This window comes from Prinia subflava, chromosome 3 (genome assembly GCF_021018805.1).
Source record: "Prinia subflava isolate CZ2003 ecotype Zambia chromosome 3, Cam_Psub_1.2, whole genome shotgun sequence".
Taxonomy (NCBI): domain Eukaryota; kingdom Metazoa; phylum Chordata; class Aves; order Passeriformes; family Cisticolidae; genus Prinia; species Prinia subflava.
In genome coordinates, this window is record NC_086249.1 from 19,923,042 (window position 1) to 19,995,130 (window position 72,089).

Sequence of the window (72,089 nt, forward strand, 5' to 3'; positions counted from 1 at the left end):
CTCTCGCCCGCGCGCTCTCCCCATCTGAGCTCCATTCACATCAGGATGGGGCTGTGTAATCTGTCTTCCATATGTTCTGAGGGGAAACTGTCTCTTCAATGGCAAAACCATATCAATTGTTCCCTGCCAGACCCCTCCCCGTGCCTTGTGATGAATGGCCCCAGCATGCAGCCTGCTCTGGGAGAGATGCACTTTGCTCACTGGAGATTGCAGCCTTTCCCCAAACCTTTCAGCAAGGTTTAACAAGTTCATATTTCTTAACCAGACCTTGCTTGCAGAACTCTGTCAGAAGTGGATAAATCAGGCTGGAGAGTTACAAAGAGGCATTATCTTGTCACGTGGGCTAAGTTCCTGGTAGGTACTTGGGATCCTGACTACCACTCCCACTGAAATCCATGGCAGAGGGCTATTAAGTGCTTTTGGACCCTGGGCCTTAGTGGCCAAAGTAGATTTTTATGCATATTAGGATGTTGCTGTTGCATTTTTATGCTGCCTGTTGTCTTCAATAGCAATTCAGTAGTTGTGGAATGGTCCCATACTTTAGGGGGCAGGAAACAATTTTTAATCATCAGTATTTCTCGTGAAATCACCACATTCTTTTACCACTCTAATTTTGATTAACAGTGTTACTCAGTTTTCTATTTAAAAATGTGGCTATAAAGATAAATGATTTGAGGTACCAGAGTTTGGATCCTACAAAAAGCTCAGCAGAAACAGAAATCTTGTATCCTGTGGAATTGTAGACACCAGTTACCACAATAACAGGAAAATCCTATGTCAGGTCCAAGCTACTGAGCAGCATCCCCGGCAGAGTGGAATCAGCCCACATTGTGCTCATTGTCTGAATGTCTATAACATTATCTGACCCAAAGATGGTGTGACTGACCCTAATCCACAGTGAAGACAAGGTTTGTGAAAGTTAGAGTGAGCATGGGGGGCACAGTGTGGCACAGAGAGGACAGAAGGGTCAAGTGCTCCTTTTCACAGGAGAATCATGGCCTTGCATCTACTAAGAAGCAGTCCTTCTTCTCTGCCTGAGTTACTTACCCCTGCTGTTCTCCCCACCTCACCAAAACCCTTGTCTCTTCTATTATTCCTTGTTTTGAGGTTTTCCCATGCTCACTCACCGCATCTGAGAGTTTTGCAGCTGCTGCTGACTGCCCATGTCCCATCAGAGGACCCTGTCTGCCCCCTCCCATCAGAGCCCTTGTGGGATTAGAACCTTAAATAAACCAGGTGGAGCACTTGCATCAGGAAAGGCTCACAGAAAGTCAGATCCAGAATCCAGGGTAATGATTTAAGAGCCCAGCTGCCTCCTTACTCTCTTGAAGCAGTGCAGGCAGGCTTAAGGCAGAAAAAGCTGAGTTGGGTGCTCTCTGCTCAGTTCCATCAGTGTGACATGAAGCTGCAGCTGCCACCAGGAGCATCTGAAGGTCTCTGCTCTCAGCATTTTTGTGACCAGGTGCAAATATTCCAAGGGAAGGCAGTGGGAGGCAAACAGAGCAGGGCCATGGTTGCTGCAGGCCATTAACACCTCGAGCTGTGCACATGCTTCAGCTCACCTAACATGGGTCTGGCTGGGCTGCACAATCCTCCCAATCCTCCCCTCTCCAGATCCTCCCATGGTCCATGTGCAGAGAGTGTAACATACAATAACTTTGACATGCCCACCTACCCACTCCTTAGGGAACAAGGGGCACTGATTACACCCATAAAATTATTAGTTTAAAACTGAGGAAGTAAGGGGAAAAGGTAGAGGGCTGGTTGATTTTCTTCTTTTTAAGTAGGAATGCTGAACTTATGGGATTCGCTGTACCACTGAGGTCAACAGTTTGTTGGTTCTCAGAAAGGGATTAGGGATTTATTTGGATAATGAGAGCATATACAGTTTTATTGGACAGACTGGGAAAAATGCTTTGAGACAAGATCTAAGTCTTTCTCAAGTTTCAGGGCATAAGCTAAACATTAAGTGATAGAGGCTGGAAAGAAAAATGCTGTATTCAGTAGTCACCTACTCCATCACTCCTTTCTGCCTTCTCTGATACTGCAGACATCAAGAAGAGATGGCAAACTTCAGAACCCTGGCCCCTGCCAGCTCATGTCAGGGCTGTTTCTAAGGTAGGACAGAATCAAGGAACTCAAGTTTTCCAACACAGCGGCACATGTGCACCTACCTACTCAAACAGGGGCAAGCAAGCATTCATCCCTACCCAAGCACAAGTGCAGGTCTCTTGAAAAATAGGCACGGCGTTTCCCCATTTTTTACAGCAGGATGTTGTTCAGTTTGTGGCACGTTAATTACTATTTACAGGGCTGCTATAAAAATTAGTTACCTTTTTATAACAAAAGGCCCACAGCCAATATTTTATAGACAACACACGAAGAAGTTTGGAATTGATGATTTACAGATCAGGAAATAACACTTAATCAGCTTCCCTACCTTCCCAAGCGCGACTGTGCAGTTTTACGCCACCTTGCTGTTTTCAACTCATTATTTATTGATGTTGATTGCTTGACATTTCACGACAGGATATGCTTGTTCTGAGAGGTGCACTCTGGGATTTATCCCGACGTGGCAGAGAGGTGTGGGTTATATTATTTTGCCCGCAAGTCAGCTGTATCATGTGTCCCAGCACACAGAGTGGTCCCTAGCGTTTATGTCACACAACATAAAACCTACTTTCACGGAGGGTGACCGCCTCCCCTGCACCTCACACGAAGGGAGCCCAAGAATGCGAAGCAAATACCTCATTTACACCATCCCCACGGCGTGGAACACACTGCCAAAACACCACTCCTGCTCACCACCACTGGCTTCTGTAACATCTTTCATCGGGTGGTCTGAAAGCTCCTTACCCCCATGAATCAATTAACTGCACACCGTCACAGTGATGTGGAAAGACAGGGGATAGCTGTAGGTAATTTATAGATAAGTAAATGGAGGCACTTCTTATGATCATATTCCATCTCAAGTGCTACAAATCACAGTCAGTTGATTAATGTCTGCAAACCCCTCGGAGTGCCTTGTGCCTTCTGCATCCCTGATGAAACGCTGCTAGAGCAGCTTGTGCCAGGATGGAGTGAGGGATAGTCTGACGTGCTGCCAGCAGCAGCAGGAGAGGGTGAGAAACCTGCTCAGTGTCACACCTGATGGCTCTGTGCAGCTGTCAATTACAGCATGGGGAGGAGGCGCTGCCAGGGTTCTGCCCTCACCACTTTGCAGCCCTCCCTTGCTGGAGGAGACCTGGCAGAAGAAGGATTAAATAAAAGCCTACAGTCTCCAACACTGCAGCCTGCCACCTGCAGGGAAGGCGGGGTTACCGTGTGATCATCCACATTCGGAGCCTCCTGACAGAGGCAGTTTTACCTTGGGAGCTTCCAAACCACCGCTGTCAGCATCTCCTGGGGAACAGTAATTGCAAAAGCATGCATGTAGCCCAAGTTAAATAAAAATAAAAACAAAAAGTTGCTCCTACTGACTCTAGACTCCAGCGCAGACTTGCACTAGGTTTTGAAGCCACACGCTGTCCCCTGGAAAGAGCATGATTGCTCTTGAAATAAGCACAGCTTTACATTCATACACACTGACAAACAAATGGATGGGACCACTACTCATTCACTTCCTGGAATTAATTTTTAAGGTAATAGAATTTCATGGCAAAGCAAAAGGTAAAGATCCCCAGGACAGTTTATTGATGTACTTTGCTAGCTATGTTTTTGAAGAGGAAGTTGTTCAAATCTGTAAAATTTTACTTCAGTGACTTCTTATTTTACTAGTGGGGTTAGGAGATTTTTTTTTTCTGTTCCCTTCTTTTCTTTATATTTTTTTATTTAAAACTATGCACAAAACTACTTAGTATTTGTTCACAAGCATTGCTTTAAGGCAAGTGAGCCAACACACATCCTTATCAAACAGCACAAAACATATTCCAGCAGTATTTATGTTATAACTGGCTGAACTGGAAAAAAACCATCTGCAAACTTGCCAGCAAACCCCCCTCCTATGATGCAGTCCCACAGCCTGTTGAACCTTTCCAGTCATTTTCCATCATCCAGAAGTACAGCAACTTTTCGTTTCTTTAAGTGCTTAACCCAGGGCACACACATGCGCGGGCATTTGTTACAGATTTACTTTGAAAGTACTTAGCACCTATTTAAACTCCACTTCATATGCTTGCACGAAGTAATTGCTCAGAGTTCATCTTGAATAGGAGACAATATGGACAAAGCCCAAGAAATATATCATCTTCTACAAATCCATGAATGTACCTGAGCTCTAACAGACCACAACAGAGAAAACCTTTAGGAGCTTTGTATGGCCCACCGAGTTTGGATTTTTTGAGAGCTTTGCTGTGAATGACATCCTGACTTTTAGCAAATGTCATTTATTTCATTAGGAAAGATTTTTGGTGACACTGAGGTGAGAGCACAAACCCAAAAACCTAGTGAGGCTTTACAAGTGGACAGAAAAATAAAGCTAATTAGAAATTCAAATTAGCAATCAATATATCTGTAACATTTAGTGAACAAGTGGAGGTGGTCTACAAGGCTTTATGAGGAATGATAAGTCAGTGTGTTACACAGAGGCATGGAAAGTTTCTGTAATCCCTGCTTCAAAAGATCCCTGGAAAACCTAAGATTGTCCACATGGAATCTGTACTGATACAATGAATCTGTCTGAACTCACTAATGTTACAGAAATTGAGTGCAGCAATTTGCAGCTAAGGTATTCCAATGTCTTGGAATCTGTCTATTCCAATATGCCTTACTGGAGAAGGCTACAGTAAATGCAGTTTATCAAAATAAAACTAAGAGGTGATTCAACCCACAGCCCCAGAAAATGAAAGGGCATTTAGACATCTAATCAGTCCTCGTGGCTGCCACAAGACAGAGAAACAGAATCACAGAATCATCGAGATTGCAAGAGACCATGAAAGTTATCCAGTCCAACCCAGTACCACCATAATCACCTCTAAGCCATATCCCCAAGTGCCACATCCAGACACCTCTTAAACACTTCCAGAGGTGGTGACTTCACCACCTCCCTGGGCAACACATTCCACTGCCTACCCACTGTTTCAGTGATTTGTTTTTCCTAGTATTTAATCTGAACCTCCCTTGGCACAACTTAAGGCTATTTTCTGTCATCCTTTCACTTGAGAAATGGCAGGAGATCTCAAAATTCAACCCTATGTGTTTTTATTAATACATATATCTAAAGATAGGAAGAGATAGAGACTTCCGATACTGTTCCTGGTAATTTCCAGCGACTATCTTTATTATAAAAGCACGTGTCTATTTTCAGTTTGGATTTGTCTGGCTTTATCTTTCTGTCATCAGTACTAATTAAGCCTCCCTATGATGAAGGAAAACCCCTAAGGCAGTTATTGTTTGTTTTCTTTTGATGGAAATATTTCCACAGTGTACCACACTCACCTCTGACTAGTCTATTCAACAGAAGAGAGCAACGGACTCTCAAAGTTTCTCCACTTTTTCTATAGCTGAAGTTTCCATAGCACCCAGACAATTGTTATGATTCTTCTCTGCTTTCTTGTCAATTTTGAAAATATTTTAAATTAGGGAAGCTGGAATTGAATGAATTATCCTCAACCCATTTTCACCAGTGCTCCTTACAGGGGTGAAGTCTCTGTTCTTTCACACACTTTCACACCCACTTAATGACTGTACCAGCTTTGTCTGATACCTGAACCAGGTGGAGAGATGGAGAGATCACCTCTCGAAGATGGAATTTCATATTTGAGCTGTGGCTGGAGGGGATGGAGTTAACTTCCTTCACAGCAGCAGGGAGTCAGTGGGTGGCTGTGGGGTCACTGTGTGAGGTCCATCCATGACAATATTTGATAATACATTTTGTGATGAAAATAAATAATAAACACTTGTTTTGAAATGCTTTTGAAACGAAACTGCTGGCTGTGTGAAACCTTAAATGCTTATCCCAAATCGAGGTCTCCATAACATTATGCTGATAAAGTCCATTGTGTCCCCCCTTTTAATTTCATTGACTGGACCACTGATGAGTTTCTGGTATAACTGATCTATAGACTTCAAATTATCCCTGTTAAATTTGACCCTGACAGGGAGGAATTAATCATTCCAGGGCTTCAAACAGTGTATATCTGGGAGAAGATGTCTGATATTAATTAACCCAGCAAATGAAAAAATCCAGTTCATGTAACTTGAATTTAAGCTAGGGGGAACATACAATATTTAACCTTTGGAATGAGCATAAGATGCAGAAGACTCTCAGCTCCCAAAGTCTTAAGGTTACTGCTGTGTTTCTTTTATAAATACATGACATGGATCAGAGGTGACCCATGGAGCACCTGAACAATTCAACCTCCTCAGAGACTGCCTTGGATGGTCCTGTCTCCTAAATATGGGGTAAACTGGTGGTAGCTGCTGACTCTAGATGAGTATGCCAGAATGATCCCTCCATCATGTAGAGGGCACCCTGAACCTCATGACACAGGCTTCTGTCTCACTGAGAGGCTAATGTGGGAGAATCCAGTGGTATTTATGGAAGAAGTTACCCAGGGAAAAAACCTGAATAATTTCCTCTTGAGGTGGAAATCTGTTTCCAGCCTGCATCTTTACTAGGGACCATTTAAACTCAAGAAACAGGCAATGAGCATAAAAGAAATGCATAAGATGGACAGCTGAACTATAGGGAGTGTTATACCTACAAGGCCTCCCTAACCCAGCTCTGTATGATTCCCTACTCCTGGAATAATGTTTGTGAGTTCTTTGTTCAGAAAATGATAGGCATCTTTGGCCTAGTTGAGGCTCAAGTTGTACAGCTCAGTGCAGAAGTTTGGGCTGACATTCTCTGGCTAGTGCTGTGCAGTGTTATGTTTAGAACTGGTTTTAAAACTGATGGATCAACTTAAGGAAGACTAAAAGAAGAAACACATCTTGCTTCATCCTGCTGCTGTGAGGAGATGACACTAGTAATCCCTCCAAGGCTTCAAAGATTATAGGGAGAAAGTATCATTGCTAAAGGTGACTTATGTGGGCATGAGTAAAAGCAAGGGGGATGTATTGAAGCAAATGAAAGATGTTTCCCATCCTGCCATGAAGATGTGTCAAATAGCAATCTACACCTCTATGGGGAGAGTAGGAATTCCACTGCTGTGGTCTTTCTGGTCTTGGTCCGGCAAAAGACTGGAAATCCCCTGAGAACCTTCTCCTCAGAGTACTGCCATCAGGACTCTTGCCCTATCCCAAGTCTATCCTCCCTGCTGCTTGCCATGGTGGCAGGAATACCCCTACCCTGAGACCATGCTCTGTTTGCTCCCAGCCGGTGAGTGGGGTCCCTCTTCAGTCACCCTTGCACATGTGCACTTCATTGTGCTAAAGCTATGTAACGGTGCTGGCTTGATTTATGAGGGCTGCATTTCTTCCAGTGATCCCTGCTGGTACAGGACTCACTACTTCCCTTTTATGTGTCTGTGTCAGAGGGCAACTGGCAACCAGCTGTTGGAAACTGATGTAAAAAAAAAAAACCCAACACAACAAAACCCTTTATTATCATTGTGATATTATTTCAAGTCCCAGTACCTGCCTGTAGTCTCTGTAAGCAGGGCAATGGACACTGTGGCTGCAGGGTGACTATTACTGCTGTGAAGAAATTAAAATTATATCATTGAATTTCCGACTTGGACAAGTGACTGGGGCTGGCGAACAAAAACACATCCCCACAACAAAGTAAAACTTATTCAGACTGAGGATGTGTTTTCTCAATAGTCTTTATACTCAGAGACCATATGATACACATATTTCCTCCTCCTAGGTGCCTGTTAATAAGGGGATACCAAAAGTTCAGTAAAAATAATTACAATAATAGCATCTTTTTGTTAAGGGAATCTCCTCTCAGATATCAAATCCAGTTGATCTATTGTGCTGTTGTACATTGTACAGAAACAGCAGGGCTGGAGACAGTAGGGTGGTGCTCCACCAGCACTCTGCCTTCTTCCCTTGCCAGGAGGGTCCTGACACTCCTTAGCTGGCTCTGCTCTCTTTGTGTGCACCCACCCCAGGGGTGGCTTCCCAGTTCAAAGAGTCTCAATTTCCAGCTGTGCCATGATTACTGGGGTGACTGGCCCAGGATGCACAGCAAGAGACAGCAAATGGTCCAAGCATTACAGGAATGTATTGGAGAGAAGTGGCCAAAATCATCAGTTTGAATGCTTTGGCCTCCTATGAATTGTGCAGAAATGTGTATTTACAAAGCCACACGTGGTGTTTGCAGAACACCCTTCAGTCTAGTTTGCAAAGTGAAAAGCATTTATAATGGCAGCATCCATCCTCTTGAACATGTCAGTGCCTTCCCCAAGACCTGATGAACCTGAAGGACAGTATCAAGGAAATCTGAGAGAAGTTGAATGGCTCTGAGATAAGTTCCTTAAAATTTTATGTAAATGGACAGCTAAAGAATGGAGAAAGGGACATGTGAGTGTTTTCAGTAATAAAGGCATGGGAGGGAGCTGGGAATATTGTGGTCAGAAGGAGGGAATAGGAGAAGGTCTAGGAAAACCCAGGAGGACTGGAGGTACTGCCAAGGGAGCTGGCTTCAGGCAACAGCAGAGTAAGAAAAGAACTGTAGGAATGTAGAATACAAATCCATAGAAAACCAGGCTTGGGGAGTTGAGTGGCTTATGGATCTAACTAGAATTTGGAAAAATTAGTTTCCTTTAAAAAAAAAAAATCTACTTTACCTGATGCTCTGACACCCTTTACCTCTCAGTGATGTGCACCAACTCTCAGTACGCACACAGCCACTCACGGTGAGCTGCTGTATCACTCTAGCACAAGTGAGATAAAACAAAAGGACAGAATCAAATTGAGATGGGCTGGCAGGAATTACTGGGGTCCCTGGCAGACACAGGCAGAGCCAGGGGATCTCACAAGCTCCTTTAGACCCCAGTGAGGTAAATCATGCCAGAGCTGGACAAATACTCTGTTGCCTTTCTCCTGCTGTTATCTTCCCCGCAGAGGGAAGGTGTCCCAAGCCAAAGAGAGCCAAGCTCCTTCATGCAGCCCAGAACCTCATGCCTCCCAAGCTGTTCCTGTCCCTCCCCTGTCACCTCCTCCTGCCTCTGCACATGCCAGGTGACAGCCTGTCTCAGGAAGGTATTTATTTTTGCATTATTGGTTAGCTTTGTTTTACCTCCTAAGTAAACCTTCCAGTATTTATAGCCTCGCCTCCGCACTTGTAGTATATATTAGCCTTTTATGCCTTCTCTGTCACCTGTTGAAATGAGAACTCGGGGTCCTCGGGCCTCTGCGGCCCTTCCCTTACATTAACTTAAATCACACCAGATGTGAGCCCTTACTGCAGAGGAAGACTAATTGATTTCGCCAGTCACAATATGCCTATTGTTTTTTAACACAAATAAACACTGTGGAATGGGGGGCTTGGGGTTGATTTTTTTGTTGTTGTTTTGTTTTTCCTTTTTTTTTTTCCTTTGCCACAAGTGCCAAAGGTTATTCAATTAAAGGACTCCAGAAAGTGTGACTAATAATCCACGGGTAGGGTATTTCTACAGTTAAAAAAAAAAAATGGAAAAAAGAAAAAAAAAAAAGAGAGAGAGAAAAACTATTAATCTCCACGCTACCCTGAGAACAGCAGCCTCACCAGGGCTGGCCATAACTGTGATGGATGGCTGGTGTGTGTAAGACGTTATTATTTGTTATGTGAGTGGGGGGACATGGCAGGCACATTGGGCAGTACACCTGCTGGGCTCCAAGAAGCAAGAACAGCTGTGTGCATTGATTTAGACGCTTGCTACTTGGGGCTCCAGGAACGAATCAAGCGACAGCTCATAAAAAAAGAGGGTTTTATGATTTTTTCCCCCTTCTTTCTGCAAACAAACGGCCACATCATATGTTTTCCTAACGCTGCTATAACTCAAAATTAAATCCCAGCCCAAGGTGTCAGGCTGGTACCATGTCAGAATTGTAACGGCTTATTTTAAAGGTCGTTATGGATGTACCAGGGAAACACTGGGGGTTTCTGCACAAAGGTGCCATTTCGTTTTGCTGGAGCTCAGGCACTTAAGGGCAATTAGCTCCACTGTTAAAAAATGAGCTGAGAGTGTTTCAACTGGTGATTTTATGCTAATAACAACTACTAATTCATATTGTTAAAAAAGAAAGTACAGGCTGCCAAAGCAGTGCACTGCATGGCCCCAAAGCTTCCCCTTGTCACGGGTCCTGCCCCCAGCAGAAGGTGTGAGACATGCTGAGGTATGACAGGGTCAGCAAGCCTCTGCCAGAGCCCAGGAGACCAAAGCCTGAGCACACATCCTGCAGCAGGGACACCCAGGACCCTTTTCTCCATCCTGCACCCCTGCACACCTCCATGGCACCACAGAGCTGTAATTACTCCTGGATCCTCCCACTCAGCACCAGAAAGATGCCACTGTCCTTCCAGAGCCTCCTGCAAGGCTGCAGTCCAGGCTTTGCTAGTCCCTGTTCATCAGGGTGCCCTCAGGGACACATCTGCAGTCCTGTGAGCACTGGGGGCAGGTGAGTGCCACCAAAAAGTTCTCAACTGCTGCCTTTGGAGCAGCCAGCTCCAAGAGCTTCTCTCTAGGCTGTGCTGGCACTGCCTGGAAGCAAAGAAGAAAACTCACCGTAAAAGGGACAACTGAACTGAGCACATACAGCTCTGACACACAGAGAAAAAAGATGTGTACGAGCACCTTGTACACAGGTGCTGTTCAGGACAAAAGTCTGCTTTAAATGCTGCCCTAACATCCATTCCTCCAAGTGGGTGCAGAAGAAGTCATCAGAAAAGAGCAGCTCCTGTTCCTTGCCTTTTAGATGTTCCTTTTCCTTCCTTAAATCTGTTACTGATGCAAAAGATCCCACCCCTAAAATCACAGGTTTTACTTACTGCATTATGCTTGTGATAAAGAACTAACATTTGGCCTCTTGCGCAGAAGCATGTACAACAAATAGGCATAAACACTTAAGAAAGGAGACTCTTATACAAAGACAAGGCCACTTGGCTGGGTTATCCAAGAAAATGCAATTGGTTTTGCTTTTCCCTAAGAGGAAAGGAGATAATTAGCTTTCAGAATTGGTAGAAAGTTGATCTACTTCTACTAACTGACAAACAACATGGTGCAAAGCCATAAAAATTTTAAAAATTAATTTGGACATTATAATATTATCCGGTCTTTTAGACTTTCTGACTTGCCTTTCACTTATGAGAATAACAACAGTGAAGAAGAAAAAAGGTCTTTGCAAACATGAATTTGCATTACGGGAGCTATTTGTGAAGCTTCTTTGGCCTTCTTCTCAGCTTTGGCATAAGAGCCAGCAGACAGAGAATTAAAAAAATAATAGGAATAGAATAGAATAGAAAGCACTCCAACAAATGGAAAACTTTATCACTTTCAGAATGAGATTCTGAAAACAAACCCATTATATCCCTTCTTTATGTAGACATGGATGTGTAAGCCACAGCTGACACAGAGCAGCAAAAAGCTTCAGAGACCTTTGCAAGCAGCAGAGAAACCTTTCCTTCTCCTCTCTGTCCCAACTTGACATAGTCTTAGGTCTTTTAGCTGTACTACTTCCATGGTCAGCAGACACTCTTGGGAGCCCTGACTCTTCTCTGTGTCTTCTGTATATCTGCTCCACCCTGACAGCAGACAGATCTCAGGCTTCTCTTACCTTTTGCTGAAAACATAAAATATTGAGCTGTTCACAGTAACACACACACACAAAAGAAAAAAAAAAGAAAAAAAATCCAGGAGAAAATTTCAGTTTTCTATATTAAAGGTTGGATGAAATAAGTTCTGAATCCACAGACTGGATGGAGAAAATTCTTGCCACTGAGGCCAGAGCTGAGGCCCACCTAGCCCTCAGCAAAGCTGATTCTGTAGCTGGTTGCTGGCAGGGCAACAGGATATGCAGTTTTGAGGATAGGCACAAACCTAGCCACTACCTGAGGCCCTCAGGACACACCATTACTGAATTAAGGATGCTAATGAGCACATCCCTTACCAGCCCTGTTAGTCCATTTTATGGACTCACTATCCACAAAATTGCAACGCATGCCAGAAGTTTGCATTCATTGTGTTAAAAACGTATGTACTTTCATTTGTTTAAATCTGTGTGCTACCAGTTTCATCATATGCCCCCACAGTTTTTACAGCAACAGTTCTCAATTCACCTTATCTACCACTGATAGGATTTAGTGGGGTGCTGAGCAACAGAAAATACCACAACAGCTTTCACAGAAATAAAAAAAATATATCAGGTTACCTTATAGAAACAGATTTCAAACAAAGGTCAAGGGTCAGAGGATGGGATGGGATGGGATGGGATGGGATGGGATGGGATGGGATGGGATGGGATGGGATGGGATGGGATGGGATGGGATGGGATGGGATGGGATGGGATGGGATGGGATGGGATGGGATGGGATGGGATGGGATGGGAATGGTGTCATTTGAGTAATGAGTGCAACTCAACATAACAAACCAATATATTTGACTGAAGGTAGAACCTTGGAGGGACATTGAGCCACAAGAGAAGGTGATAAATGTCCTAATCTTTGGGGCTCAGAAATCTCTTTTTCCTACAAACAGAAATAGTCACTGTACCCTGGCACAATATATCCCTTGCTGTGTTGTGAATAACTGAAACCACGGTGGAGTAAAACCTCAACTGGTTAAAAATGCCATAACTTCACTGTCATAAATAATATAATTACACTTTCCAACATATTTTTGTTTTAATAAAAGAAAGAAAGAAAGAAACAAACAAACAAACAAAAAAAATTAAGGTCCAAAGACTGCTGTGGTCTTGTGAATCTGAGTGTTTTCTCACAGACTCGACAGTTGTAATTCTAATTCCCCTAAAAACAGGAATTAGAATAAAATATGAAATCTTTACCTCAGCCTCTTTATCAATTAATAGGCTTCTTTTTGCGTAACTTTTTATGTATAAAAATGCTCAAATTATAAACTATGAAGGTTTTCCCTGAAAAGTTCCCCCAGATGGAGAGTACCTGTGAAATGTGATCAGCTCACAGAGTCCTTATTTCTTCTGATGTTCTGTGGAAACAAAGAGCTGGGTAGAGATGCTTAGAAGCATTGTAGAAATTATTTTTAATGTGTGTTAAATGGATATTCTTACGTAGCTGAGGTTATCTGGCAGAACAGAATCCCACTTCTCAAATTTATACATTGAAATTCTGTGTATGCATTGCCTCTTAGAGATAGATCTCTGGCTTTTAAGGTTGTGGTAAATCCTGATGAAGAAATGGGATTGTAGCAGCAAGGGAAAACAAGGCTATTCAAGAAACTAAAAAAAAAAATCTCAACATCTAAACACATGTGAAGCACTTTGTCTTCCACTACCAAGATGAAGCAAGGCACAAAAGGTAAAAAACTGCTATTTTAGAGATATGTCCTCTAAGCCCTGAGCTTACCCATTGCTAAAACAATGAAACTGTCATTTCCTATATGAATTTGGACATGGGATAAAACTATAGGCGTCTCTTAAGCAGAAGAAGACTTACAGAAGATATGTACAACAGCCACAATGTAAATTTTATATTGTGTATAAATAAAAATTACAGTATACACGTTAAACAAAATAAGTACTACCTGCACCTCCTGAAGTACGTGCTTCTCTATTGTTAGAAGCTCTAGATGGTATTTAATGAAACAACATAGCCCTCTAAAACAGCATAAAAGGAAGACAGTGAAAAATCTCCAGTCCTATAAGAGTAAAGTTAGAACATGAGATGGCATCAGGGATAAAATTTATCTGAGAATTTGGGTTAATATTTTAATTTTAACAAAAAGCTCTGTAAAATCTTCAATAGTCTCACTTTTTTTCTAGGGGTAAACATTTGTAAGCAATAAGAACAAAAGTCTTCATAATTTCTTTAATTGTCTGGTGCAAAAAAAGTGACATCATTCATGGATAATTTTTGCCCAGAAGTAGGAAGGAAAGTGTTTTATGTCTAAATTGAGAGAGCATGTTTCCAATAACCCTAATGCATTTACTCTTTGCCTCATGAAGACCTCGTTATCTTCTCAGCTTGTGATACCTTCTTCTGACACTCCTCAAGCAATTCAAGGTTTCTTGGGAGTTCCCTAGATATGTGTTGAACACAGCCTGTCTCTTTACAGAATGCAAATTCTGATAGGATTGTAGCCCACAGGAGAGTCTTTTGTTTTAAAGATACATAACAGTTCCCTCCTTCCCTTTTCGGGGTTTTGCACAGGGGCAGGCTGCCAAGGCTTGACATGTTCCAGATGGATACACGGAAAGGCAGTGTGGCTCAGTGGTGCCTTGTTCTGTGGTTAGACCTCAACACAGGAGGGTAGGAAACAATGGGGGAAAAGTAGAACATTTTAGGCAAAGTGTCCTAGTTTTGGAAAGGGCCACGGGCTTTTTGTTCATTTGCAAGCACTTTCTCACATTACGAGCTGATGGGTTTCTACTGAAGCCCTTGTCAGTCAATCTCTCTGTGTATTTCTCCCTGGTGCTCCGTTAAAGCCAAATAAAACCTATTTGCCTGTGCTTTCCCTCCTTGTTGATGCATGTACAGTTATCAGCTTTTTGCAGGTGTCTGCTTCTTGCATTTGTAACGACAGTTTAAGAAAAAAATCAGCGAAACTGGAGGCCACAGAAAAGCTTTCACAAGAGGGGTCAAAAGGGTTTCCTCCTCTGCTAAAGGTCTGCTACATTATTAGCAGTGCCGTGATAGAGATATTTACCTGTTGGTTGCTTTTCAATTGGTTCAACATGTGGCTACAGGGAGGTTTGAGTCCTTAGATTAAACCCACTTGAAGTTAAAATCCTGGGATAATTCCAGCGGAGAAAAAAAGAAAAGAGAGTGCTCATCCTGCTTTGTCTCCATTGTGACTTTTCATTCTGTTTGGCTCCATTGTGAGTTTTCACTCTGTTTTTGAGTTTAGCCTCAATTAAAAGAAAACAAGTAAACAACAAATAGAGAACAACAATCTCAAACAATTAGGGTTTTGACATCTAAGGAAGGCAATGTTGGATGAGGTCATCTCATCACAGCCCATAAAGCTATCTCTTCCTCCCTTTGTAATACCCATGTTCCAGTCCAAGTTCCTCCTTAGTTTTTTTGCGACTAAAGTGAACTAAACATCCCAAGCAAAATATGTGTCTGATTTATTGGTTGTCTGGGAGAATTAATGCTACAAATGCAATCATGTCTAATTTCAATTCAATAGGAAAAGTAAAGCCCAAAAGAACAGACCTCTCCATGAAAGAATTAAGGAACAGATTCAAGGTTTATGAAGCCAGAGGGGAGCAGGCTGCACATCAATCCTGACCTTAGGAGGGCAAGGCCAGACCACTACTTCCCTGAATTACTTCCTTTGGAAGTAAGGCACATGTCCTTAAGACAGTCAATCTTTATTTTTCAAATTGGCAGTGATAGAGAACCTTGTATAGCCACCACATCTATACCTTTGGTGATTATCTGTCCCTCTCTGGTAAAAAACACGTGTGTCTTCTTTTTGGTCTGAAGTTACCATATTTGTATTTCCAGACATTGGATGCTCTGATGTCTTTATCCAACAGATAAAAATCCCAAACAGAACAAAAAAAGTTCTCAATCTGGAGAGGTACGGACAGTCATCTTTATAAAATCCTTCAGGAAACTGAGTTATTTTATAGTCTTATGCTCTGGTGCAAGTTTTCCAGCCTTTTAACCATCCTCTAGATTATCCTATGAGACTTTTTCTGCTATTCAATGTCCCCAGCTGGTCTTGTGGACACATGGCAATATAGATGTTATGGTCACATTGTCAGCAAATACCATACCTGTATTCAGTTTTCTCATTTCTAGTTCACCCCTGCAATCCTTTCTGGAGGTCTTCAGGGAACCTCTGCTGGACTGTGTACCCACTGTGGTCCCAAATACCATCCAAAGTACACATTGAGTATATTCTGTCTGTATGGCTTTGTTCTTTTTTTTTTTTTTCTTTTTTTTTTCTCCACAAGTTTGCCTTTACTTCCTAATATGTTGCTAGCATCTGTTTCACCAGGCAATCTGGTCTGCATCACTATTTTATCTTCCTGCCTTTTTTTTTCTCCCACTCCATAATATTTGTGTCATATCCAGTCTTTGTCAGTGGTTAGTGCATTTTTTTTCCCTTGAACATTGATACTAATACCAAATAGTTTAATTCTGAAAACTGAACCATGCAGGGCTCCAGATAAAACTCAGTTATTTAACAAAGAGTCAAGATTTATAGTATTTCCAATTTATCATTTAATTTTTAAAATACTTAATATAAGTTGCATTCATTTTTCATAATGCTAGTTTCTGCATGAAAACATATAGTGACACCAAATGAAATTCCATACTGAAGGTTGTTTTATTGACATACTATATATACTGTATATACATATAGTGCTTTATGCACTTTGTTTAGAACCTCATCTGCCTTGTATCCAAGGCTGCTTGGATAAGATCTATTTTACATATTTCCACTTTGAACATACTAATTTCTGATTCCAGAAGCTGTCTCAGCCTCCACTATTTAACCTATCAGTTTTAAACAGGCATCTGCTTATTTCAGTCACTCTACTTTCCCCTTTATGAGCAGTGTTGTCAGAAAGCTTTTACACAGATATGTACATATTTTACATTTTTAAAGATTGCCAGAATTTACAGCCCTGTTTTTGAAGTCCAAAATTCTCCCTTTCATCTTTAAGGGTTTTTACTGTGGTCCTTTGGCCAAGGCGGGGTTTTTGCATAATTTCCATCTTTCATGCAGAGCACAAAGCTTCAGCAGTCTGGAACATCTGCATTGGCGCTTAAGGAGCAGCACGTCTGGTGAGTGCAGGGACCAGAGACACAACCACCCCTCTCCTCTTCTCTGCAAAGGGCATTTCACAGATATGAATGAACAGGGAGCAAAAAACACAAAAACAGGCCTAGGAAAAAAAACAAACACAAAAACCAAAACCAAACAAGTAGAAATATGGGAAGAGAGCAATCAGCGAAGTGTCCAAGCACACCTTTAGCCATCCTCCTCCTCTTCTCTGAAGTGCAAGAACAAGCAAGGGAAGCAATACTGACAGCTTTGTGACTGGAGAGAGGATACAAGTTTTGATGAAGCTGCATGACTTGTGTGTACTCTACCATGAATACATGATAGACAGACCTTGTTTGAGCTGCACACACTGCTTTATGCCAAGTGTCTTACCTCCAACATCCATGCTTTGTCCTCAGGGTACCAAAGAACAAATGTGCACTGCAGTCATGAGTTTCAAAAGAACTGGCTAAGGAGTTTTCTGATCCGCTGGCATAGCTTTTAAATAAATCTCAGGTTGCTGAGAATGTTGCACAGGAAAAAAAAAAAAAAAAAAAAAAAATCTCATGCCAGTAATTATAAATGATCAACAGGAAGGCTCAGGAAACTATAATCCCCATGAAACTTGGCTTAGCAGTCCAGGATCTGGGGCAGGTGGAAAAGAAAGATTGGAAGGGATACTCATAGAAAGAGATAAGAAGATGTACATTTCCCAGTGGAACCTCTTACATCTCCCTGCAGTATTTTGTTTTCTCTTTGACTGAAAAGTGGAAAATATCCTTAGCTAATCACTTCTGGAAGAAATGGGAGACTCAGAGTTCAACATATGGAGAAACCCTCTGGTTCCAACAGTCTACTTTTCATGTGCATGTCTGAAGCTGCCAGACACATGCTTCCTTCACAATAAAGTATTTCATCTGACCGCTGGTCTTCCTTTTCTTTTTCTTCCCTCGAGACTGGGTGGTGGAGGGAATACTTCATTACAGAGAGGGGATGTTTTGTTTGTCTCGTACTTTTTATTTACTCCAATCTGTTGTGTATAATAAGGGCTCTTATTCAACTTGCCCTGGAGAGTATTTACCAGATATCAAATATCACAGTCAATTTGATATGGGACTTTAATCTTAAACCACCTGCTTTGACCCTGTTTTGGCTAAACTGTAACAGGCATTAGTCTCAGAGCAGAAGTGGGTATTTTTGGAAGCCACAAGAAAAACGTCAGTTTTCATGTTACACAACATATGGCTTTTCTGAACTTTTAAATTTTTTTATATGCTTGTTCTAAAGGGATGCTATTTTTGTGCCTTCATAACCAAAGAACATCTGAACTTTTCCAGCTGAAACTTCCCAGGTGTTTACTTCATGCTGTTCTCATGTTGCAAATAAACAAGTTAAAATAATGGAAGCATAATCCATTTAACACACTTCTGTGCACATCCATATTCCAAAACCTCAAAACCTCTTTAAGAAGAAAAGAGGAGACTCCAGACTCCTGGGGCTATTAACCTCCATGTTATCAAAGACAATTCATTCCAACATTCAGACCTTGCATAGCAGGGATGAAAATATGGGGAGATATGTTACGAAATCAGCATAGTTTGGGAGTTTTTTGCTGCTGCCATTTGGTTGAGGCTGGCCCCACTGCTGTTCTAAGCAGACTGTGACACTTCTTGGCATAGAGTTTCAGACTGGTTAATGGAAAGCTGATAGCTAGTAGGTCTCATGCATTTAGTCATGAATCATGTGCTTGGTTTTGTTCAGTAATTTCTCTCTAGCATGACTGAATAGTGGGGAAATTTAAGCAGTAATAGTTCAAACTGAAAAAGGTTTTACTATTCCTTGAGTTTGCCTGTAAGATTTTAATACATATTTAAACTGCATCAGGACAATCAGTGCATTAAGCTTCACTCCAGTGATCCACCTGTTTCATCTTTCCATCTATGGCAGCAGTCAATATACAGGCTTATTAGGCAAAACTTGCTAAATAGATAGAAAACAACCTAAAGGAAAGTTTTTTCCTATGTTGATTAGGAAATGAGCTTACATGTTCAAAGTGCAAGGTACATACCTATTATCAGCTTTGATTTAATTATATATTACATTTGGCACACAATTTTGCCTATGTAGCCTGGCATGATAGTTGTTAAGCACTAAGCAATGCCTGTAATGGAACTAGCTGCACTGGCAACTTCATTTTTCTGTCATGTGGATAAGAAAGATTTACAGCTACCAATAAGAATGTCAGATGATTTCTTCTGTCATGCACAGTTTTTTCCCAGCACTGCTTCTCATTCACTGAGAATTCACTGGAGAGAGAAGCCTCTGATGCTGCAGGTTTGTTGGTAGGACCTGGAGCCAAGGGGGACCCATGCTGGAGCATTCTGTGCCTGAAGGGACTGCACCCTGTGGAAAGCACCCATGCTGGAGCACTTCTTGAGGGAGGACTCACGCTGGAGAAGTTCGTGCAGGACTGTCTCTCATGAGAGAAACCCACACTGGAGCAGGGGGAGAGTGTGAGGAGTCGTCCCCCTTAGGAGGAAGGAGCAGCAGAGAACAATGTGTGATGGACCTATCTGCCCACAGAGGCTGAGAACTCCCCACCCCTGGATGAGAAGCTGTGGCTGCCCCATCCCACAAAGTGTTCAGGATCAGGATGGGGCCAGATGGGGCTCTGAGCAGCCTGCTGTAGTGGAAGGTGTCCCAGCCCATGATAGTGGGATTGGAACAAAAGGATCTTTAAGTTCCCTTTCAACTCCCACCATTCTATAATTCTACAACCTCAATCTCTTCTCTCCATTCTCCTGAACTGCTCTTAGGGCAGAGATGGAGAAAAACCAGAAGTAAAACAAAATCTGCAAAGAAGGAAAAGGTGGGGGAAGGTGTTTTTAAAATTTTATGTCTTGTTATCCTACTCTGATTTGATTGGTAGTAAACTAAACTAACTGACTTAAATGAAGTATGTTTTCCCTGTGATGGTAATTGGTGGGTGGTCTCTCCCTGTCCTTATCTCAGTCCATGAAGCTTCCATTGTATTTTCTCTGCCCTGTCCAGCTGAGGAGGGAGTGACACAGTGGCTTTGGGGGGGCATCTGATGTCCAGCTGGGGTCAACCTATCCCTCCATCCCATGGAATCATCTAATGCTTGGGGTTGCAGAGGACTCCAAGGTCATCTTGTTCCAATCCCCTTATCATGGCAGGGACACCAGCCCTCTACCCATCTTTGTGGCTCCCCTCTGGACTCGCTCCAGCAGGTCCATGTCTTTCCTAAGCTGAGGCCCAGCGGTTGCTGAGCTGAAGCACTGCTCCAGTTGGGTTATCCCCAGTGCCAAGCACAGAGGCAGAATCACCACCTCTTCCTGCTGGCCAAACTGCGTTTGATGCAGGCCAGGACAGCTGGGGTTTCATCCATGGTGTTCTCGGGGTGGTTGCTGGAGTGTAGCACCTGGATGTGACACAGCAGACATGTGAAAATTTCCCGTGGGGTGGGAGGTGCATTTTACCATGATGCTGTAAGGAGGCTGAGGCTGCAGCTTCCACCAGGGATAGGTTTCTCCTGAGGCAGCTGGAACAATCATCCCTTCACAGGCAAAGCCTTTTGTCCCAGCAGAAGCTGAATGTAATGAAAATCTGCCAGGAATTACCCATGTGAAGACTATAAATAATTGGGGAAAAAAAAGTGGAAATGGCAGGAATGTAAAAATCTGGCATCTCCCTTCGTGATTTGCACAGCAACACCCGGAGTCCAGCTGATAACATAAAGAAGATCCTTAACTTTGGCTTGCCAGAAACAGAGGCAGGAACCAGCAACCTGAATTATGTGAAGTCCATCAGGTGCTGGCACTGGTAATAAGAAGGGAAATTTCAAATAAATAAGGTGAAATGGGAAGACTTCCTTAGAGCACATGTACAAAACTTCATTATTGTTAAACTAGGGAGCCAAGCACAGCTTTTCATTTTCAGCTCCCTGCAAGATTGATTTGACTCGTATATAGTGAGGGACTTCAGTCTTTTGTAGCCACCTGGAGCAGGGGACCGGCAAAGGCCAAGGTATTTCCCTATCCAGGTGGCCCTCATAAATATCTTGGTGGAATTTATTTTCTTTCATTTACTTTGGCATTGCTTGGGCACTGCTTGATTAAGGGGTGGTGTGTAGGAACTGATATGCCCAGAGATAGACAGCCACATCTGCTAACCATTTGGATTAATTATTACACCTGTACCATAAAACACATGTTAATAAAGGCTTGGTGAACAGGTTCAGGTTGCAGTTTTAAAAAGGCCCAAAGAAAGCACAATGCTAGTCACATACAAGAGCAAGCCAAACCTTTTGCTGATAAGATGCTGCAGGTTACAACCACATCCAAGGAAGAAGCAACATCAGATACACATGAAAAATAAATCACACTCAGGAGGAAAGTGAATATCCTGGCAAGCCATTCCTTTGTAGTCTATTGGCTAGAAGGTGAGCAACAGTACACATTCTTTCTTTGCTTCTTTCTTTGCTGTTAGATGTAGAAGGAAAAAAATCATTAATCACTCTGCAGGATACAGCACTTAAATGGGTAAAGTTGCTGAAGGGGTCTGGTTAGCATCAGCCGATTTTTCATTTCCTTTCAGTGGGGACAGTGTGGTGCTCTGGAATCCCTGGAGCCCGGGAGCATGAATGCAGGTATTGAATTTTCAGGAGGAGACAATTAAGACCAAGCATATGAGATACAATCATATTTAAATTAATTCAGATACCTCAGCTGAAGACCTAAACCCTCTGCCTTCTTCCTTCTTTGGGAGGCATATTTGGGAGGGTTTTGCTGGGCTGGCATTAATCATTAATCATATGAGCCTTGGGTCAGTTATGATGGAACACAATGGAGCTCTGTATTTATTATTTCTTCCCCTGAAAAGGTTTACCATATTCTTTCTGCCTGTGGAAAATCACTTTCCTGAAAAATCTCTGCAAACATCTTTTGCCTGTTTTTTACAGTTCTTTATTCTGAGATGGACTGAAGTGAGAATTGAGTGAATGTGGGCCCTGAGCCTGGTGCCAATTCTTTATTATTTTCCAGATATCTCCTTACCCAGACTGCCTTCCATCGTGATCTGAAGATGAGCTGAAAAAAGAGCACAGGACCACTGTGAGGACACCTCAGCATCATCTCACCTGCAATCCTTCTCACTCTGGGCTTCATCTGTGATTGATGCTGGTGTTTACCTGGTATCTTTGATGGGAAGTAATACCTATCATTGAAAATACCACTAACAAAGGGGCACATTATGGGCTGCTCTGATGTCCAGCACCACTGAGCAATAGTGTGTGGTTAAGGAAATCTTTCCAAAGAGAGGAAGTCAGAGCATGCACCTGTCCCTTAAACTGTTCAAATGATATTTCACTGACAAACCCAAGAGTTCAATACATTTGGTCCTGACCTGTGGCAAATGCCCTAGCTGAACACTTCCCAAGCTGAGTTTGATGCTGAAAGATTGGCAAAATATTCATAACTCAGGCAGAAAAAGCTTTCCACTGGGGAAAGACAACTTCAAAAGGAGGATGGGTCTTTCATGTCATCACAACCCCACCTCCAGACTCCACCAGAATGCCTGCAGCAAGGACAGTTTGTAAGGTGTAACAAGCCTACCTTTGGGAAGGTCCTGCAAAGGCAGTCTGGCCATCCAAAGTGAAGGATGCTCTTTCAAAGAGATTTTTCATTAATCAGGACAAAAAGATTAAGTTCAATGTCTGCCTCGTCTGCCCAAAGAAATATTTGTATGGAAATATGGCAATCTACAAGGGGAAAGGAGTACGGAAATGTGAAATACCTTGGAATATAATTTTAAGAGGTAGCCCATGATAGGGCTGATAAGGCTATTTATCTTGACATGTGTGTTTCAGTCCCCTGCAGCCACAATTTAGGATTTTGTGGTCTTTACCTGTACATGCATATACTTCAACACCATGGAGGATTTGAGTTAAAATTAACATTTCATTTTCTTTATTTTCAAACCATACTTCTGCAGTCTTTTTTCATATTACCATTATATCATTAATGTACACCCTTGTGGTTATTCTGATCATTTGAGTTCTGTCCAGGTAATAGGTGCCACTTTCAGTATATGAACTGCAGTGCATGGAAACTACTGGTACATCAGCCACATTCATTTTCCTGTAATGGAATGATCCTAAGAATGTATTCATTTCAAGCTATTGTTTAGATTTACTATCCAGCTCCACCTTCTGGTAAACTTGAATTAAACGTAACTTCAAGTTTCTTTCTGCTTGTAAATACTGAAAGCAAATCCTTTCCTTTGTAACTATGCTACTGATCAACACTTAAGGATGAGTTATACTGACCTGTATTAACCTTGTCAGCCAGTGAATGTGTACCTCATTTGCCTTTTTTGGGGATACATGAAATAAAAGCACTTTCAGAATAAGCTTTACAGCTTTAAGGGAGATCATCTGCATTCTCAAGTCATGAAACTTTTGATTTGAGACATCTCTTCATGAATAGGTCCCAGACTCCAAAATTACAGAATTGCTTCCTTAGCCCTGTACTGCCATAGTTCTTTTAATCTTAGCTGCTTTTGAAAAAGAATTGACAAATGTGTCTAATGAGATATTCAGTCATTCTCAAAGAGTTTCTCAAAAAAGGTAAGCATGAATGTATTTATACTCAAAACTGAGGATAACTGGGTTGACTTTTAAATGGCCCATTTATGCCTTTGCTTCTTTCCCCTTTTGTAAAATAAATAAAGTAATCAGACAGTTAGATGTCACACACAAGGGACATCCAATACTACTGATTTATGAGGCACCTAGCAGAGCTGCATTCCTGTCTTGGACAGGGCAGGGGATGCTATGAATTTCAAAACCAGTATTTAATTAATCCATTTATCTATCCAAGCTCCTATCTATAGTGTTTGGGTTTTTATCCACACTTCTTGCCTGTGCATTTGCAGTTTTTTTGAATCCTCACCTTTTTTATTTGTATACTTCTAGTATATAACCTGTATCTCTACTAATAAACTAACTAGGGCTCAAGGGTTAGTCAACAACCATCTATAATGTTAACTTTTGGTACACACACTGACACAGCTTCCCCAAACCAGCTAGACCCTCAGGGATGTCCTAGTTTAGGGCAAATTTGTCACCCTAGGACAATGGGCAAAGTCAAGGCACAGTCTAAGGGGCAGCCCAGGCCAGTGAGAATTTTCCACAGGCATTTTGGGCAGTGGTAGGCATACCACTCCCCTTCACCTCTCACTTTATTTTTAAGGATTGACATTGTCCATCGCTCTTATTTTCTGTTCCTGAGAACACAAAAGACTGACAGCCTGGTTCATCTTGTGACTGAGCAGAAGGTGCACCAGGACATACAGCCCTGGCACACACCTTGTACTAACCACAACTGAAATGATGCAGTTTATTTCCCCTTACTCCCCATGAGCAGACCACCTCTGTCTGTGACTATGGCCTACAATGTGCTAAGAAAGGTCTCTTCATTATGCCAGTGTGGAGATTGCAGGTATGCAGAAGGCTGAGGACAGTGTGCATTTTAATTTCTTTTCTCTTGAACCAAATCCTTATCTTCTTCCTGTGTTTCTACTCAAAGAGTGTTCAGCTGCACTACAGCTAATGGAGATTTGCCCGAGTAAGGACTTCACATTTGTCCTCTTACTGAAAAGAACTATCCCATTGTTTCTTGCTTGTGTTACCATAGGGCATAAGATGTCTGTTTTTTCAACCAAAGTCCCATAGGTCTGAGAACAAAAGGAAAACACAGTTCCACCCTTCAAAGTGATCATAAGGCAAGACACAATGGGCAGCTACAGACAGATGAATGAGCACACAGACACAGAGAGACAGCGCTGGTCACTGCGCTGGGCTGCAACCTAACCATTGTACCCGTCGGCATCGCAGAAAGGAAAACAACTGGAAAGAGAACCCAGCCAAGAGAGACATTTGATTCGCAGAGGAATTTGCATCTCAGCACTTGGTGACAGTCCAGCCAGAACAAAAACCGGAACTGTTGCAACACTGAGTGAGAAGGGGCACGGAGCCCCTGCTGGGGACGCTCTCCTGGCGGGCTGGCCCTCACGGGACTTGCACAACCTTCCAGGCGCACTGAACTGGCACATGCCAGCAACCACAAAAACACTTCCCTCACAGCTTTTCCAGCCAGCAAAGCCTGAAAGAGAGTGGTGGAACAGATTTTGTCTCCTATTACAGGGAATGCCTCCAGGAATGAGAGGCAAAAAGGGATAAAATGTGGTCATTAGATCTGAAAATGTAAAGTACAGGCACTATGGTATGGCACCACAGTCTGGCCAAAGATCCAACAGCTTCCAAGGGAATGAGAGATGACGGGTAGTGTAAGAACTGACTGCAGACAGCTAGAAAGGATAGACCAGTTCCAACCCCAGGTGGCACCACAGGCTGGGGACAGAGTGGCTGGGAAGCTGCCCAGAGGAAAAGGACCTGGAGGTGCTGGTGACAGCAGCTGAACATGAGCCAGCTGTGCCCAGGTGGGCAGGAAGGCCAAGGGCACCAGGCCTGGATCAGCAATGGTGTGGCCAGCAGGAGCAGGGCAGGGATTGTCCCTCTGTACTCGGCACTGCTGAGGCCACACCTCGAGTGCTGTGTCCAGCTCTGGACCTTCACTGCTAATGCACTGAGGGGCTGGAGCGAGTCTAGAGAAGGACAATGAAAATGATGGAAGATCTGGAGCACAAGTCCTATGAAGAGTGGCTGAGGGAGCTGGGGTTTAACCTGGAGACAAGGAGGCTCAGAGGAGACCTTATTGCTCTCCACAACTCCCTTAAATGAGGTGGTAGCAAGGTGGGAGTTGGTCTCTGATCCCAGCAACCAGTGACAGGGCAAGGGGAAATGGCTTCAAGCTATGCCAGGTGAGGTTCACACTGGACATCAGGAGGAATTTCTTCACAGAAAGGGTTGTAAACCATCCGAACAGGCTGCCCAGGGAGGTGATGAAATCATCATCATGGAAAGTGCTCAAGGAATGACTGGACATAGCACTTAGTCCTGTGGTTTAGTTGATATGGTGATGATTGCTCAGAAGTAGGACTTGATGACTCTGGAGGTCCTTTTCAACCTTAATGATTCTATGATTGAATGTAGGAGGTACAGAAGAAGCAGGGGAAGGTTGCAAACAATGGCAGTCTGTGAACACAGAAATGCAAACTGACAGAACTGGGATGAGTTTATCTGCGTACATGGAAGCTCAAATCCCCATCACACTGTGCAAAGTGTGTACGAGGTGTGAACAGGATTTATGAGGCACAGGCTCTGCCCAGATGGACTCTGAGTGACCAGGAGAATGGCAATGCTCTCTCAAAGGATTGGAAAGTGAGTTTTAGTCAACTTGAATTCTAGGTATTCATTAACTGTACATAAAGAAGTGTACCTAACACAAATGAGATTTTAAATTGGAAGGGAGAGTGATTTTTCTCCAGCAGTGACATGAATTGCTGACATGGAATGATTTGTGGGGAGGCACTCAATGGATTTTTGCCTTCATCTGACTAGAAATTTGAGGGATTTCTACATTAAAGGAGGTGTTAAAAAGGATCACACTCATAAGGAAACTTGAGTCTGACTGGGCTGTGGCCAGAGGAAAGAAAAGTTACCTCTGAATTCAATTATCTGCAGGGTATCTTTGTCCTGGAGTGTCAAAAGGAGCACAGAATGGTCAGCCAACACCACCACCAGACTGAAATGGCTGGGACATTTCCTCTGCTTTGACAGCTCTTCTTTCCCTTGAGTGGAAGGAGACTGACCCAAAAATACCCTGAAAGATGATGAAAAGGAAACTGCTTGGCTACAGTTTCTCCTTGCCTTTACTGCTTTTTGCAGTCTCTTCCTCTGATTTTTCTTTCCTTTTTTAAAAATTTCAGTCCTGGCAGGCAATACTAAGAGGTTCCAGACAGGCAGGGATGTGTCAGACATGCAGGTGAATCAGAAAATCAGGGTTGCATCTCCTCTGGTTGTTGGCACATGTTTATTTGAGAAATCTAGGTAGAGACCACAATTTTCTTTCTGAGTTTCCAACACTCTTCTTCTCTCAACAAAACAAAACAAAACAAAACAAACAAAACAAAAACAAAAACAAAAACAAAAACAAAAACAAAAAAACCAAAAAACCCCACCAAAAACCACAAAAAAAAACCAAAAAAAAACACCAAAAAACAAAACAAAAAAAAAAAGATGTCCTCTGCAAAGGATTCCCTGTTAACCTCATTTTAATCTACATCACTTTGGAGGTCAGTAGGAGAGCTGTTTTGCTGATCCACAAATTTATTCTCACTGGTAATTCAGTGCCTTGGTTTTTGGCCTATAATGACAAGTACTTCATCTTGCTTTTTATTGCCAGTAGAGTTCAAATGTTCTACATGCTATGTGGAGACCCATTACACTGGGTGCAATTTTTAACTCTTTTCTTCAAGCCTAAATGGAAGTTTCCACGCATCTAATGAGTAACAGGATACAAAAATTATAATTGTGATTAAAAAACCAAAACTTGTAGTCTGCCACAGTATTCTAAGTTTCTTTGTGTTTAGATACTCAGTTCAAAATTGTATGTGCTAGACCTCTTAGTGGTTAGAGAAAACAGTGGGGAGTTGCTAGTCTGGAGCCAGAGAGTGTCTGATTTTCATTGGAAGCTGGAATATCCAAGGCAGGAGTTGGAGAAGCCAAAAGTCCTTCAGAATAATTTTTCTGTTTTGCAAAATAAAAAAAGGAGGATTCAAAAGAAAGCAATGCTGGGACTGATTCCCATAGGAACACACAGCATATTCTGGCGGAATCCTGGGGCTCTTTTCTGCTCCAATTTATATCAGCAGGATAAACACTCTTTATTATTTACCAGCTGCCAAGGACCAGCAGAATCTACAGGAATAATGTTTCAGTAATCTACAATACACCTATTTGTTGGTTACCCTGTCATTTCCCCAGCTCTGTGCTCTCATGATCTCTGTGCATATGATCTGACTGACTCCTTCAGCAGGAGAAATGAGATCCAGCACAATGTCCTGCCTCCTGGCACTTTTCTGTCCTTCTGCAACAGATTTTATAGTACCTGAGATGTGGTCCCTGTAAAGCAGGTAGTTACACCAATGCCTTACACCACTGATCATGTGTTGTATAAGGACAAACTGTACAACAGTGATATAAACCATGGCATATGATATGGCTACACTGGAGTGGCTGCCTCCACAGCTGTAGAATGCTCACCAATTTACCTGTGCTGAAAAAAAAATCAAATCAGTGCCAACCTCACATTCAGGCATGTTCCTAGAAATGCTAACCTTAAGCAGGGCGTTGCCTATTTCCTTAAACCCTGATCCAGATTCAGAGGAAGATCTCACCTCCAGTTCCCGCATCTGCCTCGACACCCATCAGAAATGGCCAGCTAAGATCCCCGGGGCAGCTAGGGGGAATTGCTGTTCTTCAGGACATTTTTCAGGTTACAGAATGGATCTGGGTCAGCACAAAGTCCCATTGCTGCTCCTCTTATTCTCCTTCCTCCAATCTCTTCAGCTGCATAGCAAGGTGTTAGGAACTCAGAGTTGATCCAACTCTGCTCATCTTGCTTTATAGCAAGACTCTGCACAGAAGCCTCTGGGCAACCTCTTAGCAATGTGATTTTACTCTCTTCTCCACCTAGTCCAGAGCTTTGTGTACACAGGGAAGGTACATTGTACAATGCAATAATGTGTATCCTTTAAAGAAAAAAATCTCACAATGGACATTTTTTTTAAAAAGAGAACTGTTTTTACTCCTCACATGTTACTTCATCTACTTGTAATTATTTTACTTTTTGGGATTAAAATATACCATTCTCGGCTGTTTAAAACAATTCTTGAAGTAGGATATTTGTTAAAATTCATTCTGCCAGACACTTTCATCTATACAATGCACTGCTGTGAATAGGTCACTTCCCACAAATGAAAATTATTTGCATGTTATAGACACCAAACACCAGAGTAGACTCAAGGTCTTCTATTATCAGCTCATCATTTTACCCCACACAACCAGAGAATTCCAGAAAATTGTCCCAAAAGGTTTCTCCAGAGGTCATCTTCTCCTTTTCCCTGCCTCACAAAGTATCAACTCCATCTACATCATCCCCAGTAGCTACTTTTCTCTCTGTGCAAACACAGCAGTGAAAAGGAATGACACCTTCCTGTCCTCTGGAGCCAGGAGAGATGGAAACAGGCAACACTTGAAGGTGTTCAGCATTATCAGTGAAAGGAGAAAAACCTTACTCAAAAGCAGGATTTCCTATGCAAAACACAGGAGATCAGAGATTTAGGCAGCTTCATGTTATGACCAGGTCAGTCTGTCTAGCTCCTACTGAAAAACACTCATCTCCTGGGTCCTAGTTCTCGTTTTTGGTTGCTCCAGTCCCAACACCTTGTCACCTACTCCTGTCTTGGGGCTTACCTGATCCCACTGCAGGCTGATTCATACAACTAGCCTCGCTGTAACTCCAGTATTATGGTGTTTAAACACAGTGGGATCAAACTAGCTCAAGAGGGGTGTAAAAGCAACAGCAGGAGCACAAAAGTGGGAAGATGTTTATGGTATGGAGGAGGACGTAGGCCCTCCACAAACACTTTGCCTGACTCTGTGTCCTAGGTTTAGCTGCTGCCTGGAATGGCACCATCAACTCTGTCGTGGTTCTTTAGGTAAAAGGCATATGCTGTCACTGCTGCAAAAACAGCTGCCCCATTGCCAGCTCCTAAGTCTGCTCCTCATCCCACCCTTCCTTGTGCTCCTCCGTGTATCTGTGCACCCTCACAGGCAGCCAGGCAAAGAACCCAGGGCTAATAGTTGATGGGGTATGAGGAAAAGGACAAGGCAGTTCCTGCTCTGTAGGGATGAAGTGGGGCTGGCCCAATGCCTGCTTGTAAAGTGAGTGCAGAAACCATGCCCCAGGCCTGCTGGAAGGGCACCTGCAGCAGAGCCATGTGCACCTGACACACCTGCCAGGGCAGCCACCAGCCCCCATGGGCACTCCGATGATTAGACAGCTTCCTTTCCACTGAACTCTGCCTGTTTTGCCCCACCATTAGTATGCCTCTTTAAGTATTTTTAATATGAGATTTTAATGAGGAGCGTCACAAAAATGTTTTGTTAGCCAGCACCAGGGGAAAAATCCATCTATTTTATCTTCAGTATGGCACTGACCCTCCTATCACCTCTGGCTGATGTTCTAGCTAACTGCCCAGATGTGCTGGCCAAGCAGCACCTCATGATTTAAAAATTCACCTAAAAAGAGGCAAAGAATGGAGGGGAAAAAGCCAGAAGTTGATATACTAAAGTCATCATTGTCTGCCATGTTTGGGGATTTCATGGGAGGTATTTTTGGAGGCAAACTGACCAGGGATCAGGAGCTCAGTATCAGGTATTTTGTCTCTGTTAATTCCATGTTAAGGGAATGGCATTGGGAGGGTCCATATGGAATAATGCCAGTCCCCCACTGCTCACCTGTCTCAGATGTCTTCCACTGCAAATACACCAACTGTACTTGCACTGTGTTTTCTCAGCACTCCCACTGCTTCTGCCTGCAGTTGGGTGCTGTGGCATCCTAGAGCCACAGTATGACAGCACGTGTCCAAGATGTGATGTCTCTCAACATCAATTGCTGTCCTTGTTGTTATCATCATCTGCAGGCTAATTTTGCAACACTGACAAGACCAGAGCTATTTCCCATGGTGGCTCCAACCCACACTGTGTACTCTAGCACCGTCACCTGTTTGTGCTCCAGGGAACGGGATCATTGGGGAAAATTTTACAGCGGCTATAACATCTTGGTACCTGCAGTGACTTTTCATCTACTGCCATCTCATCTGTACAGCACAGAGCCCTAAAGGAACTTCTGGCAGTAGGAGGTGGGGGAAGGGTGAGCAGCTGCAAACTTCCACTGGTAGCAGAAACTGAACTCCCCAGCCATTTCTGTTCACAGGCTGTGATGTGAAAAAGCTTGGTGCAAACAAAAACATGGCAGAGGAATGCTGTGTTCACAGAAAAACACATTTTTCTCTGCTTCTGTGAAGGCGCCGTGGCCTGGAAGACGAAATGGTGCTGCTGAGTGAAGACTGCCTGCCTGAGCCACAGTCTAACCAAGCACTCTGCTTGGATTTGGATTTTCCTCGAACCACAACCCTGCATGAATTCTAAATTATCCAGAGAAAGGAAAAGCATAAATGAGGTGTTTGTGGTGAGATAGACTCCACTTAAATGCCGAAGAACTGAAGAATGCTTAAGAACCGAAATGACAAGGAGTTTTCTGCGGGGCTGGTGAAGAGAAGCCTCTTGGGGCAAGGATGAGGAGGTCAGGGTGATCCGGGAAGGAGGCTGGGCAGGATGCTCAGACAAGCAGGAGGGACAAACAGCCAGTGCTGCTGTCAGTGCCTTGGAGAGGGGCAGATGAGCCATGGCCCCGAGCTGGGGCAGATGGGGCTGTTATGTGGGAGGGTGTCCTTGGTACTGCTCTGCCGGGCAAGTCAGTGTCAGCCCCCTCGACCTGCAGGCAGGAGTTCTGTCAGCCAAATAAACACAAACCTTCTCTGACTAAGTACACAGAAACTCTAGTCTCTGCTGGAAATTACTTTCTGCAGTCCTGGGGCCCCTCTCAAAAGCCAAGTCAGCATTTTATCCCCGTCTGGGTACCAGAACTACAGTTCAAATTGCACTGTCACTTGTTGAAGGTGTCTAGCAGAACTCTTTGCTATTTTGTTATTTTGTTAGGGAATTAATTTTATTGCAGTGGAATTGTTTCACAAGTCTGCGACAATTTCATGTAAGTTTTGCTTCAGAGATAAAGCTGGAGGAGATAGCAGTCCTTCACTACCAAAAGACCAGGTTCCCCTGAATGAAGCCTTGGGCTGTGACCTTGAATCTATTTTCTGTAATGTTTTTCTTTACAGTGTATATGTCAATATTTTTAAAAGGTCATGTAAAAATGAAATGGTTTTATCTAAAGGAGATTAGCATTTTCTAGCATATTATTTCACAAGAATATCTACATTTCACAGGCAGAGGAGTGAATCCTGACTTACTGAATTTCTACATTAAAAAATATTACAGATACTGCATCTTCCACATGTCCCAAAGCTATTATCTGCATGAGCCAAAACTCTATTTTCTCATACTTTTTACTAGGGCAATTGTGTAATTCTCTGCAGGAATACACTTAGTAGAAGCAGTAATTCAGGAGTGCAACAATCTTCCTAGGGAAGGTGTCTGAATCTCCCGAAATGTTTGACCTCCCTACAGCCTGCAAAAACGCTAATGACTCTAATGCCTCTCGCACTCTGTGCCTAATGACAGCCGCTTGTGTTGCCAATTAGATGAGATTAGGGGAGAGCTGTCTTGTGCATACTGTACATGACAGCCTATTCCTAGAGCCATATATTGCCTCTAAATTGGCTAATGCTGAATTCAGGATGGAAATGGAAAGTTATTTGTGGGAGGCTTGTCCTCAGTCCCCAGCTGGGTGTGAGAATTTGTACTTAGTGCTGATGGTATGGTTATGCTGCATTGCTGATGGATGTAAAAGAGAGCTGCCAAATAGAGACTCCAGAGCCATTTCCTAAATAGCAGCGATAAAAATTACTGGTAGAGCCTAAATCTGCACTGTTTTCCTATTTTCTAGGCAACTTAGAGGTGCCTAGGGAAGCAAGGACATAATTTGCCCTCAGAGTACCATTATGTGAGTTTTTGTACACTAAGCTTTTTCATGCCCACCTCACAAGAAGGAAGACTGAAAGGGAAAACCTGGCAGGAGAGCGAGAAAGAAGAAAGTGGAGAAAGAAGGCAAACAGCGGAGCAGGCTCCCCAGGAGCGGATAATGCGAGAGCGCCGTCGCCTCAGACCGCACCGGATCGCTGCGTGCTCAGAGGTGTCCTGTGAGCCCAGGAAAAACCTCTACTAGAGTAATCAAACCCAATCCCCACGAATTCCACTCCCTTTCTGGAGCCTAGGTGGGTACTGGGTTTAGAACACAAATTTTGGAATAATGTACCATCTTCTGGTTTGCCTAATCTATTTTAAACGTGACACTGAATCCTTGTCAGTCAGAAATTTCTATTGAAAATTTGCGCTGCACAAAAAATAACTCTTTTTTAGAAGCAGAATTTCCTTTAAAAGCATTTTTTTCCTGCTGTCTGACCAAATATTTCAAACCAAATGTTTCAAACAAAAATATTTCAAACCCCTGGAATATGAGTTACAACAGAGTGGATTCTATTTAAAATGTTGTTGATATTTATGTTGTTCAACCTTTCTCTTTTTTCTTGATGTGTATTTTTTCTTCAGTATTTCTTTCGTTTCAAATTCTTCATAGCACTGGAAAATTTACAAGAAAAAAATCTGCAGTATAGCTGCTCTTTTTCAAAACTGGTGAATTTGCATGTTAGCGGTTTCAGTTTTAAATTATTTTCCTCCATAAACCATTTTTTTCTAATTTTACATAGTCCTAAAAAGTCATATGAATCAAAATTAGAAATTAAAAAGTGAAATAAAAGCATTGATATTCTCAATGCTGTTTGCTTTCAGTGATCTAAATTAAAAACAGCAATAAAAATTTCTTTGGGAGAAATAGAAGAAGGTGTACAAACATTAAAAACTGTAAAATATTCTGCTGTTGTTCACCTGAAGGAGAAGCAATTTTGTACTTGGGACTTTTATGTGAAATAGTTTTGCTGTTTGTGTAACGGCTTTAATCCATGCATAAGTTTTTTGCAGTAAAAAAACCAAACCAAAACAAAAAAGGTACATTCAAAGCTACTGGGATTTTCTCCAGCGCGGGTAGAAATTGTCCTTCCTGATGCTTACGGCAGATAGACTTTTTTTATTGTACAAACGGAAAACACATCTACCCTCCACACACACTCACTTCTTTAATAAGAGAGTATTTTTAAAAGAGGAATGTACATAATAATGTTAGGAGTGTTTAAGAATTAAATCTCCTTCAGTTTTATTTTCACATATGCTAGAGTGGCAATGTCACATCACAGACAGGTCATATTAAAAAAAAAAAAGGAATATATATCTGCTAGCACGTTCTCATTTGTATTTTTTTTATTTACACACTCTCTAACAGAGTTTTGTGCTTGGCAATCCAATCTAGCTTTAACTTGCACCCCCCAGAAACTATATTTGTCTACAGCCTGTCCTCCTTGTTAGTCACAAGGAAGAATTTGTTTTCAGGCAATTTTTAGATCCCCTCTGCCCTCCTGTTGCAATTCAATTATATCCTATCAGGAGGTTCTGACTGACATTCCCAACATTGGACTCCTCTACTGGGGAAAATCTCGGGCTCTATATTTCTTCTTCTTTATCTTCAGCTAGATAAAAATTAAAATTGCTTCAAAGACTGCAAGATATATTTCTCTCCTTTAACTTCTTAATTCTGGTTTATCCCATCATGTTAAGATCAAGAACATGTTGATTACAATCTCAAGATTATAGAGAGCGCGATACAATAAATAAACTAGAGAATATTAATCCCTTCATCCTTACTTTCATGACATCTTTACTAAATTTCATGCTTATCATCCTGCAACATGAAGCTATTATTGAGAAATGTTTATCTTTTACTCATTCTGTTTTCCTTGTATCCACACTCGACTTTTTGCCTATTTCCTGTTTTTTTCTCTTTCCAGCTATTAGGCTGACAATGTTGTACAGGACCTTCACGTGGAGACAGCTTGTGCCATCTATAGCTGGGAATCTCCAGACACTTCCTTGTTAAGTTTCACTGGTTTAGAGGAATAACTTTAGTTGATATTTCCAGCTGTGTAGACTGGAAATTCATATCATAACCACAGTTACAATCTCCGTTTTAATAATTAATTAAGCAACCTGCTTCTATTTTATCCCCAAAGCTCCCAGGAATATTTTTCAAAGCGCAACGTTCAGATTTGTTTCCTGTGGTATACTGCACCAGAAATAAACATGACCTGCCATCATAATCTCTCTTGTTTATCTCCTGTGTCATGATTTATGGAGAACTGGGAAATGAAGGTTGAAGAAAACAATATTTCTTTTGGAGGACTCCTTTGCCTCCCCACCCCACAGCTGTGAGATCCTGGGGAAAGTCACACAGCAGATCAGATGCTGGTTCATCTGCAGCCAGTAACAGAATATTTTGGGCAAGTGTATATCCCACCAGGTCAGCTGCTAATATTTCGCTCTTGCTTTTCAGCAAGCAGGCAGGCATGAGATACTCTGACTAAGACCCAACTTGCACATTCCAACTAAAGCTTAATTTGGCCACATTGCAACATCTGTGTTGTGCTGAATCCAGTATCTCTCTGTGCTACCAGGGTCAAACTCATCTATCATCACAGGCAGCAGTTTAGAAGATGGCAACTGCTGCTGCCTCTGTTCCAAACTTACTGTCAAAAAGAAAAGAAAAAAAGGACTAATTCACATTTTAAAAGGTGTTCAGTAGATGAGGCTACCCGTCTAGGCAGAATCAGAGTAAGTTTCTCCCCAGATATTTCTCCCACACAAGAGGTGCATGCCCTTGAAATTTAATAAAGAGTGCAAATGACACTCCATAATTTTCATCCCAAGCACTGACTGAAAGGTGACATTACACAATAAGAGTAAATCTCCTGCTCTGCTTATACCAGCCAAGAACCCAGAGACATTTCATCCATAACTCCCAAACCAAAATAGCAATTGGTGAAATACAAACTGCATGCTGTTGTTAAAAACAAGTGTGAGTATTGTAGTTAATGCTTGGCAGCAAGCCGGGGAGCCAAAGTTCACCAGAGGGGCCCTGCTGGGGATTCCTGGAGGCACTGCATAAATCTCTGCTCCACTCCCTGTCACTGACACGCTGTGTATGGGAGCACCCCAAAAAATATGCCCCAGGCTCCCGGCAGCAAACGCCAAGCACACGTCACAGCCCAGAATAAATAGCATGGATGCACATGGCCCCTGTGTGGGGGCAAGGGGCAGCTCTTCATGTGATGCAACAGATAATCAGTCCTGCCTTTGATGCAGTAGATGATCCTGATCAGATAATTGTTAACCAACTATTAAGATTAATTTAGCTCTTACTGGGGTTTTATGTCTGATAATTGTGACCTGATCCTTTCCGTCCTCACTGGCTCAGCAACCACCATGAATCTTCCCCTAGGTATTTGGTTTCTGACAACATTTTCAACAACTCAGAGTCCCATCTTTTAGGGAATCATTCAGTCTTATTTTGAAGGTTCAGAGGAATGTAGAATTTACCTTCTCTATCCCAAAGCTAAATACATCCACTTAAAAAAACCTTATTGAAAAGCTGTACCTTATATTAGATTTGAATGGTTTGACAGTCAAATCTTGTTATACCTTCGTCTGCTGGACCGATGAGCCCCGTAATATCAGATATCTCCTCTTCACATAAGTAATTATAGAACATGATTGAATTGTTTCTTAAGCTCTTTTACAAGTGAAACAAACAGATCCCCTCTAATCTCTCATAGTAAGCATGTTTTCCAGGCCACAATCCACCCTGGCAAGAATCAAGAGGCAGCTGAACCAAGAGAACCTACACCCGTCCTCATCTCCTTAAGATCTGATCCCTAAAACGTTAACATGAATATTTACAAACTAGAAAGTGCTTAGGTATGTAACTAGATGCATTCTACTTTCATACCTTTTATTCAGTTCACAGAAACATTCACTCTGTTGACGACAAGCGCTCCCATTAAATATAGAATGTTCTTACACCTATTCAAATACACAGACTACCTATAAATGCAAAACTAAGCAGAACTCAGAATATTTATCCAATAGAAAATTCTCACATTTCACCTTCTTATTTCATCCGAGCTTAAAACCTGAAATGTTAGCATTTGTTAGAGAGAAGATGACATTTTTACACAAAATGACAGAACATTGCATTTTCATATCCTTCAGTGCAGACATTTCAGATCACCGCTTCCCAAATGAAAGCACTTCCACATGGATCAATGCTGTTGTGATTCTACATTCCCCCATCGTGATAAATTGCCTGGCAGGGACTGAACATTGGTAGCCTAATGAACATGCTCAATGCTCTTTGAAACCCTGCTCCCTCTCCTCATTTGGCTCATGCCCTCAGGGCCAGGGAGGAACAGGGCAGCAAGAAACCTGTGGGGTACTCTGTGAAATGGGGACTTTCTGGGAGCTTAGCTCTGGGAAAAGGTTATCAGGCTAAGTTATAACACTGGCATTGAGCCTCACGCTGTACCAAGCTGCTCTGAAGTATTTTAGGTAAACAGAGCATAGATGAACTGTCTGATCCAGGCTGAAGGATGAGTGAAGAATTCCATACTTACAGGGCGCTCTGCAGAAACTCCTGCTGGCTGCTTTTCACACAGATATGTTTGGACACAGACACTGCAGAAAGTGTCTACGTGCATTTTGTACATAGAAATAGAACTGCCATGTAAACAACATAAATACAAATCAAAACACACAAACACACCGTGACACACAGTCAGCATAGCCAAAAATCAGATGGCCCAGCCCAAATACAAGCCCAAAATACCCCCACTATTAGAAGAGATGAGTCTTAGGAGCAGATGACTTCCTTGCTTTGAGGTTCTCTCTACTCACTATGAAGTACTTAAACGTCTGATATAGACTAGAAACTAAGCTTCAATATGGCTAAAATTACACATTATACACACCAACATGAGGCAAAAACACATAAACATTTAGCTAACCTATGGATGCATGCAAGCACAAAGCATGAATATATGAAATTGTTATTACAAGCACATACCCAGTTATTTACTCGGCAAACAGAAACAGAAGTCCTTTTTACCAGCTCCCAAAATTTAATTCATGTCCTGCTTATCTTCTTCATGCCTCTTCTTAAACTGATCACTGCAGAATCAGAAATCTACTTTTACAGTGAAAACGTTGCTTTTCTGTCATCAAAGCTGTAAAGATCAGATTGAAAACATGAATCCGACAGACTAAGAAAATAAAGGGGAAAGTGGTCAAAAGAAACAAAAATCTATCAGTTTCTCAAAACTTTTGAGTTACTTACTCAGTCTTGCTCTGTTATTTTTAACACTGTTGGCAGCACTGCAACAAGCCCATGAACATTAAAAGCACATTCACAAGGAAAACCTAAAAACATAAATACAAGTAGATATTACTGGCACGGATTCAACGTATGTGTGCAGATCTTACCACCCCTGTGCAAATGTAGATGTACAAACTCCACGGATGAGGGCACATTCTGCAAAAGTATGCATGTGCAACACCTGCAAATACTCAACAGGCATCCTGCACAATAGTCACACCACCACAGTTATGCACACACAAACCCTGCAAGCCCGCACGCCTGCAATTTTAGAGGCACAAAACAGGCTGACTTTCTGAGTAGAAGCAGCAAAAATATTTTCATTTGTAATCGATACTTTGAAAGTAAATGAAAAATTTTGTTCGGGTTCAAATTAAAATGTCAATTTTTTGGCTAGGAAAATAAATGAAACGCTTTTACGTCAAAATAACAATTTAAAATGACAGATACACTTCGGTTTCAATTTAAATTGTTGTTTTGTTTTGGAAAAAAAAATATTTAACGCAGAATGAAAACAAAAATGAGCATTGTGTTTTAACAGGCCGACCCAAGACAAAAATATGGTTTGGAGAAAATGAAAACCGACTGGAGAAATTGTAATGAAAATTTTTTCATTCAAGTTTTCTCTTGGGACCCTTTATTTTTTAGACAGTGGTAATACACACATATAACTCAGTTCTTATGGTACATACGCATGTGATCCATAGGAATATTTCATGAAGACACGCTCCAAGCCCTTTACACATGCACAGGCACTCATGGGCACTTTGTGTTTGTGCTTTTGGCATGTGTGTAAGCATCAAACACACCTTAGCCTGCACTGGACACACACATGTGGTCTCTGTTAAGAAACCCAAGAAATAAAGCCAATTTTAGATCAAGTAAGCTGTGGTCCCCTGGCTCAGGTTCTACTGCAGGTGATTCTATAAACAAAGTTTAGTGCCAATGTGAAAGAACAAATATGCTATAAATAGTTCATGACTTCCAAAAGCCCTTGTCTCATTCCAGTCCTTGTTCTAAACCAAACCAGCAGATGGGCTGAGAGCACTTCAAACCCACTCCTTGAAATAAAATGCTGGAAATAAAGAAGAACAGCATGAAGGCAGTAAAACAAAATAGGAAAAGGAGGGAGGGGGCAGCAGGGGCAGGGGGAGAAAGGCTTTAATTTATTGGGGAGGGCGCAGTGAATGTAAAAAGAGCGGGAGTGGAAGGAAGAAAGGGGACATCACCCTGCTCGATTGCAATTGTCATTAAGTTGCAGCAGGGGTGTTAAGTTGCAGTGTGGGTGCAAGAGCACGTGGCCCACCTCCAACCCAAACCTCCTCGGCATCTGATTCTTCCCCGCCCTGAGTGATTTAATGCCCCAGCCCATGCGGTTTATTTACTGCCTTTTGCTCCATTTAATTGAACCCAGGGGCCTTCACACCAGCACGGGTCAGTGACCAAGCATTTGTTACCTGTGCCAGGCAGCACACCAGAGGCAGGGAAGAGGGAGGGAATTGGCCACTCAGGCACAAAAAGCAACAGTTGGAGCCTGTGCAGGGGGAACGCGCTGCACTGTGGATTCTGATTAGTTTTATGAAGCAGGAGGTTCCTCTAACATCTGGAGGGAGTTTGCAAAGAACTGAGACAACACGGGCTTGATGCAGCAGACCTTGTGTATAATGTGTTTTTACACCCAGACAGAGGTGTTAGGAGAACTTGAGAAAATCCCCAAATTCTCTGGGGCAGATTAAGTGGCCCAAACATGGTTAAGGAGGCAATTGGTTTAACTATAACCTTTATAGCTGCTGAATGTCCAATAACAACAATTACCATGCATTTAAGAGAAAGGACTTGAGACTATTGAGGTATTTACCTACACAACAAACTGGGGATTGCAGCAACCAAACAAGGTGAGACAAATTACTAATATGTTATTAAAATTAAGATCTAGTGAGATTAAACAAAACTGGAATCACATGTCATGCAGCATGTCCATGTGCTGGCTGAAAAATCAGTCTTCAGGGACAGTGGAAAAGTCTCCACAGAAATGAAGCAGCAATGATAAGAGCAATCGTGGATCTCCCGGAGAGGTCACTGTGTTATGACAACATCTAAAAATTTAAGGTACACACACAGCAGACAGTGCCTGAAAGAAAAAGAGTAATTGGGCTGGCAGCACGTAACTCAGGAACAGAAACAAGTTGGTCACATACGCCATGCAGTGAGCAAAGAAGAATACAAGTACCAGAGACACGTTGAAGAGCTGTGGTCAGTGTACAAACATGGAATTCATGCAGAAATCAAAAACAAAAAAGCGAAGGAAACACACAGTATCACTCTGAGTACTGCAGTAAAGAAGAAATATGCTATGTGCTGTTGTTTTTATTTTTTCACCCCACAGGAATCCATGCAAACTACTTTTCTACTGTTAATGGCTATATAGACTTCAGGCAGCTAAAAGGACTGCCAGACATTACAACAGTAGCAATCAGAGAGTAAGCAGAGGTACTTCAGCAGACATGGCATACCAGAAAGCAAAATAGTTAGGTTTTCTTTCAGAAATTGTCAGTGAAAATGATTATCTCCATCAAATCAAATGGGAGCACTGTTAAAATCACTAAAATTCTTTCAAAGTTGCAGAAATTACTCAGTAAGCTATTCCAGAGAAAATAAATGTCCCAGAGATGTGATATCTGAGCAAAAAGTGGCCCAGATTAAACTGTTCTCTTGGGAGAAATTTCATCCTGGGAAAAAAAAAAGTCCTAGGTGTCATACAGACAAAATTTTGTTCAGAAACATAAGAATGGATGGTCTTTTTCCCTGGAAGCACAGATAAAACTCAAACACACAATCAAAACAAGAGCAGAAGAAAAAAGCCCATTGCATTTGTCAGTACAACATGAGCGAAATTTTGCCACATTTTTTTCTGTATGTCAGCCAAAATAGGTTTTATGGCACTATTACCTAATGTTATACCACGTGAACAGATTATCCTCTTTGTGTCTTATTTTATTCCAAATAATTGTGCCACAAAAAACAAAACACAAAACAAAACACAACCAAATCAACAACAACAAAACAAACAAACAAAAAACCTCGCCACCCAATATGGTCTGTAGCAGGACAATTTATCTAAAAAATGCACTCTGATTCTAGATGACAGTACTGTTTGAGTGTTATGTGGGCATGACTGAATAAAACCTAAATATTGCAGTATCCTAGCAGGATATCATGCTGAATCAAAACACATACCAGAAGTGTAGATAATGCCAGTCCAATACTTTAAGAGGACATTGGAGTTGCTGGATAAAGGCAGACAATGGAGATTTAGTAAAGCCTAAAACATACATGGCTTCTGCAAGAATAATTATCTGAGAATGGAATTCTAAACCAGCATTTCATGTCCAGCAGAGAAAACATAAAATCCTGTTTTGGTAACTGGACAAACACTTACCCCCCAATATCATTCAGTGGTGAAAAATGAGGGGTTTAAATTATAAAAATCAAGCGTGTCTGTGAGTTGCTGCTAGGCAGTGAAAGAGACTTGGAAGAGAAATGATCTTTGGGGGCTGGACTAGATGATCTTTAAGGTTCCTTTCAACTCAAACCACTCTATGATTCTGTATTGCCAAAACTATCATTTTTGCTAGTCTCAAACTTGCCTGAGACTGTAAGGACACACAATACTTTTCAGGCATGTGTCACACATAAAATCACTTTATACTTTGCTGTCAGGCTGAAAGCAAGATGAGGAACAAAACAGCAAAACTCTGAGCCATGTCCCATAAACTGTAAAGCTCTAAACATGTGTATGGTTCCATCACCAAACATTTGGAAAGATTCAAAAGGAATAAAATCTGTAAAATCAGATTGGTAGCTAGGCAAAGTTGACAGCTTACTAGCACAAAATTTTACAGGTCATCAAGGTCTCAGCTTTAGACAGCAATAGTACAAAGCTGCTATAGTGGAAAAAAGTGAACAAAAGGGAATAAAAATAGCTAGTAGGTAATCTGGCCCCGTAGTCATCTGAAAAATTAAAAAAAAAAAAAAAAAAAAAAAAAAAAAAAAAAACAAAACACAAAAAAAAGTTATAGTGCCTTTCCTGTAAGACATTTTCACAAAGAAAAATAAACAAACACAATGAAAAATGCCACCAGAAAAAAAATGTGAAATTGGATGAGGACAAGATGTTTAATAGTGACCAAAGCAGGAAGTTCATTGATATCACATGCTTGATTGTAGGGTTAGATGTTTTTTGCAGGGTGCCACACCAGAGCTGGTTTTACCAAGTGAAATATTTCCACTAAAGGCCATTTTGAAGCTGATCAAATGGAAGGGGAGCTGATTGTAAAACAGAAGGCTTCAATTGTTTCAGAGAGAAAATCTGAAAGAGGGATCAGGGATTACAGAGGGTTGCCAGGAAATATTTGATAAGCAGCAGACCTAAGAAACTGTTACATGTCCATTTTCGAAATCCCTTTCTTTCCTGCTGTGCAAAAACAAGAGCATTACTTGGCTATGTGTGAACCACAGAATCTGAAACATCTGGAGGGTAGTTAGACGAAAGGAAGGACAAAGAAGGAAGCACTTATGTATTCTTGTTCCCTCAAAAAAATGGATATTTTTCTGCAATGTGTGCTCCATAAGCACTGGGTATGCTGCAGTATGGGGAAAAGGGCTGGAGTCTGTTTAAATGTTTCTGCTGAGGACAGGCACAGCTTTGGCACACTGCACATTTCTGGCAACAGAATGAATAAAGGTGTCACAGGGAAACATGATTGACTTGGATTCACAGGTTTGCAGGAAAGACAAGGAGGTAAAAAACTGGGAGGAAGCAGGTACCAGGAAATGCCCATTCAAAGCTGTTTTCGATTTGCTGAATTGGGAAATATCCATGCAATGAAAGTCCACACCAGTCAGGGCTCCTTGGATCATGGGTCTCCACAGGCATCCAGCCTGCCCTGGATCTGGGCATCCCAGAGGGACACTTGGGCTTTTACGGGATGCATCACGGTTTTGAACATGTTCCCATGGTAAAACAGAACGGTTAAGGCTGCCATGAGAGTATGAGGAAGCACTAGGTAAATGATTTTTAAGTGCCTACCTGGGTTTCCTTTTCCTAGACCCCATCAGGCAGTTTCCTGTTGTGGTAAAATTTAGCTGATTTTTTTCCTCCTCCTTCACCACAGAGAGCATCCTCCTGTGAGAAATTGAGACCTGCCACCCCATTTTCGACCTTTTTGCATTCATTCATTGGTCCTGCTAATCAAGGGGGTGGCAGCTCTAAGCAGGTAGTAGTGAGGAGCAAAGGAAATGGGTTTTAAGTGGTGAGGTTTGACCCTTGAGGACTCCTGCAGAGGGAAAATTCACAGAAGAGAGCCTCCTCTGTTAATTTTTCCTGCACCACCGTTGCTGTGGCTCTGTTGCATCAGGACTCTGCCTGCCACTCCTTCACCTCTGAGAAAAACCCTGAAGCACAGCAGGAGCGATTTGGAGGTGCCCACCAGCACAGCAGGAGCAGCTGACAGATCAGTCAGCACAGAGCAGGAGGAAGGATTAACACTTAGTGAGAGCAATAGGGAAGGATGTTCACCTTGTGCTGAATTGAGAAAGGCATACAAGCTTCTCCAACAGTACCTTTCCTGCCTAGGCGGGAACAAAGATTCAAATGAAAACAAATTATATCCTGCAAACTGTGATTACAAGCTATGAACAAGATACAAAAAGAGAGTGACAACAGCTTCTGTATGGACAGAAATCTTCAGCTTCCATGTTCCTGGGTGCGGGCTTGAAGTGGGGTTTCCTCACACCCCATAAAAACTGGACCAGTCGCTTATTTTCAGCACTATGTATCTTCGCTTTGTGTCTTTTTCTGATGACAGAGTGACAGTAGGGAAACCAGGAGAGAAATGGTGCCCTGAACACTGGGCTGGACTACTGCTTGCAAACATCTGTCCTGCTCCACTGCTGAGGTGGAGACCTGGGATAGCTGTGTCACCAGCTGCTACTGCCAGTTTATGCACCATGTCATTGAACCCTGCTTGGAACAAGTCGAATTGACATGCTGCTTAAAACCAGTGGTAGCAGCAGATCTCCCCCAGCTTGCACAGGGCTTTAGGGACAGCAGGAGTGCTCGTCCAACACAGGTGTCTTGTAACTCTCCCAGTGTCACAGCTTGGTGCTAGAATGAGGAGCTGTAAGTCCATTGTTCAGGGGCCTTTCCAGCTAGGGGCAACGGGTCAATTATTTGTCCTTCAGCCAGCGGGGCACAGCGGAAGAGATGACAGTAGACCCTCATGTCCCACGAAGGGGCTGTGGGGCTTGACATAAGACAGCTGCCAAGCCAAGGCAGCACTTAAAACACTTGGGCATAAAGGGTGAAAGGACAAGTAGTTTCTACTTAGGCTATGAAACATTATTTTTTATTTGATTTTGGCTGCAGCCACCTTGTTGAAGTGCTCTTTTTATCAGCTCAAAGAATAAAATTCAACACATCTTCATATCGAATCAGAGTCTCTGGGTATTTCCAGCAAGGAATTTTAGGAAGCAGGAAAAACAAGAACTTGTATGCATGATATTCCTAAGGTTTAAAATAAAACCTCTATGACAAGACATCTTCAGTTACTTTATAAACACCATAGACTGAACTATACATAAACTAGAATTGGGGGAACACAAGATTTTCCTTTTTTTTAAATACTGCATTTAAGCTGTGTTACAGTGATGTTTTCTGTATTTTAAGAAGCCCATGAAGAGACTCAGATGCTGTCTACACAATAGTGTATGACCATGAGAGCAGGACAAGGAAATAGAGAATACATTCTCAGCTTTTGTGAATCAGAAGCGAGTTGAACAAGTGACATGGCCATTGAAGGACCCAAAGCCACACAGGGGACAGCTCTAGTAGTTGCTTATGCAATAAACAATGGAAGAACCAGTCTTTGAGTCCAACATTCTTGCTTCCCTATGCCTTCCCATTTTGCCTTTCCCTATGTCATTAGCCAAGGCAACTCAGCAGGAAGGAAGCCTATAGGATTATCAGTAAATACAGAAATCATTTTGCACTGCTTTGGTGGGGAGTTGAAGATTAAACACCAATAGACCAGACCCACACACAGCACATGGCATCTGGATGTGATGCACTGCCACGATGACAAACTTCTGTCGAAGATGGTTCAGTGGATCAGCCAAAACAGAATTTCACTGTAGCGTTGGAAACCACAGCAGTTATTTCCCTCACATCATATTGCAGAATCAGGTGAGTATTTTAGATATTATGAAAATTCGCAACAATAATTCAAAAGTGGGAACATTTTATTCCCTGCTCCACAAAATGTTTGGTGCTTTCTTCCAAAATATGGCTTATGAAAAGGGTTACATCTGAACAGTTACGTAAGTGGAACTGGAAAAACTTAAACTTGGGCAAAATTAAATATGTATCTGTCAATTTTTTTATTGTGATACTTCATAGATGTTAACACCGGAGGACTGTTACCGCCGAATCTGATGTAATACAAATCACATTCTCACTCAAAGATTTGTTTCCTTACTTATGTAATATCCTCTAATGAAATGGGTGAAAAATTCTCATTTCCATGACCTAGAGAAGGCTTTCATGAAGGAAATGCCCAGCAGCCTGGGACTGGTTTGGAAAGCAACTTTAAAATAGACATTCTTTCTTAATTTGAAGTCTCCAATCTATTACAAATTTAGCTTTTTTGAAAGCTTGATTGATAAGCTAATTAATTATACTAAAGGTTGAGAAGCTTTATGTTTTACTCAAATTTGCATTTTTCTAACCTCAGTTTCCAGATGCCACCATCAGCTAGATTAAAGGGTCTCAAAATGACATACATCTCTGCCTTTTGTAGACTTCTACTGATGATGATTTATTTACCCATAAATGTTCCCTTTTATGGGCTAAAAATGTAAGCTCTTTTAATCTCTCATTTTAAGGCACGTTTTCCAGAATTCTTTCTTTCTCTTTTTCATACCTTTTTCGATACTCCAACATTATTTTGTGAATTAACACCAAAATCAAGCATAGGATCTAAGAAGTAACCTTTGGAGTAAACTACACAGGGGTTTTATCACCACCTCAGAACAAAATCATTTGAAATGCTTCCTTCTTGACTCCTTGTCTTTAGGCTCCTTGAATGATCAGAGTGTCTGTACTAATTTTCAAATCACAAACTTTGTCACTCAGAGGATTCAGGCTGTGATGTTTCTTAAAATGTTTACAAGAAGAAAATATCTTAATCTAAACTTGATTTAACATTAGGTGTTGGTCAGTAATCTTACAAAAAAGAGAGAGAGGATGTTACAAATAATCCTAAAAGTGAATGGAGTTAATAATAACATGAAGATTATAAAAACATATATTGAGCTTAGACATTCTTACATTGCAATTCATGGATTTTTGAAAATTGTTCCTATTTAAAAATGATTGATTCTGCTTTAGAGATGTGTGGATGTACAGCTTAGAATAAATACAGGAGATTGTTTTGTCAAAAGTGTGAATAAACCTTTTTAAAAATAAGAAATATATAGAGAAATGGTTGAATGCAGTCACACATGCAATACGAACTCAAGAAACAGGCAGAAACAAATGTGAAGTTTTATGTGATTACACATTGCAAAGTCTCTGCTGCAGTCAAATGATATTTGCACTGACATAAAGAAACTCAAAAACATATAATACCATGAAACAGTTGATTTTCCAGAATAAAGATGAGAAAATAAAACAGTAACCAAGAAGAAATTTTTCACTACAGGATGTCTCATCTCTTTTTGCCTCAAGACTAAAAAAAATCCTTTTACAGACTCTTGGTAGCTCTCTCCAGGAAGGCTACAAGGTGCTTATTTATAACAGTCATGTTCATACAAGGCAGTCTGTCCAGTCAAATATTAAAAAAAAAAAAAGCAGCACATATATAAATCTTCTTTGCACTTATTAAAATCGGCAATCATTCCCTTAAGTGATGTGTTTCTGTAATTAGGAAGTTTGATTGAGACTTTTATAGGCAAATCTGACTGATTTCTTTTTAGTTAAAATCATGACAGTTAATTAGACTAATTCAGGAAAAAAACTGTTTTAGGAATCATCCTGATTGTTAAAGAACAATTGTTTGGAAGAGGTATATACTGAGATAGACTCACTGTGTCTGACTTACAGTCTCAGTTCAAAAAGCACCACTGCGATCAGCCAGGAAAGTACATGTGCACATCCAGGCAAAGCAGAATAATTCTGTTTAAAAGAACAAATTCTCGTAAACCTGGAGTGAAAATACAGATGTCATGTCAGTCTGCAAGTGAACTTCCAGTGAATCATTAGATGGTACTAATTTGTTGAAGTCAGGAGTCAATGAAGAGGGTGAAGTCATGGGAGAATTGTGCTCCAATAGTTACATCATTGATTATTTCATTTTAATGTCCATGAACCAAAACTATCAGGTTGTCCCAGCATTCATGCAGGACTCTGTAGTAATCAATAGCCAGTGCCAAGGATGCCACTGGCCTTGAGAGCTCTCCTTTGCTAACTTTTACCTGTCACTCATAATTTCCTACGTATTTTTTCCAAACGGTGACAGGAACATAAGGATGAGAGGAATTTAAATCCCCTAAAAGTAGGCTGTTGAACAAGCCAGGAAAAAAAGGGATTCACCCTCTAATAGATAACAGCTCCTTAGATATGCTTCCATCTCAAAATACCATTTGTACAGAGAACAAACGTGCTGATGATGTGGTAAGCCATTTGGCCCAGAGGATGAAATTACATTCAAGTCCAAAATATTGAATCACTTGGATATTGTTTTCATACTGAAAAGAATTTCCCCCCCCCGACCCCCATCTGCAATTGGCACTAAAGGAAACAGTTTTAGAAAACTCTGTCCTTGCCAGAGTTGTAAACAGCTGTGCCAGGTCACCCTCTGAGGGTGAGGAGGGCACTTTGGGGTAGGAAAGAGGAGAAGGCACACGCCAGTATGAGGTTACTAATTGCATGGATGGCCTTCATCCAATTCCATTCTGTGAGCCCAGGAGTCCTGATGTTAAGGATTAGTTCTGCTTTGTATGACCTTCTGAGTTTCTAATATCCCATCTGACAAAAATCACAAGACATGACTAGGTCTCTCAGCTCTAACTGGTATTGATCTTCATGAAGGTTTCTGGTACATGTCAGTTAAGACAAAGCCCCACACAGAAACCAGTTGTGAACATGAGATGTTCCCACTTACAGCAAAATGTTAACATTTACAGTGAAACACCTACACTTTTCAGGAACTGCATGGGCCAAGATTTCTTACAACTGAGGGAAGAATACTTACTGGAGTGTGTCTCAAACTGCTGCTACTCTATGAGAATATTGTCCCTCTGTGACAATATCCTATCACTGCAACACCTCTAAAGTAAGAGAGGGTGCAGGGGATTGTTTTATTTCTTTTCTGAGACTCACTGTATTGCCTGTAGCAAGGTAACTTCTCTCTCTTGAAATAGCATTCACAAACTTTATATGAAATAAGCTGTACAAAGTATGCTCTTTCATTGTGGGGGAAAATTCTTTCAAGCTTGTCACATTGTCATATGATAGCACAGATGTCCTACAGCCATTACTTCATAGAAATCATCAGAGCAATGCTAAGCTTCTTAGAAGCTTTTCTATATGTGCATGCTACCCATATGTAAAACAAAACAAAAACCTAAGTCTAGGATGGCTGATAAGTCATTTGTTTGATTTGTAGACTAAAAGAGGAATGTCCACAACTGCACATTGACCACTGTTATGTTATTAAATATTTTTTCTGGTCATTCTGAGCTAATCTGCTGACATGTTGCCAGGAAAACAACATACTATGCTCCCACATTGCTCGGGGTTAGGATAACTGATGACATCAGATGGATTTGTAGCAAACTTGAGTTTGAGCCTCTGTGATGCATGAGTGATTCTTAGAGAAATTATCAGGCCTCACAGATCAATGCAAAAGACACAAATTAAACAAACCCTTAGGTCATGGGGGGTGACAAGAAGGTAGCCTAAAAAATGGCAGGGAGATGTGACACAGTAGCAGGAGGATGTGCTGTTGGCAGCCTGTAGTGCCTCTCACATATTTGACTGCATGGCGCCTCTTGTGTGGTGGATTCCAGTGGATGTGATTATCTTCACCACCACAGGAGAATGACATTGTTAGCCTGCTGTTACCAAAGGCAGCGTGTGTCCATGAACTCCTGCCTTCCCAGGAAGCCCCCTTTCCCACAATGTGCTCAGAGAACCACCAGCAGTCAGTCACCCGTTCTGTCATGTGGAAAGTGTTGGCAGAGAGTGCCCTGATGAACTATGAACTCTAAATTGCACATGATTTGAAACAGCTCAAGATTTAAAACAGCTCATGCTTTAATATTGTAAGGGGTCGCTCAGATTTAGGGATAATACTGGCTATTGGTTGAAAAAAAAATATTTGGGCTAGTTGTGATGCACATAATAAGCAAGAGAAAAACTTCTATTAACACAATGGAGGAAGCACAAACCACCTATCAGAAACTCAGATAACAGTAAAATTGTCAATCCTTGCCCAAACCTTGAGGTAAACTCCTGGTCTTACTAGTGAGGTTCTTCCTTGCCTACCCACACCTGCTTTCCTCTTTTCAACAACATTCCACCGCCTGACCTGGAAGACTGTGAAATCTGTTGTCCACCTTCCACCATCTATAAGAAGGGAGGCCCAAGCAGCTGTACCTCCTTAATAATCTGATCCAGTCCCTAAGCACCCTTTTTTTGTGCACTGAATGAAGCAAAAATGCAAATTCAAAATTAAGTTAACGAAGTTAACATTGCCACACACTTCCAAAAAAAAAAAGGTTGAGCTAAGCTTGGGCAGACAACTTTAATCCCATGATTTCTTAAATTCTGTATACATAACTCCTTAGAATTTTTATCTTTTAGTATTTTTAAGCAATTGAGCATACAGAGGCATACGAAGAATGAACTTCTGCAAGAGATAGCCATGTGGCCACTTCTCCTGCCAGCATTAACCAGCAGTAGAAGGGGAGAGATGTGCTCCCTGCCTGCAGCTCCAACTGTGGTCAGCACACTCAGTGAATAACCCACTCAAGTGACCCAGCTCCTGAACCTCTGCCCCTCTCAGCCCAGCCTGAACCAAGCTTGCATGTGGCTACATGCCTGAAAAACCCATTTAGTAATAAAATTATCTCTATTGTGTCTCCTGCACACATTTGCAGGATTACTTTTCAGACCGTCCCAATCAAGTCTCAGTATTTCTCTGTACTTTATGAGAAAGGCAAGCATAGGCTCGGCCTGTCTGTCATACCTGTGTAAATACTGGCTAGTGTGTGCACCCAGAGCACAAGGGTGCAGCCTGTGTGCATCCATCACATCCTGACATCACACCCAGGGCTATAAAATGCTACTTGATAAAATTCTCTGCATTTTGAAGGATGGGCTTTAGTTTAGAGAGAGAGACAGAGCCCTAGGGTGTGTTCTGGGCATTTCCTGCTGGACTATGCAGCTGTAAAGATCAGTCACATTATAAGCCTAGACAACTTGACAGAACCCCTTTAACTAAATCTGCAAATGAGGGAAGCCCCTGGTGGGAAGGAAGGGCCACTGTGGCTTAATTAAGTGTTAATGAAAAGCCTGGACCTTTCCAATACTAGCACAGAACAACTTAAAGTAACACAACCAGTTGAGGATCACTCTTTGAAAAAAAGTAGGCTTGAATCCACCTTTGCAGAAATTATATTTCTCTTCCTTTCAGTAATTTTGGTGTGCCCAAAAAGCCTCCAAAATATGAGATGTAAGGTACAATTTTAGCCAACCATTGCAAATTATGCTCTTATCCTACCCTGCTGTTCCCCTCTCTCCACATCAATGTACTATCCATGCTTACAGAGTTCTCAAACCTAGAAATTATCATCTCCTGAAAAATACATTGTAAAGTGCAGAAGTTGCTTGAATTTTACCATCTGAATCCCTTTTAGCATTGCCTTGAGGGATGGCTGCAATTCAGCCAGTTGATTTCTAGATACCAAGCAAGGGTTAGACGTGGTGAGCCCCTCAGTTACAAAGGTTATGCCTGCCAGTCTCCGGTACTGACCTGCTGAGGGACTGAGAGATTGGTTTCTCTGTCTTTCCACAGCAGTCAAATAACCAGCAGCATTCACTGATCTACTGTGGCAAAAGAAATGAGGATGGAAAATAAACCAGTGGTGATATTAACTTCTGTGCTGCTGGCCAAGGTTCACTACAGGCATAAGGTGAACTTGTCCATGGATGTTCAGTCACCAGCAGTAATTTTCCCCCAAGCTAGCACTTCATTAATACTCTCCAAATTTTCCACACTGTGGAATAATCACGGGAGTAGAAGTAGGAAAGTCCATTGTTTCAATAATCTGCTAGACTGTTATAGAAGGCACACTCCTTTGGCTATATTCTGCAACTCTTTTTATATATTCAGTATATTCAGTACTACTTTTAAATGCATCACTGTTTCAAATGACTCAAGAACTGGCTTTCACCATCTCTTGTAGATGGAATTCCACAGCTAATAAATGTCACTGATGATATTTTTTTTCCCTTAGTAGACCACCTATGTTTAGGTTTCTTCATTCTTATCTCATTAGTCAAACTGTAATACTTTACCCTCTTTGGTGTTTGATGCTGGAATTACATCTGGGTTGCTCACACAGATTTATAGAGTCTAGAAGAGAACTCTGTGATGATTTAGTTTGACTTCTGTATAACATGGGAAAAAAAGTCAAGCAATTCCTCCATCTCAGCCATTAATTTTTGGCAGAATCAAAGCATAACTTTTAAAAAGACAATGAGTCCCCATTAAGAGACTTCAAGTGGCGAAGAATTTATGATGTCCCTGGGTAAAGCTCTACGACAGATCATTATTCTTATGGTTACTATTTTAATTCTGAGTTTTAGTGACCTGAACGCTGAGTCACCAACACTTGCTAAAACTTTTGCCATTAAAGAATTCTCTATTTTCAACTTTGCTTGAGTAACACGTTAGTGTTTATTTAGGTTATGTCAATTGTGAATTTTAAGCTGTCTGACTATGGTTGCAGTCATCAGAGAAACAGAGATCTCCAGATAACTCAGAACTACCCAGCAAATGTCTCTTGTGACTGGCAGGGATCTTCTCCCCGTATCTTAAGAGATCAGTTTTCATGCCCGCTGTCTTTCCAGCCTCCTGTCTTTCCATCAAAATGGCCAAAAGATAGAAAATTAATTTTGAATGACTAATCATTACCAATTTTTCTATTCTACCTTTGTGACACTTTTCATTCAGAAGATCCAAGTTATCTGTCTTAAGAAGAACAATTAGATGCAGAGTTCATTTTCATGAAGAGAGGGAGCTGGAAGGCAAGGGTCTGATGAATTTATGTACCAGTTCAGACAGGAGGAGAGGAGAACCCTTTTCCCCAGAATACCGTTGTTACTAAGTTAAAATGTTTTTATAGAAACTTGCATATACCTTTTTCAGATTAACACAAACTTTGAGTAAAAAGGATCCTGGCTTTTAAGGATTCCTCCCAAAAGCCTTTTCACATACAGAACAGAAAGGAATTTATCCTAAGGCCCCCAGAAACTTTGACAATGGAAATAATAATAATCTTTCACTGTGGTTTACACATTCAGCCTTGTTGGATATACATTTCTGTACCAGTATAAACTGAGGCTTGACTTAATTTTTACCTTTGAATTATTGCCTCAGCTGTTGATACAGTCAGACTTCATGCTTGTCTTGGTATAGATTACCCTCCTGTAGTAAAGAACTAAGCTACACCAATCGAGAGAGGTGTGGATTCACTCACCCCAGATGACTCCCTGAGGCACCACCTGCAGCCTGGGGTGGCCTGGATCACGCTGTGCATTAATGGCCATGCAGTGGCAGAGTCACCTCCTCACCCATCCTGTCCAACCATTAGCACCCTATCTTCCACAGGACAGGATGGACACAAGTGAGAGGCTGGATGCAACGTTTAACTAAAGTAACAGGACAATCATCTCTACATAAGGGGATTGCATAATAAATCCACTGTTCACAAAGGGAACGGGTCAAAGTATAGAGATTGCTTGTAGCTCACCTCCTAGGCTGATTCAACCTCCATTTTAAGATAAAGTCAGGGGGACATTGATGCAAAATCACAAAATTCAGACCAGAAAGCAATGAGGCCGTTCTGAGCTCCTCCATCTCTTACAGACAGTTTTGTTAGATTTCATTATATGGCCCTGCTGCCCTTTGGCACTCCTATCCAGTGACTCTGGTTTGACTATGACATACCAGCCAAGAAAGGTCTAGTACAAAAGATAACTTGCAAAGAGAGCAAAAGGTTTTCTGATACTACAGTAGCATGATATCTGACTAAAACGGAGATGAAACAATGAGCGCAAGCCACTTTTCCTTTTCTAACTGAGCAAGAGAGGGAAAATGTTCCAGTATGGGTCAACAGGACCATTTTCTGTATTGCAACACTTCCAGAATCAGGTGGTATCAGGAGCTGTGCACAGCACACTGCCAGCTACTGACTGCAGCACCTGCACCCTTGGACATGAGGCAAAATCGAAACATGGAGCCACCTCAGTTCTACAGAGATAAGAATTAATGAGTTAGCATTCCATGATGGTACATATCAGAAAACAGAAATGACATATAAGACCCACAGAAAATCTCATCTGGTAGCTGGGCTGACTAAAACAAAGCTCAGATTCTTTGCTGCAAGGTGATGTCTACTCCAGGCTGTTTCAGGATTTCTGCAGGTCTTAAAGAGCTATTTAAGTGAAATACAAATAAATTTTCATAAATAAATAGTTTATTGACCAAACTTGCCAAGGCTGCATCTCCCCAAACCTCAGGGGAAGAATTTGCTGTACTGAATCTGCTACACTGAGAAAGGTCCCTCTCTTCATGCTTTCAACACCTACAAATCTTCCAGGGTCTCCTGGGCTGCCCACAAGCTGACAGCATTTCTGCAATTAAAATATACTGGCTTACAGTCAGTTTTACAAAAGGAAAGTGTAGGATTTCTTTAGAGCTTACAGGAAAGAAGACTGGCTTAGAGGTTTGGGGAAAGATAGAAGAGTACATACAGAGTAGAAGCAGTGTAGCAGAAGAGAGATTGGGTGGATTTGCAAAAAAGACGTCCTGTGTTGCCCTCCGTGCCTAGAATTAGCTGAGCTTTGGCAGGTGACAAAAATACAAGTCTTCAAGTCTTTCCACCAGACAAGAAAAGAATTTGTAGCTTTTTTTTTGCTTTTTTTTTTTTTTTTTTTTTTTTTTTTTTTTTTTTTTTTTTTTTTGGTGTTAAACACCTTGTTAATTTTTCAGCGATTAACAGCTGTTTAGCACATGGAGAGCTGGTGGACAACTTATGCATATGAATGAATTAAGGCTAAGAATGCACACTACGATGAAAATCAAAGCTGCCTGTTTTATTGGAAAGGCATCTGCAAATGAGAAGGGAGGAAATTGGTATCTCATTAAAAATGGGAAAGAGAGCAACAGCAAGAGGTGGGGGGAAACTGAAATCTCGTTAAAATAACAGAACAGTCTGTCCTACTTATATGTTTCCAATTGCTAACAAGAGAATATTTGTTAGAGGTTTGGAGTGTTTTTCCTCCAACCAAAACAAACAATATTAAGGGCATTATTCTGTCTCCTCAGTGCAGTAGCAGTGATGGAATCTTTTGCAAAATAAACATTTCAGGGCTGAAGATCAGCAAAGTTAATGGAAGCAAAAAAAGGTCAATTACTTTTTCTGTTAATGACTAGTTGGAGTTTTGTGGCCTGACCTCTACCCCACTGCACGTGAAGTGGCAGGTGGGGCTTAAAAAGAGGCAGTTCAGCTTAGTAATGAACAAGTCCACAGGGCAGCAGAGGCACCCCTGCCCTGAACTACAAAGCTGAGAGATCCTTTCAGCCTCACCAAGTGCCTGTCTCTGTGCTGGAAAACTGTGAGACTCATCACCCACCTCTGAACTCAAAGATAAGGCATCCTGTCTAGCAACCTGTGACATTTCATCCCAGTTCTTCCACTGGCTGATTCAATGGCTTTGCAAATGTAGCCCTTTCTCCACTTGCTTCTGTGTAGACTGAAAGTAAAAAAAAAAAATTCCTCTATTGTTTCAGGACCACAGTAGAAATGAGATGGAAACACAAAGTTATACCACACTGCAGGAGGAAGCCCAGAGCCTGCTGTCACTATGGAACAAACTGCAACTGAGCTTGGCTAAAATGGTCCAGAATTTGTCCCTCAAAAAGCCATGGCCTGGTTTGTGAAACCTATTGCAGGTTGTAACAGGGCTGAGTTGCATCACAGCGTTCAGAGAAATTCTGTGCATCTGTTGTGGAAACCATGGAATGCACTGGCCAGTGGACACGTCTGTCTTGCCCATGCAAATGCAGTGTGGGCCTGAGCCAGACAACCTTCTTTCCGAGTTCCTTTCTTCCCTTCTCCACTTTTTTTTTCTTTTTCACAAGTGATTCCTCTGATAATCCTGCATGCTGGTATTACCAGCAACACACAAGTGTGTCTAAAACCTTGACGACAGTAATTAATGTATTCCATCAGCACCCATGTCTCACAGACAGCTGTTTTGTTGTGAAATCTGCCAAGCCCTAGAAGCTGAAGACTGTGCCCCCTGCTTTCTCACTCCATACAAAGTCTGGTGTGACTTTCACTTAACGATTAGTGGCTTTATTCAATCCATCAGCACAGGGCAGGGGTTACGCTGCTCTCAGGGGCATCCAGCAAAACCTGATCTGATAGAAAGCACTCTGCTCAAGGAGAAGCGCCTATCAGAAGAGTAGCTGCAGGTGGAGAAATGAGACAGGAAGGAGGAGAGGCCTTTTAGGGAGAGAAATGCCACTCCTGTTCTGCTTAGTTATCAGAGCACACAATAGGATGCCTGAGGAAGAAAAATCTTGGCTGTCAAAGTAGGCAGATAAGATAGGAGCTATTCTTGCAGGGACCACTGGACTGTGCATCTGGGATTCTTGTCTTATTCTGTTCCAAGATTTGTCCAAGAAACCTTCTAAGTAACCTCTTTTGTATTGTCAAGCTCCCATAATTTCCCTGTATGGAAAACTCCACTATTTATGGCACACAAAATAGGAAGAGAGTGTTTTTATATAACACACGTATTTCCAAGCTGCAAGTAGAAAAGGAGCTTCTGATTATCTAGAAAGCAAGCCACTTGTTTATCCAAAACCTAGAGGAAGTAGAAATGGAAAACCTCCTTTGCACTTACTGTTTAATAAATTTATGAATCACTAACATTACTCCTGTCCTTCTCTGATTCACAGCAAGAGTATGCATGCAAGTGAGTTTTTTTCTCACTTTGTCTCAGTAAAGGCAAAGGAAACTCAGGGAAAATGACAGGACTTGAATTTTGCTCTTAGAAGAGGTAGGTTTATTCCCTTTCTCAAATCAGTAGTATCAAGGCAGCAGTATCAAAGCATTCTGCACCAGGAACTTTATACTTCAAATGTGGCAGACAGGAATGTTCCATAAAGTCCTTGTTTGCTTTGTACCCATTACTGAGCAAAACCTACCTGGAGGTTCTCAGGCTGTGTTAGGTGCCTTAGGAGTCCTTCAAAGCTACCACTTATTCCCTTCCCAAGCTGCAGGAGTCATTCCTGGTTCCTGCACTCCGTGGCCTTTGTTTGCAGTACCCTTTTCTAGCTCAGCTCTTGCACCTTTTGCCTTCTCTTTTTCCACAGTAAGTCTGTGTGCTTTTGTTCCACCTTTGGAACTCTGCTCTTAATTGTCTCATTGATGAATGAGAAAGGATTCTGTTTGATAAACTCTGACTTATGGGGTGGATGAAGAAGCTGTCCATCCTTCCACTAGAGCTGTCTGTCAGTGTATGTAGAACTTGCAACCCCTGAAGTGGTTGGCATTACTCAGCCTCCCAGTTCAGGGCAGTGCCATGCTGTCGAATGTTGCCAACAGCAAATGCTTTCTACCCTCATGAGTTTATGTGTTTTCCTATCCTGTTCTGTTCTTTGGACTGTCTTGGACTGTCTATATTTAGGAGCTTTGCTTTTTATCTCCCTGGTGGTTTTTGGTTTTGCTTAAATTTCCAGGACTCTTTTGGATCTTTTTATTCTCTTTTACGTAACACATGGCAAAGTTAAGTTACTTTCATAAAGTCATGGCAGGGGAAAGGGAAAGCAATCATTTTACAATTTCTAGAAGAATACTGAACTTGACTTCACTGGAAAACAATCAGTGATACAGTTTCACATGTGTATGTGAAATATTTTTCATGGACTTTCCAAACTTTGCCAGACTTGAATCCCAAGACATGGGCCATGTTGACTAAAGAGGGCGTACCTCTTTGATCCACAACCCTTTTGCAGAAAAAGCACAAATCAGCCTTTCCAATCATCACTGTAGGTGGCAAATACCTTCTGTAACGAGGTGTGGTATTCAAGTATAGGTAAAGACTCCCTTCTGTGGAGCCTATGAACTCTGCAAAACCCTATCAGAAATTGAGACTGCTCTGCAGTGGAAGTGGAAACTATTAAACAACATTTGGGACAGACATTAGCTTTGGAGACAAATCCCTAAAAAGATGCAGGCAGACAGTTTGAGTCAGTGGTGCTTGACTTGAACTCTGTTAGCCTGAAGAAAAAGACTCAGCTGTTGCCACATCAGTGAGCAGCTACAGCAAGTGCAAGTGCATCACTAAACCATTCTCAAAACAAATAATGATGGCTGTGATGTTGTCACCACATGCCTGATCTCACACTCTTTGCACTTTTGATGTCATGAGAGGTGTGGGGCCAGGGGCAGCTGGGGGCATTGGTGGCTTATAGGGGAACTTCTGCCTTGTGTTCATGCTTACAACAACTGCTTGGACATTCACAAATACAGTCTCATTTAACAGATACAAAGAGCAAAGAGGGCACTGATGAAAGGCTCTGTGAATGAAAACTGGGTCTAGCTGAAGTCTGAGCTTCAGAGACAGCTCAGGTTTTCCCACTCAAAAGATTCCCAGGTATCTCAGTTAATTTTGCAGATCCTGCTCCAGCGCAGCCCACACAGCTCAGTGCTCACCACACACCAAAGCCCTCCCTCTGGCATTGCCAAGAGACTCATGCAAAAAGTCCTGAGGGCCTTGGTCAGTTTTTGAGAAGAAACATGGAATGGCCACAAAGGACGGGATAGTGGCTGAGGGGAGAATGTTTTGAAATAGCCACAGCTGGAAGTAAGACAGGACATGACCATGGGAAGACCCGAGGGGTGCTCAGTTGAGGAGAGTTCATGACCTATAGCACGTACATTTCAGCAGCCCAAAGGAACCAGCTTGTTTAAATCCTTCCTGATCTGATCCACAGCTGACCACTGAGGGTCTCCAGAGGCACAGGAGAGCTCTGTGCATTACATTTCTCCCAGAAAACTTGCTGTCAGCTCTACCATAGACTTTCCACCCTGCCCAAAATAATGTAAACAAGTCGTTCTGTTTAGTCTTTAGCCAAAGAAATCCCTGTTTTGAACAACTCTGGCCCTGTTGATCAGAATTGTTTGAATACCTTTCTTTTTTTTCACTTGTGCTGCATTTAATGGTTGGTAGAGGGTGTGTTCTCTTGTATTTGTGCACAATCTCACTTCCACAGGTCAAACTCCTGAAGGACTTGAAGGACTGCGATGCCACATTTAGGGGAGACTGAGCTTGAAAGCAAAATGTGCTGGGTACACTAACAGCCCTGCAGCAGTGTAGGTGCCTCTTGTAGACAATGTGTACAGCTCTGTGAAAAGAGAAGGATGCTTTTACTGCTTTATTCAGATACCTTCTTTATATAGATGATCATGAACAACCAGGGGACAGAAGAGCATCCAGCTGGTAGAAGGCTAAGTTTTAAAACATGATAATTGCTGCAGAGAATTGTTTTAGTGTGATTTAGGATTAACTTCATATTTCAAAGTGCCTTCATTTTATTGTATTTTTTTTTTTTTAGTATTTCTTGATTAAAAAGCATCTAAACACATCATGTAATGGGAAAACCTTTTTCACTAGCATAATTAAGAAACATACAATGAGATTGTGGTCAAACTTTCTAAAACATTTTACCTCCACAGCTAAGACCATGCACTGAAATGGGAGATGATAATAAAAGTCCAGACATAACCTTGATGATAGCTTCTGTTGTTTTGAAAGCTATAATATAGGGTAACTACTTGTACCAGCCCAACCAATGGAGGATTTCTTTTGTCCCTGACATATACAAAAGATTCCTTTGGGCTAGGAAAACATCTTTGGGTTCCTTAACTGAATCACCAAAAGAAAACAACAAAAAAGGGGGAATAAAATTACAAGAGAAAAAGACTTACTGACTCCATCTAGTTCAATGAGCTCCCAAAATAGCAAGAAAATTCTGCCAAACCTCTAATGCCACAAGGTTCATTCATTCCCTGATCTGATCTGTTATTTTTAATTTCACATTGGGATAGAAAATTTCACCAAACCCTCCTGGAGCTGCACAAATTGTTGTGCATTGTCTGCTCTTTCTCTGCTGGGAGCACCTCTGGTTAGAGAAAACTAAGAGCAACAAAGAATACTTGGGGAAGGGAAAGAAAGAGAAAAGAATGGTTATGTGGGAAAGCCCAAAGACAGGAGAAGCAGAAAGGATATACAAAATGAGAAGGAAAACACAGGGGAAGGAGAAGAGGGGAAGGTGATGAGAGGAATAGAGGTGGCCCTCAGAATGAAGAGGAGATTATGAAGAGGTATTTTATTTTCCCATCCATCTGTTAGAAGCAGAGAAAGCCATACAACAGCACTCCTCATTTCTTTGTACATTCGGTGGAATTCTCCCATCTGGTTTGACATACCAGCTGAATCTACAATCCACCCTGAAGCCTCTACAAATATGTCAATCAAAATGACCTGCTGGGAAAGCTGTGAGAAGGCAGTCTTTTGTGTTATCCTCACATGCATGTTAGACCCACACAGAAACCCTGCTGTATCTTGGTTTCAATCACAGCACATTGGAAAGCTCCTGCAGATGTTATTTTTGCCATGCAAGTAAAGGAATATTGTGATGTGACTAAACCATGAAAGATGAGGAAAAGCCATGAAATGGAGTCTGGTGTGTGAGCTAGCAGAGGGGGATCAGTCACACATGGGAGGCTCTGACACAGGAAGCTCAGCACTCTTTTACATGACTCATCCTGGAACCACGGAGACAACCAGCTTTGCAAATATTGCTAGAGAGCCGATGATGAAATTGCTGCCCTCAACCCAGATGTTCCTATAAAGAAGCCCTTCAAGAAAGTCCTGCAGCATCAGTGATGGCCAAAGAAAACTTCCCCATTATGCCACAGAGCAATTTACACAAGTTTCACCATCCAGCTGCAGGAACTATCTCAGCTTTATGATCTCTCTTTTGTGCATTTCAGATGTTCTTGGACCCACAAAGTCAGTTCCCTGATTCAATAACAGATCTAAATCCTTCACCTCACAGGAAGTTTGAGGAATAGCTTCACTGTATTGCAATTTAAGTTTAGATTTGGTTAAATTCTGAGGAAGCTGCCAGACATATAAGGTCTGCTTGGTCTGTCATTGCCAAGCTGTGCTTTATCCAGATGCTCACAGTTATATTTTCCTGTCTAGAGCTGTCTCTTACCAGTGTTCACAGTATGTGCAAAAGGTAAATCATAGTTGTTCGTGTTTGCACATCACTATTCAAATGACAAATACCTGGTCTCCCAGCTGGTACTGCACATACCATTAAACTTTAGGCTATAGAAATGTAATTTGAGCAGTTTGTCCAGTAAAATATCAGATTATTTTTTCTCACCTCATGACCAAACTTTCAAAGGAGAGCCTGAGTAAAACCCTTCTGTTTTCTTAAGATTATTTCATCCTGCTAGCTTTTCCTCGTCATATGTTTCTTCCATATTTCTATTCTCATCAGACATAGTGTAGAGAGTCCTATTTTCTTTTTCAAGCAAATAATGCAATTAATTGTAATCCCATGCTGTAAATTGACCTCAAGTGAGAAATTCTGTCATTTCTGTGAAAAGGAAAAAGTCAGTATTTTCACATTTCTTGTGCACACAGTTACACAAGTGAAATCAGACTTATCTTGGGAGCATACCGAGAAGAGAGGGCTGCAGTGGGTCACCCATCATGGTATGAAGCAGTGATGAGCACACCGTGGTAGGGTGGGACTAACAAACCTATGACTAATACATAATAAAGAGGCATTATTTGCTACTTCCATAGACAGGTAAAATCTGGAACATCATTTTCTTTACATCCTTCATACTGACTTAGAGAAAAGCATAAATGCCCCACAGCCTTGCTCCCACCTCCTGATTCTGAACATCAGATGTTAATGCCTTCTCATTAGTACTATACTCCAGATACTTGGCCTTCTGCAAAAACAAACTGGCATATAGTTCCATTTAGGGCTCTTCTGTGATGAAAGGCACTCTATTTTAGAATAACCGAAACCTGACAGGTACTCACAACTTAAATAAATGTGTCTGGGTAGAAAACTGATATAGCAATGATTACTCATATATGACCCCTGATAGAACCCGTGGATGCCTCACTGATTAATTCATTTCAGCTTTAACCACTGGCACTGCTGAAGTTAGTCAAGTTTTCAATTGGCCTGCAATTGGATCTTAATCACCCATCTCAAAGGTATGGGGAGACAATTTGAGCCAACCTGATGATTCACTGTCATGCTGAACAGGTCACACTTGTCAAGAAGGGTTGCGTAAGCGCGGGGGAAGGGAGGGAGCTCTCCAGAATGATGCTAAACTGATCTGTACTGATCTCAATCAAGCCTCTGTCCAGCAGTAAATCAGATCTTGTGACACACGTAATTGAAATAGAAATCTGGTGTCTTTGTGAGCTGAAGACTGTTCCTTTCTTTAGATGGCAGACTGGTAAAATGATGCCTCATGTAAACTGAAGTGGAAATAGTTTTAGCAAGGCCTACTGTGTCAAACAGATTTTCTCTTCATAGTGAGAACATTGAAAGTACCACTGGAATTGATTTTGTTGTCAGATTCTGATAACAGGACTGCCATCTTTCCCATGCATCTTCTGAGAAAACGAAGAGCCTCTGTTTTAGAAGAGATTAATTGAATTATTTGAAAAAAGTTCATTGGGGTGCAGTTTGTGCTTCCTGTATTTATACTGGAGGTTTGAACACTGGTTAATAGGTTTTTAAAATCTGAATAAATTAAACAGTCTCTTGCCTTTTTCTCCTAGGGGATGTTTCATCTCCTTCAGGAGACTTCCTTGCGACCTTGCTTCACAAAATACTACTCTCCATTCCCTATCTCATAACCAAGGTGAAGTTTTAAATAGGGGAAGCATAGGGCCAACTACACAACCTCAGATGGGAGATCTGCTCTCCCTTTCCTGTCATATGATCAGATGCACAGAAGCCACCAGATGCCAAAAATGCCACCACCCCACATCATGTGAGGGCCACTTATGCAGTGGCATAATGGGGAATAACATTCAGTCATGAGCTCATCTCCCTCCTCATCGCTTGATGGAAGGAAGGGCTGTGGGGACTTCGGAAAAGATGACAGCAAAGAAAAAAATTAACAGAAAAATTATTCCAGCCTGCAGAACACTCCCTCTTCAGCCACCTCCGAAAACAGTTTCAAGTGACATTTCTTTCCACTAATGGGCAGCTGGGAGGCTGTCCCAACAGAGAATGCGTTGGCTGTGTCTTTTGTCTTCATCATCAAATGGCTGAACTGCACCAAGGTCACGGACTTTGTGAAGAAGTCTTTACACATTGGAAATTCTGGTTTCATATAGAGGGGAAAAGGCTAGCACTTTATCCATACAGGTTGGTGAGCATGATGTCTGATACCCCCTGTGCCCTGGGTGTGTACTCCAAAGATGTGCAAAATGTGAAACTTAAATATCCACCATGGTTTTTGATACACTCTTCACTAATAGAGACATGTAGCAGAATATTCTTTTTACATTTAAAAACAATAAAAAATTACAATAAAAGAGTTTCCCCCCTTGAAGCAACCATTTGTCGTCCAGCAGCAGCTTCTTCCACTTCTGTCTCCACTGTTCAGGATCACTTCCTTCACCCATGCATCCTCTGAGCCATCTCTAGTACTATCTATGGTATGCCTCCTTGGATCTACATCCCTTCTGTGTAAGAAATGATGGTATATTCATTTAGTTTTTTGGAGGCAATTACAGGTCATTTCTGAACAAAATGCAAGGAGCTGCATACGCAGTGAGTAGTATGGCTGATGCTAATAAAGGGGGGAGTACATGCAACACATGTACATCAGCTAAGATCCTTCTTCTGCCTCCACTCTTTGTCTCCATCCTAATTTTATTTGGAAGGGGATTGTTTTGTGTTCTTTGTATCACATTGAGCATAAAGAGATCTTCATCCCATCACAAAGGCCTCCAAGGTTATAAGCACAATGATGACAGTGATATATATTGAGTGAAATCTATTGTGCCATTCCTGTTGCTTCACATATTCCTAGACAAGCAATAGGAGATGTTTTGGAGCCTCTGTTTTCATAAAAGATGATGCAAGGATGATTGTTCCTTCAAGGCTTTGTTATCTGCAACTGTAGGCACTTCAGTTCAGTACATTCTTGAATTGTATTTCCCCATCAGACCACTCCTTTGAGCTCTTTGAAGTGTCTGCTCTTTTTACTTCTTTGAAGTGTCTGTTCTGCCAGTTAGGTTCCCTGTGAGTTACCTTCCTCTTCATGTCACAGTGCTTCCCTTCTAACCAAACATTTATCACAGGTGCAGGCAGCAACCCAGCTACTGACAGAGCTGTGACAGAGGGGCATCAGGCAAGGAACTCCCCAGACAGCATTTGCTTTGCCTGGAGAAGAGGACACTGAAGGGAGACCTCACTGCAGTCTGCAATTTCCTCATGAGGGGAAAGGAGGGGCAGGCACTGATCCCTTCTCTGTGGTGACCAGTGACAGGACCTGAAAGAATGGTGTGAAGCTGTTTCAGGGAGGTTTAGGCTGGATATCTGAAAAGGTTCTTCACCCAGAGGGTGGTTGGGCACTGGAAGAGGCTCCACGGGGCACTGTGGTCACAGCACCAGCCCTGACAGAATTCAAGAAGCATCTGGACAATGTTTTCAGGCACGATGGTGAGACTCCTGTGGTGTTTTGTGCAGGGGCAAGAGTTGGACACTATGATCCTTGTAGGTCTCTTCCAGCTCACGATATTCTGTGATCCTATGATTTGTGTTTTGATTTGGGAACAGATATGAATGTTGAAATTTTAGAATTTCTCAGAATGTCATGCAATGTAAATTAATTGTGTCCTGTTACAGTTCCTTCTGATGGCAACTGTTCACTAGTAACCAGCTGAGAAGCTCTGCTGAATTTTTCTGAAATGGGGGGACAGACATTATGTCTGTTCCTACCACCTATCACAAAGTGGCTTTAAAGCTTTTGGGCCCAGCTGAAATGCCAGTGTGTGAACTGCAGCATCTAAGCACAGATGTACTTCCTATCCTTGCACTTCTGCTAAAACAGGTGATGCCTCCAGAAAAGGACCGAAGCAGAAATGACAGGGGAAAGTATCTTTGGCCACCTCAGCACAAAAAGTTCTTGAGCTTGCTCTACTCCTGGGCTTGCATTCAAGAACACACATATGATCCCCAAACATGAAAGCTATTGCCATAATATTTCTGTGGTTGGCCTTTGGTTTTACAATACAGATTTCTTAGCCCTCTCCTCAGATGGCAGTGTGTGTCTTTTTGTTCCCTGACATCTGGCAGAACCCTGTGATACAACTTTGTGTAATATAGGTGTGATTGAACACTAATAAAAGAAGAATTTAGGTTTGAGTTTGTGTGGGCATTCCAGTATTTAGCTCTTAATTTCTGCACCAATGTTTGGAATGAGCTAAAATACTTCCAAAATGAAAATAAAATATATCTGAATTTTTAAATTAATTCACTGACAATAAGAAAGTCCTTTTTATATTTATAAGCTATCATGACATGCTGAAGTGGCACTGTTAATGATAATGGTAATTATCTGCATATAAGATTAACTGAACAGTCAGAGTTTATTTCAGTTCTGAATCACTTTTCTACAGGCCACCTTTCTTTTCCTTAGCTGATTATTCTTCTCAATATATTTTACTGTTTTTTTTAAAAAGAAAGTAGAAAAATACCTTGATTTGAACACTCACATATCAGCTGATTAGTCAAAATGGCCAAAACCAAAAATGAGATCATATGTTCCGGGAAGCTGTATATTTTACCATTTCTTTCCATTATATTTTTAAGAATTGTAATTTTTAAAAGTATTTATAAGGATAACTTTTGGGGGAAAAGAAAATAAAATGGGTTACTTCAATCTCATAAGCCATTTCCTATTAATATTTTCAAACCTGAGATCAGATCTGTGAGAGCTAATGTAGAGTGTATTGAGAGATCTTAAAGGACAGTTTGACAGAACACCAAATTAATATTTCTTTCCTACTGGGACCTTTAGCCACAAGATGGGCCCAAAGTAGTGTCAATGAGCTGATCTTCAAGCTGGGATTGAAACCTCAGACTTCTGTAAGTCCACCATTTGAATATTATCGAAATAACGAATACAAATAATGAAAGCAAAATTAGTGTTGTTTCTGCAGCAGGCACCCCAGATAATACTTGTAATTAGCAAATAAAGGGAATATTTTAATTATATGAAGATCTTCTGTGTTATGAATTTCAGCCTTTGATATCATCTCTGTCTAAAGACAGCACTGAAAAAATTCCCTCTATGTTTCAATGTCTGACCAAAGTGAACTCTTTTGTGAATTGCATTAGAGGCTGAGACTCCCAAAGAAACAACTCAGTCCAGCACTCAAAGGCCTGTGCTCCAGGGAACGTGTCTTTGAACAAAGCAAGGTAAATGCAGATTCTGAGATAGGGAGACCCCTCTTGTGAGTGTTTCCCACCAAGGTGGGAAGATAATCTAGATGCTGTTTCACCTGGAAATGCCACCAGCACTTGAACAGCACAAGTTTCTCAAGAAAGGGCATCAGTATTCTGAGGAACCCCATGAATGAAAGAGAACAGCACATTACTAAAAACTTTACTTAATAGCATGAGTATTTAAACCTCTATTTTTTCTGCAGTAAAACTGTTATTATCTGAACTCTCCATCTTGATTCCAAATATCTGGATTTTATCAAACTCACTCATTTTTGAGAAATTACAAAATAACGAAATCCATTTAGAAGGAGACAAGGAATAAAATCCTTCAGGAAAGTTATAGTTCCCTTTAAAAACCTGGAATGAGGCACCGACCTCCAGTGCCAGATTGCAACAATGGCAAAGGAAAAAGTCATCAAGGAAAATGCTGACTTCATATCACACCTGATGGTAACAAACCCAGCTGCAGTTTCAAGCAGGGGAACAGTACTTCTCCCTCATCACTTTCAAGTCTGATCTGTTTTAAAGTTCTTGCTAAATTTGACAGTTTAAAGGGACTTTTAATGGAATTGCTCCTTGTACCTTGTGTTATGCTTTAGCTCTGGAAGGAAAAACCCGCCAGTTTTGCTGAAGTCCTGCCAGGAGTGCGGCAATGTGCGCTATGCGTGATCATCCATTTGGGACAGGAGCGAGATGGTCACTTGCACAGACCTTTTATAGCCATCTGAAGATCAAATGACCTGCTGTGCTTCTAATCAGGGCTCAGCTCGGCAGGAACTGCCAAAAGGAAAAGGCCAAAGGAGAGAGAGAATTCAAAGCTCACATCATAACAGCAATCAAGTGGGGCCATAGTTACAGGCAAACCACAGAAATGAGCAGGGTAAAAGAATTATCCAACTATCACAGGCATATTAACGCTGGTCACATTCCAAAGCACTCATTACAGCACTCCAGTGTGGCTCTCTGTACAGCTGGTCAAATAATGCTCATCAAATAAACGATTTGACAAATTTTGCAGAGTTTCAAAAATAAATTATCCAAAAAAGTATGCTTTTTAAATTATTCCCACAGCTGTAGCCTTGCAAGTCTAGAAATATGTTCAAACTCTCCTCTTTCCCTGAGCTTGCTCACTCTCTATTTTTTTAATTCATGCTCCCCAGTTGCACCTTCTGAATAATCCTCTTAAAGTCTCTGGGTGCATATTGCAGCCTTCCTAAGCAACTCAAAAGAGCAGCACAGCGTACCTTGTCCAGTTCTCCTGTGCACCCCTAAATTTTAATCATAAATCAGCATGTAAATCAGCATAACAAAGCCCCGAATCATGCCTGCTTCTCCCAGACAACTTAGGCATGCAGTGGTGCTTCACCAGTGATCCACTGAAGTTAACGGCATCATGTTGGTTTACGCTGCATGAGGATCTGCTCCATCATCACCATGACTCAGGGCAAGGCACACTTTAGAAAGGGTTCTGCTTACTTGCCTGCTGCCTGAGTATGGTTCTCTGTTGTCTGGTACACTGGGATTTGTTAGTAAATACAACTCTGCAAATTTGTATTTTCCCATAATAATCTCATTTAAAAAAAAAACCAAAACAACAAACAAACAAACAAACAAACAAAAACAAAAAAAACCACCCAGAGCATATATTTATTGACTGCAATGGATTTTTTTTTATTAATTATTACAGGAGCCAGGAAAATGGCTTTTTATACATAATAATGCATACTGAGTGCTTGTTCCAAACAAGTATAAAAGAACAGGTTCAGCAAATTTTTTCTAGTTCTTCTAAGTGGCTTCAAATGATAACCATGTTAATACAGCCAAGGTGGTGCAGTCAACCCTGAATGCTAGACCCAATTCTTGATTCAGTTTTTGATTCAGCTCTCCACAGCTCTCGTTTGAAGGCCCTTCAGGTAAGAAACATGTAGGCCAAAGTTTTTCCATTTTTCAGAATCATTAGGAACAGAGACACAACAGCAGAGAGAAAATTTATTCTGTATCAACAGAAAGAATTAATTTTCCTCGTCCTGCTGGATCAACTCATCCAATACCATAAGCATACATTTAATCAACAAAAAGAAGTCAGTGCAGAAACTATTCAAAACTGTGTGGATAAAATCATTACTTTTTTATTTTGTTGGCAGATTCGAAGACCACTTGCAAGAGGTCCCAGATACCTGGCAGATCAGGTCATGTTCCTGCTTTTAGCCAAAGCTCCCTCCTCCTGAACAGTGAGATTATTGGTCGATAGAGGGAGGCTTCTGACCATGGGAAGCAGGAGCTTGGCCAGGACCGAGGTCAGGCTGCAGAATTTTTCTATCTGCTTAAAAGCAAGTGAATGTTCAGTCCTGCCACTTTTAGAAACAAATGCATTACTTATATATTTCGAAATGGTGTTTTTTGTCGTTTTTGGGGAGGTTGTTGTTTTTGTTGCTGTTTTTAAGTAATAATGCTTTTTGTGGTGCATTCATTCAGAAAATCAAGCCAAACTTTACATTTCCCCATAGGAAGAGAAGAGCATAAAAGTTTTTTATCACCTACTCACTACAGTCATGATAACAAGGGATGTACAAGCATCATGGTTATTAGCAGAATTATATAATATCACATTCAGATTCACAAGGAAATTACCACTTCACTGCTGTCCACTAAAAAATATGTATCCAATATATGTAAAACACAGGAATATAAGCCTCTCAAAATTTCTCATTTCTTTTTCCAAACTTGACAAAGTTACTGTGGCTAAGAAACAACAATGGAGAGATGTGCACTATTTCTTTAAATCCAGAGCAGGAGAAAGTCATATGCAACAGAAAGCCTAGAGAGTAACTTTGGAGATAGATCAATTTTCCTTAATCTAATAAAGTTGAGAGGCAGCAGGAGGGTGCTTGTACTGATCCATATCATTCTGGTAGTTCAAACCCTTCACAAATACTCTATCAAAATGGGTGTTAAGCAATGTTGCAGTCTCACTGGGAAATTAAGTTGTAGATTGTTCTTACGATTAGGACAGCAAGAGTAGTGTGTGCCAAAGGAGGCTGTGTTGGCGATTTTAGGCGCATGACCAATTTATATTTGCTAGGATATAGACAAAGATGTGCTGGTTTGCTCAGTAACAGCTCCTGAGCAATCAGAGGAGTTCAGTAAAGTCAGTGGAAAATAAGGCATAAGGAAAAACAGTCCAGTAATGGAAACAAGTAAAAATGAAAATGTGTATCTAAAATGAAACCATGATGTCAAAAGCAGAAGGGAAAAAAAAATTTTGACCTTTCTAATTCTGTATGTATTGCAAAAGTTCTTAAAAATCTTACACATTTTATGTTTCTTTCTCTTTTCTCGGTTGTGTATTTTTTCACCTTTATAGGAATGGATTCCAAAGTCACGTTTATTACCCAAGAAGGAGTTGTCAGTTGAGTCAGAATAGTCAGCCTTCAAAATATGAGAGAGGGGGGGAAAGGAAAAAAGGTCTAGGAGTGAGAGAGGTCAAAAAGCACCAGACTGTTCTTTTCCAGATGCAAGATTACCAACTATTTCAATTTTTATAGGCAGGTCCTGAAACACAAAGGATATGCTTCTATCTTACAGCATTGCAGATTGGGACTGTTAAGACTTGTAGATCCAAAGGCTTACAGCCCTTTTGGGAGGCTCTCTCATCTTGCTGTCCACATACATGAACCAGTTGTATATGGGGTAATTAGGTCTGGGCTCAGATGTAGTTGTCATGAAGCCTCGGGAGTCTTCCAAGAAGATGAGGGATGATGGAGCTGGGCCTGATCTGTGGCCTCCATGCAGTGTCCTGCAATGCTTGTGGTGCTTCTCAGCTCAGTCACTGCAGGTACAACAGCTGTTGCAGCTTCACAGGTGAGGAAAGCTGGGAAAAGCCCTCCTTTCCTAAGTCACCTACACAAGTCCCAAAGGAAGCTCAGAGAACAGGGCTGAAAACACACTTATTTAGGGCAACAAAGGAGTCAACAGGAAAACAAGGCAAAAAACATGTCAAAGATAAACAAAGAAGAGTAAGTGTAAGGACAGATGCTAGTGATGTTTTTAGGGAAAAAGACCCCACCAAGATTCTGAAAGAGCTAAGAGAGAAGTGAGGAAGAAACAAAATAAAGAAAAAGAAACTTAGAGACTATAAGAAGTCAGCGTGTCACATAAAATGTGCCTCTGAGCATCTGAGTGGGTGCATATAGGTATTGGACCAGCACTGAAGAGGATGAAAGCAAAAAGAAATCTAAGTTCAAAACATCACTAGTGTGACCAGGGATGTCATTCAACCTAAGGACTGGACATCAATGAAGGAGAAAGAGGTAGACAGAAAAAAAAATCAGAGAAAGTAATTAGAGAGACTGGAGACAGAACAAGAAGGAGATTCATTCATCAACAACAGTCATCCAGGATCCAGTGCAGCAGCTGAGTCAGTCTTTTTGTCAGGGGAAGACTTTGGTCTCAGTGGCAGGGAGTAGAACCATAAAAAGATCACAAGCTCTAAATGAGCATGTCAACAATCAAGCAGGGATTTGAGAGGAAGCAGATAGAGAGAAGAGGTAAGAGGCATAAAGCTGGACAGACTAAGTCAAGGAGAAGGAGAGGATGTAGGGAGAGCTGGGTATTTAGAATCTGCATATTTCTCTCCTAAAGTGATGAGGCAATTTATTTTTGGAGAGGTTTATACTGCGTGGAGGGCAAAGGGGCTGTAGATGATCTGTCTCATGCAAGTTGCAATGGAGCCATTGGTGTCAGGTGGCACAGGAAGAGTTAACTTCAAGTCCCACCAAGTGGCTGTACAGCTGCTGAAATGCATCTGTCAACAGAACTATTACTGTCATCAGATCAGCACAATGTCCTTGACCCTGCAGGTCAACTACGAGGCATTAGCTGCTACACAGACAGAGCTGTCATGCTCCTGTGGGAACCAAAAGGTTACAAGACCAATTGGATCAGCCCCAAAAGCAAAACTGTCCCTCCTCATCCAATGGTGTCTTAGAGGTGCAGGTGGAGAGGTGTGATAGAGTCCTCCAGCACTTTTTCCCTTTGGAAACCTACATTTAAACTCTCCCTTTCAAACAGGCAAGGAGAGGGACTCTGCTTGTTGCCCTTCACAATACTTGTTTTTGCGCATCGCTAAGCCATTGTGTAGTTTGTTGGGTGCAAAGCCTGCACTAGACATTGAATGGCTGAAGGCTGGAAGGGGGTGAGAAGTAGATTTGCCCAGGGGGAATGCCAGGAGAGGAAAGGCTTGGGGAAAATAAGCAGCATGGGACAGAGGTTTTAGGACTGCAAGAGTGAAGAGTTGCAGGACAGGACTAAGATGTTTGCACTTTCAACCATAAGGAGATGAACACCGGGGCTAAAAACTCCTTGTTAAAGTAACTGGTGGCATTCACATTGACTTCAGCAATGTTTTTATTGTTTTGCTTACATTAAAATCTGTAGACTACTGTAAATCCACTGTAAAATTTTACTGAGCAAAATCTCAGTAAAAGTTCTCAGCTCTCATAGAGGCAGAGGGCTCGTAATGTCACATTTCTCTGAAGGGATGTGAAGTCTTAAAGCTAAGATTTCATTAGTGAACAATTTCATTAAATCTCCTCTGCTGATATATATAGACACATAATCCACTGCTGTTCAATTTTCAAGCCTAGCAATTTCAACCCAGCTTAACTGAAATATTATCTAAATTGCATTTTTAAACAGGTGATTGGCAGTGAAATGGCAGCATTTCCTTCAATAGTAGAATATAGCAGCATGTAAGGGAGATGAGAGAAGGCAGAGGAAGCAAGGAATGAAGACAGAAAAGGTCAAAGGGAAAGGGAAAATAATCAGCTTTTCTTTATTTTTTATTTTCCTAAAGTCATTGTAAACTCTTAGTCTCACAGCAGATTTTTTAGCTTATGGAAGTGCCTCCTGTCATGCTCTTCCAGCTTACTTCCCCCCCAAGCATTTTTTTTGTTGTTGTTGTTGTTTTGAGACAGCTCACAGTAGCAAGACATGTTTGTGTTACTTAAACCAGGCACAGCCACATGTGCCAAGCAAGGAGAGGACTCTACCCTTTTGTTCATCTTCAGGTTCTGCAAATCCCGCAGCATTCATGAAGTCACAGCAGGTGGAAGCTCCCAGCCCCAGAGCAGCTGTGCACAGACTTGATCTTCAGGTTTTCACACACAGTCCTCAACCTCCCCTGCCCAAGCCTTCTTTCCCTGCTCTTT

At 41.6% G+C, this 72,089-nt stretch overlaps 1 long non-coding RNA gene across 1 annotated transcript; it reads right to left on the reverse strand.

The window, feature by feature from the left end:
* Positions 1 to 15,212: 15,212 nt before the first annotated feature.
* LOC134548981 (uncharacterized) lies at positions 15,213 to 55,396 on the reverse strand. Its single transcript, XR_010079964.1, has 4 exons — positions 54,930 to 55,396; positions 37,910 to 37,992; positions 21,172 to 21,349; positions 15,213 to 17,367 (listed from the first exon to the last, which is right to left on the reverse strand). It is a non-coding gene; the product is annotated as an uncharacterized LOC134548981 (long non-coding RNA).
* Between the last annotated feature and the right edge of the window lie 16,693 nt (positions 55,397 to 72,089).